The sequence below is a fragment of the Bidens hawaiensis genome, unplaced genomic scaffold (assembly GCF_021521415.1).
Source record: "Bidens hawaiensis isolate Kalapana, Puna unplaced genomic scaffold, B.hawaiensis_p1.1 tig00057508_1, whole genome shotgun sequence".
NCBI classification, from domain to species: Eukaryota; Viridiplantae; Streptophyta; class Magnoliopsida; order Asterales; family Asteraceae; genus Bidens; species Bidens hawaiensis.
Genome location: NW_027500368.1, coordinates 16,633 through 88,721, shown reverse-complemented (window position 1 = coordinate 88,721; position 72,089 = coordinate 16,633). Strand labels below are relative to the sequence as shown.

The following is a 72,089-nucleotide window of genomic DNA, read 5'->3' as shown; positions in this document are numbered from 1 at the left end:
GACAAATCCGCCTTAGGTTGAGGTGTGACAGATTGGTATCAGAGACGAAGGCTATAAGATAGGTGGTTAGACGTAACGGCCTAGTAGCATGCTTAAGGTCCCTATACGTGTGCACCCTATTTGTTAAATTTTGTTGTACATAGGGCTTAATTTATTTAAATTGTTTATCATATATAATTGTACATGAAAGCACACACTTATTCCGAAGCTGTGCCTCAAAATCATTTTTTCAAAATTTTAGGACGATTTTTAATCGGGAAATTCCTTAGAATTCCCATATTTTACCTCCCTCTCCTTGAGGAATATTCATGTAACGGATACGTTAGTAACTGTAAGAGGACACACCTATACACTGATCCCTTGAGACCTAGGCTTGCGAGCCTAAGGAAGTGCAATGCGCATACATCTCAATCAGCCATGAGACCTGATTGTCTTCCTGGAGGGTGAAACTTGTTAGGCCAAAGCGTATCACACCAAACATTCACGAATCTACTACCTCATTGTATCAATCGTGGTCATGTGATGATCACATCCTGAATTTATAAATGAATTCACGGTGATACGTGGCTAAACTCGATTTTCCGTATTGTGTTTTAGTGAATAGTTTGGTGAAGTACGCAAATACGGGGTGGTTCCCGAAGTACTTAACCATATATCTCAACACCCTCAAAACTCAATTGTCATCGATTTTGTGAAGTTAATACATGAATATTTCAACAACATTTATTTGGTTTTCGATATTTTCATTTCGTTGGAAGGAAACCATAGTGATTCATGAAATCCTAACCAACAAATGAAACCCCATATTTCAATTTTAAGTTATGTTATGACTATTCATTTAATTATTTATGTATTTATTTTATTTATTATTCCTCATTACGTCAACACTTATAAAATCACATCTCATAATTACTTCATTCTCAACCTTAACCACAAACTCAACCTCAAATTGTTAAATAGAATTCACAAGTATCCATTTATACAAACTCATACATTTACAACATTTACCCAAGTCTCATAAATTTTACACATTTGATCCTTTGCAGTATGTCTTCCCGTCTCATCAACCGTACCCGCCACGCTAGCAACTCTGGCCGTCGCATGTCATCTCGCATTACGAAGGGAATCGTGGAAGCCCTCCCAATGGTCATCTCTCAACTCCAAGCCGTGAATGCCGCAACTATTCCCACGCAATGTTTTTCACAATCAAGCAATTCACCAACCTTAACCCGATCAATTACTTTGGGACTGAAGGTGCTACAACCCTTCTCCAATGGTTCGAGCACATGGAGAGCGTGTTCCTCCACTGTGCATGTCCGGATGACAAGAAGACCATGTATGTATCAAGTGTTTTCAAATCGAGTGCCCTTACTTGGTCGAATAGCAAGAAGAAAGACCTTGGGGGCTGAGGTTGCCATGGCATTGCCATAGGATGACCTCAAGAAGCTCATGTTAGACCAAGTCTGCCCGAAATGTGAACTCCGGAAGTTGGAAGAAGAATTCTAGAATTTGAAGCAAGAGGGAGGTGATAATACCTGATGTGGTCCAATTATATACAAATATTATATATATTCCCTATACTTTTAAGTACTTTTGAGCCAAGTTTTTATTGAATATTATTAATAGTTGGTTCGTATGTGAGTTTAATGGTTTCTAGAGACTATGAGCTAAAATAGAGCGTTTTACTAAACTTGAGACCAAACTAATGAATAAGTCGTGCATAAATTTTTGTATTTAGCTCTTTTAGTTTACTAGTAAGAAAGTGGGTACTTTAAGCATGCTTTTGAATTTCAGGTGACGGTGCATTAAAGATACATAATGGAAGCTTTATGTTGTAAAGCCCCACATTCTCGTAAACGTCGTTGTTCAGTGCGCGTATTAAAGTAGTCATACGAAACTATTAATAGAAATTACTTTGAGAATCAAATAAAAATGAAAGAAAATATGAGGGGACTATTATAAAAAGTAACATTAATTCACTTTCTGAAATATGAAAGAAAAATGTGTTTGTGGTCTTGAAAGTGACGTGAGTTCTCACGGCCCATTAGGGTAAATTGAAACAAGAGCCGTCGTTCATAATATATTATATTCGGGAGAGCAACTTGGCGGGGGTATTGGAAGTAAAAAGAACAGAGAGAAGACCTTGGGGCCGCCACCATTGAAGGTGTTTGTGAAGAATAAAAAGAATAAAAAGTGGGGGTCACGTGGGTTTGGATTGAAGGTGTTTGTGAAGTAGAAGTTAAAGAAGAAAAGCAGACACAACATATATTTTTGAAGCAGTTAGTAACAGCCAGCCGCAAGTCACAAAGCTTTCGGAGGTGTTTTGGGTTCACGTCTACTCAGTCAAACACGGTTGTCTTATTTTTACTTCTATTATTTTTATTAGGAATATTGGCCTCATATAATCCCAACTATGGCCCATTGGCAAATATAAGGACCAACTATCGAAATGGCAAAATATAATCCCAACTACGCATGTGGGTGGAAAATTAACGGAAACTTAACCGGCCCGTTAGTTTTTGTGGTGTGGCGGCTGAGTTGTCACGTAACTGGCTGACTGGGATGCTGACTGTATATTAATTAAAAAAAACATATAGATTAAATCAAAACCACCTGGTTCGTTCAATTACACCCTAAAACTCCAAATTGGGATCATTCAAGAACACTAGAAACACGAAATCCATGGAATTGAGCTCGTCTTCCACTTCGTCATCTCGCCGTAAGAAAAACCCTAAAAGGTTTATGGTTGATTTTGATGGGACGTGTATTGTAAACATGATTTGCTTTCGATTGTTAGAGTTGCTGGCATAAAAGTGTTCGCAATGGAGAAGAGTTCTATGGGTGCCCTTTATGGCCTGTAAGTACTCCCGTCCAATGTACAAATTATCAAATTCTGTTGGTCGATTACAATCTTTGTGTGTTTTTAGAATGAAGATTGCAAATTCTTCATGTGGAAACAAGAAATTGATGAGTTTTTTTAAGGAGCATGGCCAATGCATATGCAGAACCAGAGAAGAGCAAGAACTTGAAGATTTAAGGATAGAAAACTTGAAGTTGCAGAACATGCTTTTGCAAGAAGAAAACCAGAAACTAAAGGATTTGTGTTTGCTGAAAAAGAACAATTGGAAGCTTCAAATTGTGTTAGGTTTAATAGTTGTAATGATAGCAATATGTTGGATGTTTTAGGTTTGATAATCAGCTTCTTATTTTGACTTGGACACATCAGTTTGTTTATGTTGACTTGGCTGTTTGTAAGTTGAATGCAATGGTTTGATCTACTTGGACACATCATTTTGTTATTGAATTCAATGTGCAACCCGTATTAATATGACTGCAATGGTTTGCATTAAGTAATGTGCAATATCATCAATGTGCACTAATCTACACTAACTGTAATATGCACTAATAAGCTATACCAACCACAATATGCACTAACAATCTGCAATCTGCACTAATAACAATCTGCACTAATTGCAATCTGCACTAACAAAATAACCATACCTGCACTAACTAACAATCTGCACTAACAAAATAACCATACCCTTATTCCAGAAATAACCAAAATACCCTTGGTCAAAAACAAACCAAAAAGCAAACACTTGACCATTACATTCATCAAAAAATAACCATTTAGTCATACAAAATAACCACACATAAAGTCATACAAAATAACCATAGCATACATGTTACTAGTACCAGAACAGAATTACATTCATCTAAAATAGTAGAATACTTATCTTAAAAACACATTTCAACCAAATTCAACACTATTCAACTAGCTTCTTTGTCTCCCTTGCTCTTACTCCTTGTTGCAACAGAGGAATATGTTGGGTTGGCTTGGCTGAGTTGACTGTGTTGGTTGACTTGGTTGAGTTGACTGTCTTGGTTGACTGGCTTCGTTGACTTGACTTGGCCTTGGTGAATCTACCCTTTGGTAGTCTGTCCCATCCCCTTGGCCTTTTAGAACATGACAATTATAAATGAGAGAAACATACATGATTAAATAACAAACAAGACAATATTATTACATCAAAAATGAAACTTACCAGACACATGTTGACTTGACTGGGTTGAAACACCCTCAGTTGGGGTTGGGGTTGGGGTTGGTGTTGGTGTTGGTTTTGGTTTTGCTCTTGCCTTCCTCTTTTGTTTTTTCACATCTGTCACTTTTTTACCCTTATGTTTCTCCAGGCACTTCTTGATGTTGTGTGTTGTGGACTTGCAATAACTACATTTCATAAAAACTCCATGCTTTGTCAACCTTCCTTGCTTCTTTGGATCTTAATGTGGTCTCTCTTCCTGTTTTTCTTTGCTCTTCTAGGCATTTTCTTCACAGGAGGTGGGTCAAGAGGTAACTCCACATGTGGCCAGTACCTTTCAATTGGCAAAGGAGTAATACTGAATTCATAAGCCTTCAAGTATTGCTCCTTAAGATAACACTTATTAACAAAATCCTCTGCATTTGTTTTCAAGAACCCAACCAATGCACAAACATGCTTACATGGTACACCAGTTAAGTCCCACCTTCTGCAAGTGCATGACCTTTCACATATGTCCACTACAAAGTCTTCATCAAAATCACTTACTTGGAATACAACTGTTGATGAGGGGTGTACTTTACATTTATGGGCTCAAGTTTTCTCTTTATTAATCTTAGCTTGAATCCTAGGACAAACAACCACATTTTTTTGTAACATCTGTGTGTACCTTGTTGCTAGTCTGCTCATTACTTGCACCTTAATATCCTCTAACATATCAATGACATGTTTGAATCTAGCTGCAACTATGGTTCCATTGAAAGTTTCTGCCATGTTGTTTACTATCACATCACATTTGGTATCAGTTTCAAGAAAGCACCTTGAGAAGCATTTAGGGTTTTGTTTTGTTAATGCTTCCACTTCATCAGGTGATATATCATACATCTCCTTCATTGCAGCATTGTAATCAACTTCAGTTTAAGCCCTACATGCCCTCCAGTAAAGTTTGTTGTACTCTTCACCCTTGTAGTCTTTATGCCAGTTGGCAAAAATATGTCTTGCACAGTTTCTGTGTTCAGCATTCTTCCACACCACATGAACAGCATTAACAAGTCCCTATCACAACAGACCAAAATATTAGTATATGTATGTAAATGTGACAAATGATTAAGTCACAAATACCTTTTGTTTGTCTGAGATCAATGTCCAACCTTTCCCATCATTAGTCACATCTAAACACTTACTTAACTCAAGCATAAACCATTCCCAACTATCATTGTTTTCACCCTCAACCACTGCCCATGCTACAGGATACATTTGATTGTTTGGATCCCTACCAATAGCAACCAATAACATGCCACCTAGAAAGGTTTTAAGGAAGCAACCATCTAGGCACAAAATCTTCCTACAACCTGCTAGAAACCCCCTTTTCAAACCATCAAAACATACAAACAACCTGAAAACATACCAATTCTATGTTAAAGCTTCTATATATTAACTAAAACTATATAATCATTAAAAGTTAAGATGTACCTGAAAAAAGACTCTATTGGGGATGCTTCCAAATCTTCCCTATTGTATCCTGGTGGGGCAGTAACTAGTTCAAATGTTGATGTTGGGTTTGCCTTTCTTAATGCTGCTATATATGAACCAAGTTTGCTGTAATGATCCCTCATTGACCCATGCAACATTTTATAAGCACAACTCTTGGCATTATAAGCCATCCACTTGTTTATGATCACATGATACTTTTCTCTAACAGCATCTTGAATATCTTTGGCAGACCAATTTGGTTTTGCTTTAAACATTGGTAAAAAGTCAGTAGCAATGTATGAATTAGTCAATTGCCTATTCTTTTTCATGTTTCTTTGGCAACTGTGTTCATTTGTTACAGATTTAATCATGTAGCTTTTTTTTTCTAGTATCATATGAACAAAACAACTTGAATGAACACCCTTTTACACACTTAATACTTATTCTGCCACCTCTGTGCTTGTTACTAGAAGAAACAGACAGATTCCTACCATTTACCATGGCATACTTCTTCACAGCTGATCTAAAAGCCTCCCTACTTATAAACCTTATTCCAATAGACCAGTTAAAATTTGCCCAATCAGTTTGCTTACCTACAATTGAAACATTTTCTTTGTACTTGTTGCCTCTTATGTCATCATCTTCACTATTTCCAGGTGTGTGAACATCACCATCTGAATCTTTATAACTACTGTATGTGTCTAAGTGACTGGTCCCCACATGACTTAACAAGTTCAAATCATCTGCATCTTCACTTGTTTTGTTTTTCAACAAATCATCAAGAAGCTTCTTTTGTTTTTCAACAGCCCGTTCATTCACTTGTTTTCTTGCAACAAATGAGCTCCTAAACTCTTCATCCTCAGATCCCTCATCATCATCCAGATTGAAATTATAAGATTCATCCTCTGAATCATCATCAGATTCAACATCAGTAGACTCATCTAAACTACTATGAATTGGGGATGCAGGTTTATCAATTGGTGGTGAAGGTGGAGTTTGAACAATTGGTGGTGATGAAATGTTGACTACTGGTGGTGGAGGTGGAGTTTTGACTACTGGTGTTGAAATCTTAACTGGTGAAATTGGGAATACCTGCTTTCTTGCTGTATTCTTGGAATACCTACGAGGACTTAAGGTAGTTGATGGAGAAGTGGTTGCAATAACTGGGACTGGGTTAGCAAGAGCTTGAGGGTTAGTGGGCTGGGCTTCCATGTTAATGGTCTGGGTGGGTTGGGCTTCCATGTTAATGGGCTAGGTGGGCTGGGATTCCATGTTAATGGGCTGGGTGGGCTAGGATTCCATGTTAATGGGCTTGGCTTGAGGATTATTAGGCTCCGATGGCTTTGGTTTGGTTATCTTTTGGGTTTGAACATATATGATCAAACGTTCTGATGCACCTAACAAGGAAGCCATCTCATGCACTACACTATCACTATCCAACAATTTCACACGTCCATCACCGGGTATCATGGCATACAACCACAAATCTTCCTTCTTTTAATACGGACCATAATCCATTGCATAACCAAGTATCTCAAAAAAAGGATAGCTTATCAACATCTAACTCTAATGAAGTAGTTTTTACATTACCAACATACCTTAGCTTCGGAGGTTCGACCTCAAATTTCCCACCTGTCTTGAAGTCGATGATAATATTATCACCCATTGTCAGTGTTGCTAGGGTTTGGAGTGAAGCAGACGAAAATGAAGAAATTGGGGCTTGATTGAGGAGAGTGAAACGGCGATCAATCGATTAAGGAGAGAATTAGGGTGAGAGTGAATGGTGACTGATCAATTGATTAAGGAGTGACGAAATTATTAGGTTTTAGTATATTACGAATTCCATGTCATCATCCTCGTTAATTTAATCTATATGTTTTTTTTAACTAATATACCAGTCAGCCGGTTACGTGACAACTCAGCCACCACGTCACAAAAACTAACGGCCGGTTAAGTTTCCGTTAATTTTCCACCCACATGCGTAGTCGGGTTTATATTTGCCATTTCGATAGTTGGTCCTTATATTTGCCAATGGGCCATAGTTGGGATTATATGAGGCCAATATTCCTTTTTATTATGAACTTTGGTGTTGAACTTATTTATTTTAATGTTTTGAGCATGATTATTGGCTAGAACCTTATTAGTTGCCTAGGTTTCGAATGAATATTTGTTGAGTTTTGGATTGCTTGTCGGTTTTATTGGTTATTGGTGTTGGACTAATATTATTATAATAGACTTTTTGATGCTTTTAAGATGAATATGCATGCTTAATATTAATTTACTTTTATTCAATTGTTCCATATGTGTCTTTGTGAAAGTCTTTCATGTGTAGACGCATATTAGGTTACCTACTGTGTGTTCGTAACTAGTTTATGGTTTATAGTAAACATAATCCATAGGAACTATTGTTTGAGGGTTTAGAGATTTTAAGTGTTCTACCTATCTTGAGACTGAGAGGTAATAGATAGTTGGGGTTGTCTTATTCATTAGGCGGTTTGGGTATAGATTACACGAGAATGGATTTCCCCTTATTGTCTTTTGATTTTTGCTATCCTAAGTCTTTTTTAGCATCTTTAGGTTACTCCTTACGTCCCTTACACTCCCGGATGTATTGTGATTAGTGAGACTGAGAGGTGATCTAGTCATTAGAGTACTTTAATATTGTTGGAGAAACTGAGAGGTAACCCAACCAACCGGTTTGCATCATACTCCCTTTAGGTATTCCTTTTAGGTGACACCTAGAGAATGATCAGGGATCCACTAGGATGTCTAGGGCGTCGTATCTTTAGATCACGATTCCATCACAGTTCCCATAGCCGATAAGCATCCAAGATTCACAAATAGGATTTCAAGCCTAGGTAACGCCTTTCTCATTATTGTCTTCGTCTAAGACATAGAATTTTAAGTTTAATTTATTAGTTTAAATTAGTCTAAGTAATAACTAGTTTTATAATAAAATAAATAAAAATCCAAAAATAATCTTCTCTTAATTATTAATTTAATTAGCTTATAGAATCTAGTTTCATTAATTTAATTAGTGTCTCTAGGGTTCGATATTCCCGGACTTCCCATAGCTATTCTACACCCGATAGGTTCACTTGCCTGTTGCTAGTGGTTTGGTTTAGGGTATTCTAAGTTTTTATTACTCGTTGTGCTAGGCTGATTAATAGCATTATTTTTATATACCGCTTTTAGCGCATCGATACCGCTTACATCGATCGGTTCAACGAATTGAGCGTCCTCATCCCGCACATGGTTACTCCTTTGGAGCTTGCCATTAATAAGTACATCACGGGTTTGCCGATGCAAATCCAAGATTCCGTCCTTAGTGGTGACCCAAAAGAACTTCATGATGCCATCACCCTAGCCGGTACCCTCACTCGGGACCTTGACGCGGAAAAGTTCCAAGAAGCCCAATGATAAGCCCTCATCCGAGCCCGCTAAAGAGTCCAAGCCCGAATCCTCAAGGCCCGAATCCTCTAAACACAATCACAACCATAACTCATCTCATTACCACAATAACAAAAGAAAGCCCAATTCACAAAACTATGTCTTAGCCCAATCACAAGCCTAACAAACCCCTCCAACCAAGAAACCATACACCGTCCCTCACCCATATTGCAACAATTGCCAACGCCACCATCCGGCCCAATCCACTTGCCGAGTGTGTACCAATTGCCACCGATTCGGTCACCTCACCCAATATTGTCGAGAGCCTATGAAAACGCAACTCAACTCCCCTATTCCTCAATCCATCACTCAATCATTTCCCCAACCATATGCCCTACCTTATGCTCCATCTCTCCCAACTATACGAGCCTGCTATCATTGCGGTAGCCCAAACCATCTTCGCAACACATGTCCAAAACTCGTTTATCAAATTCAAACCTACCCAAGCCCAACCAATCAACTCCAAATATACCAAGCCCAACTAATGCAAGCCCAACCCATCCAAGCCATTCAACCTCAACCAAACCAAGCCGAGCAAACCCAAACGAATCAAGCCAACCATGATATGCAAGGACGTGCGTACTACACCAGCGCCAATGAATTGAAACTTAGGAATCATGGAACCACTTCACACTAGTCCTTATGCCCAAAGACCTACCTACCCCGATAAGACGAACGCTGCAAGAAACATTTTTTTTATTTATCATTTTCGCATTTATTACTTTCGTTTTTGTTCTTCTCTTTTGAATAATGTCTCATTGTACTCAAACTTTCAATATTATTAATGAATCCATGTTTACATTTAAAATATCCATCTTCACTTACCCTCCTCACAAAGCACGACACACGTTACTTATATTTATCTTTAGAATTGTTTGCTCATTATCAACTTAATATAACGGCCTATGATCGGTGACCTCAAACGTAATCGTTAGTGGAAACCGAGACCATGTACATGGCTATGTACCTGGTTATCTAATAGGAACCGTAATTTGGGCTGCCTATGACCGGTCGCTCTTGAACCGGGGCTGTGTACTTTGGTTAAGGCATAGCTATCTAATAGGAGCCCTATGCATGCATTTTATTTTATTGATTTTATATTCTCATTTACGATTTATCATTATCTCTATATGAGCGCCACAAACTTACCCCCTCCTCATAACAACTAAAACTTCCTCGGGAATCAAACAACTTTGCGTCATTATTTCTCTAATTTTGTTAATTCCTTATGGTTATTATATGTTTACACCATTTTTAGTCTCTCATGACCCCCAATGTTTCGTATATTCGACTTAACTATTGTGATGATTGTTTTCATTTACTATAAAAAGAGTTTTTATATTTGGTTTTTAATACCCGACAACTTGTTACGTCTTTCAAATGTTCTATCTCGATATACATTAACTATAAGAATTTTGATATTTAAGCTTGTTCAATCGTTTTTGTGTTGCACTAGTTATCTTGATATTTGACTTCAAGGGTTTTCTATATTTTTTAATGGTCGTTAAAGTTTGTTTCGCCTTTATTCTGAATCTTATTTTGATTTTAAAACAAAAAAGATTTTTCTTAAACGTGTATATATGAATTTTAACCCACCCAACGGAACGAACCATGCGGACCATGCAACGAAATAAGTAATTAAGAGTGCACGCATAATTACCAAAACCCTCGCATGGAAGTCATGGTGGGTACGTTGGTGTGCGAACAACTTAGAACCGAGGGACTATAGGGTAACGGTACAAATGATATATAATATGATAAGGTCATGGTGGATACGTCGCTGATCCTACATATAAGTGGACTTGTTATATTACACATTTGTAGCGTTTTCCGAGTCACTCGAACGTCTGTTTTGTTTCGTTTTATTAAGGAAATAATTTAGTGATTTGGGTTTATTCATATTTTTCTTTTTCTTGTATTCTAATTTCGGGACGAAGTTGTGAATACTGTAACATTCGTTAAATTTAGGATCATAAAAACCGACCCATTTTAAAAAATTTTCAGTCTATTGTTATTTTTTTATCAATCATTTATTTTACTTCACGACGCTCAAATTAGTTTCGGTTATATATTTATATATTATTCAACTATCATCTATATGCCAAAACAACCCCTAAACTAAACCTTTAACTATTTTTGCACCCAACTCTAAAGATCAGGGACTAGAGTGCAATTACTATTCAAAACCAACTTCCTTCTTCCCTAATTCCCTCCATCGGCCGACACCCCCCCCCCATTTCTTTAGCCGTAATTGTCGCATACAATCAATGTTTGATCTTTCCAAATCAATTACCAACCTCAAAACGTCCCCCATCGACGATTTAATTGAGGAATTGATATAATACTGACAGCTATTTCGTCCATAACAAGCCACGGCTGAATCGGACTCCAAAACACTATATATACTAAGCTATAATTCAATTAATTGTACACACACCATCACTGCAGCATCACGAACCAAAACCCTAACTCAATTACAGTTGACAAAGCCGTCTGGACCCGCTCCCAACTCCATCTCGGCCGTGATTTGTCATTGCTCGTTAACCCTCAATCCGCACCCATAAACGGTAATTGAAATGTGTGTTTAGTTTGTTTTTAATCCACTAACAATAACCCTAACCCAATTTGAATCGACAATTAACAATTAACACGAATTCAAGATCTAGGGTTTATAATTGATTTGGGGAAGAACATACTGTGTGTTTTTAAAGTGTTGGTTCCATGTTTTTAACAAACAATCAGCCTGGTCTGTTGGTCTACCTATGCGTGTTAAGGCTTGAACCGGCCTGGGACCCGGTTTCGATCCCTCCCAGGCCCGGTTTTGCTATTTTTTTTGTTTCATTTTTTTTAAAAACCTTTTATAATGATATATAATCCAATAAATCTTATTTTTTATTAAAACCAAACCCCAAACTATCATTTTTTTCGGACCTTTAAACTTTTTCGACAACAACATATACAAATGTGTGTATATATATATACATAGATATATTTATTTATATATATATGCATTGTTATATATTTATAAAATAGTTCCTTCTATTTTATGATGAACCGAACTATCTTAAAAGGTTCAAAATAATTTCCCTTTTAACTTTTTCTTCGTTATTATATATATACATAACTTATAATTAGTAAATATATATTAATAGATATTATATAATGTTTATAAAATATAATCAATATCTTTTTTATTTATTATAATGATTGTTTATTTACAAATACATAGATAGATTTTATACACAATGTTTCTTCATTAAAATATACCTATAGATACATATTATGTAATGTTTACTTATTCTATTTATCTAATAATAATAATGACAACAACAACGATGGTAATAATAATATTAAATAATAAATAACAAATATAACAATGAATTTAAACCCGAAATGACCACAACTTATTTAAACTGATTAATAACCTTAATTACGTTATAGTCTTGATAATATAGATTTATATTTAACTACTAGGAATCTTCGTCTACAAATCTCGAGGAGCTCGACCGTTTTCACTTTATGTATTTGTTGTTTCATCTTCACTAATCCACTTGTTAAAGGTAAGTAATTAACATCCCCTTTTTTACCGTTTTATATTTTGGGGGCGTTATGCGTTAATCATTTTTCTACTACAATTCCACTATGTAAGGCCCCGAGCCTGGGTACCCTACTTTAGAGTTGGATTTACTCATAAACTCAGTTTGTTACAGCGGAAGTCTATACAAATTGCAGCGGAAATTAAAACTTGTACATAACAACCTCTTCCTCTAACTAATCTTCAATATGGATAGCCTCGTATGCGCCTCGAGCTTGCCACGTCATCACAATGCCTGCATGCATATTAAAAGTCAGCTATACGATGAATGAGTTCTAACGTTTCTTTACTTTCACAACATACGATTTATAAGCAAATCACATCTTTCATACATTTATATATAGCATAACGTTTATAATTCTTTATATACTTTCTCTATGTCTGTCTATCAATCATTTCATAACTATATTCTTATACGCCTACTCGTAACTGAGCCTCCTACTCTCACTCATAACCGAGCCTCTTATCTTTGCTCATAACCGAGCCTTCCTTGCTCGTAACCGAGCCTCCTATCTTTTCTCATAACCGAGCCTCCTAACTTTGCTCATAACCGAGTCTTCCTTGCTCGTAACCGAGCCTCCAATCTTTACTCATAACCGAGCCTTATAAAGTTAGAGGGATTCGCCATCCTAACTTATTACGCATGCATGAGGCCTGAAGGCTCTACGCATAAACATATACACATTCTTCTATACATAGCATTCATACTCATTGATATTCATATAACATTCTACACAAGCATTAGTAGGATATATTCCTTAACTCTTTCTATTCTAACTATCATTCAGACATTCAAATATATATATATATATATATATATATATATATATATATATATATATATATATATATATATATGAACACGTTCTTACAAGATATATGTCATTTGCTAAAGTCACATATATCTGTTCTTTCACATAGGAGTATGCATACAGTCCCAAAAACGTTTAAAGGAAAAAGGGGGCTAGAACTCACCTGTAGACGATTCCTTTCCAAATTAATAGTAATTCCTTTCTTCGCTTGTGCCCGACTAGCTGTTAATAATACACATGTATTAATTTCTATATTTGCTTCTTTACTTACTTTATTAATTTAACGGGGTTAACTTTTAAGTTAACTAAACCGAACATATAGCCTCCTTAAATCGATCGTATTAGCTTAACATGCTTAACCTTATTTTATTAACGAACCGACTCCATTAGTTTGCATTCTTAAGGATCTTTATTATTATCGTATGTATATACACACACATCACACACACACACACACACATATATAGGGAGAGGATCCAGAGAAAACTCACCTTTAGAGAGAAAACTAAAAAACTCCTAAAAACTTCTAAAGAATTATTTTTAATTAAAAATAAAAAAATATTTTCAAATTTTTGTTTTAGCCGTTATTCTTATATTTTCTTATATTTCACTCGAAAAAAATAAAAAAAATAAAAAAAAACTGCTGTAATGCGCATACGTATTACTGTGAGATACCGTTGTATTACAGATGTGTATAACTATGTATTTTTGAGTTTAATAGTGTTTTATTGCATATATTCAATATTTGTGTATTGTATATGTGTAGTAGCGTTGTATTATATGGAAAAAAAATAATAAAATAAAAGTTGATGTGGTGCACATGTGCATTAATGTTGTATTACACATACGTACTAATGTGTATTCGATGTGTGTATTAGTATTATATTGCATATATACAATAGTGTGTATCAAATATGTGCAATAGTGTTGTATTCTATGCAATACAAATACATTTGCATATATGCAATGCACACTATTACACATGCGCACTATACCGACGAGGTTACCGACAAGTTTTTTTTCTTTGAACCAATAACAACATATAAGAATAATGGAAAAAAAAGAAACTTCAAAAAAAATTTTAAAAAAAGTTAAAAATAGTTTTTTAGAAGTTTTTAGGAGTTTTTAAGTTTTCTCTTTAAGAGAAGTTTTCACTAGAATCCACCTATATATATATATATATATATTATACTTATTTCATTATTATTAGCCACACCACAGCGCCACCACCTCTTCCCCCTCCGGTCTTCCTTTCTCCGGCCATCAAGGACGTGCCCTAAAATATAACGGTCACCCACCTCCGCACAATGTTTCGCATTCAATGGATTCCCACCAGGGGCTTCGCATCGCATCACTCTTCTTCGCACAAGATTCGTATGCCGTGCGAAGTATCGATTTCGCATAGGGTTTCGCATGACGTGCGATGTATTGATTTCGCATAGGGGTGATTCGCATGTCATGCGAAGTATCCATTTCGCATAGCTGGAATTTTTGCACAGGTGGGTTTCGCATCATGGGTTTCCGCATAGGAGTTCGCGCGACTGGGTTTACGGCTGCACCAGGTTCGGTGGGTTTGGGTCTAGTTCCTATGGTTCAGATCTGGGTCACAAAGGCTGCTCCTCCGGCTTCGTGTTTCGTCTGCTCGTCGGGGACTCGCCCACACCGGAACTCAGATCCAGGCTATAGCTTGGCCGTTTGTGACTGTCGTGAAGACAAAACACTTTGGATCCCGTGGTTCGAGTTTCAATGTTGCAAATCTGGCTCGGGTTCTAGCTTCGGCCAACTGTTGGGAATCCGGGTTTTACTAAACCCTTTTGAACCATATTATCATTATTTGCATCTTGACAAACCCATTATTGTTATTGTTTATTTATTGTTAGATTGATGGAACGTGTTTATCTTAGCTCGTTTATGTCGGTTTGACTCGGTTTAATCAGTATTAATATTATGACAAGGAAATGAAACAAAAACGACTATAAATTGCTTACTTTTTGGTGTGATTGAACTAGATCTAGGATACTTGAATGGATGAAATTGGATTTGGAAATGTTGATGTAGGTTTGTGTTGTGTATGGATGTGTGTGTACAATGATTGGAGAATGATAATGGAGTGATGAGGATAGGATAAAATTAGGGTTTTAGGGGTTTAATTAGGCAAAGCCCAAAGGCTTTTAGGCCCAAAATTATGTTTAGGTCCATAACCATAATAATATTATCCCTTCTCTTAAAATATTTAATTGATTTAATTCAACGTCACGCGACACGATAACTAAGTTAAACTCGAAATGCTTTATTTATTATCGAAACAAGGACGTTACACACTATTTGCGTTATATAATATTGCTCAATTAGTTATACGTGCAAATGTGATTATGTGCTTATTTTATGTTTTGGTGGTTAGTATCTCATCCTCATCCTCATCCTCATTAGTATGATCATACGCCGTCGGAGTAGCTCGTTGACGTGAGGTCGAAGGCTCACGCAAACTTAAACCAAAAACAACTAAATTAGATAGCAGTAAGTGGGTATCGAACACGAAGAGTTTGTGGAAAATGTGTTAACCAAGTAGCTTAACGATTAAACTAAGATTAATGTAAATGACACAAAGTAATTTCCAAGTTGGTTTTGATCTGATTTTTAATACTAAATTAAACTAAATTAAAGTTGTAAACGAATAATTAAATAAGTATTCCTCTCGGGGATCGGGTTATTATTCAACACTTTTGTTAACGCTCAATGGATAAACCGTAATATCTCGGTTTTGTGTGTATGCAATTGTTGTGATTAATCAAGCACTAAGTACTCGGATTTCTAGAATGCGAGGTTGCTACTTAATCAATCAATCAATACTATTCTCCCTGGTTCTTTCCACTCAATCTCGATTGCCAACGACACCAAGAACATATGGCTAAAAGCTAGATGGAAACAATATGGACAAGCTACAAATAATCACACAAGCACAAGATCATACTAACATAGCATTTAGATAATCAATCCAAGTTCAAAAACAAGAAACAAAAGTGTTTTGCAAATAACCTTACATCCCGAGAGAAATACCGAAGTAACTAGCCACTCATAGTTCGGGAGATCATCTTTGCATCAAGTAACTTGTTTCTCACAATCCAAGACATAAAACAAATCAATACAAGATCCAAAATAATGTTTTTGTTCTCCAAAATCGCCTCTAGGCCGGCCAAGGTGAAAAGGTAGTCCAAAAGACACTCTCAAACGGCCTATTAAAAGACATGCGACTTTGTCTCCGCCTAGGACCGTGGGACACGATGTAGACCGTGGGCCACGGTTGACCAAAAGTCAACAGGTCTACTAGCACGACCGTGGGACACGGTCGCCTCCACGGTTTCCTTCTTCTCCATGGTACGGTGGACTCTGGAGTTTTTGCACCAGGTGGACCGTGGCCCACGGTTCAGACCGTGGGCCACGGTGGAGCTCATTTCCGCGACTTGATTTCTTCGTATCTCTCGCATTCCAGCTCTGTTTCCTTCACCGTTTTCGCCCGTGTTCTCGTAGCACCGCTCTCTAGCTCCTTAAACCTGCAAACACACGAGCAACCGTAGTCAACTAATTCCATGGAATTAACTTAATCCCGTAAGCGTAATTATATCTTTTATAACACTTAGTTGCTTTCCTACGGGTCGCCCGTCACATTCCCACACTTACCCATTGCTTGTCCCCAAGTAACACTTTTTAAATCACAATTGCTTTCAAAACACACCACCAAACATACCACAAGACCGGCTCTGTTGAGGTCCCGAGTCATACCCTATTTCCACATAATTAAAAGTTGCACTAGCATACTTGACATTACACTTCAAAACAAAGGATTCTAGTCAACCTTAACATGCTCTCGGTCTTTACTCACACATAACACACCGTCACTATTAACTCATTAATCGGTGACCGCTCCGAATATCACAATAAAGCTCGATTCTCCTCGCATACGTTTGTACCACCATTAAATCTCCACCTATATATGCTTTAACACAAATGGAAATCAAGAGGTCTTAAAATGGGTTATAATGGGGCTAGGTGTAAAGGGATGGAATGGGAATATTGAAAGTGGCTCAGGCGATCCGATCCGGCTTGTTACATCAAAACTAAATAACCAATAAAATAAACGACTATATACACTACTAACTTGCATCACAAACTCGATACACACTACTTTGGACATGACTCTCAATTTTTTTTTCCTTTCTCTCTTTTTTCTTTTTTTTTCATTTTTATTTCGAGTAACCATAATACTTCATAATTCCTATTGATTAGAAATATAACAATTATAAATACAAAGAAATACCTACTAAGCCGGATCATCTCGTAAATTAACGTCAGGGTTAATCAAATAAAAAGAATAGGTCCAACAAAGTTTTCTAAAGGAACCAACCCCCCGCCCCTCTCATTACCCATGCTCATATGTGTAATGCATGAGGCCCAACCCCCAAAACCCGTACTCAAAATCATCCAAGACGAGGCTTTAACCTAAGTGCCTCAATCACTTTTGCATTTATGCCAAGATAAGATCTCGAAGTGCATTGATGGCACAAGTTCTAACGGAGAATTACCAATTCGTCACTTCTCTTTGTTTTCCAAATACCCAAGTGACAATAGGGATGTTATGTGATTTGATAAACCGAAAGCATGCTAACCTTTTCTAGAATACTACTCAACCGCATTTTTAACATAGCTAAGCAAATTTGATTTGGGGGAATTATGACCATGAAAGGGGACCAAAACTTTGCCCCACCAATCTTACCACTTTTCCGGTGTTTTTTTCTTTCAATTGACATCTTTTTTTTTTTTTTCAAAAAAGATTCCCCATCCCCACACTTGAGATACATTGTTCCCAATGTACAGTTTTGAGAGAAGCATACACAAAAACCTGATCGCAAAAGATTCAATCCTCCTCCCTACCACCCAAAAACTAAACCGAAAACAAAATAAACAACTGTACACAATAAACAAAAACACATGCACCTGGTGTGACGAGGCCCGAAAATGGAGGTCATGAAGTCTGAAAATTCACCAAAGTTAAACACTCCACTTCCGCCGTTGCTGCCCTCTCCCGAAGATGGTGGTGGAGGTGCCATCGACTGCATCGGGTCCACCCATATGGAGTGGTGCAATGGAGGCTCGGGGTATCGCACGGAGCCGTCGTATGGAGGCAAAGATGTGTAATCCACACTTGGTAAATCTGGGACGACCTCCTCACCTGCATGCCATTGTTCATGCATTCTTCTGTTCCTGTCATCCATGTACCGCATATTTGTTTCGTGCTCGCGCGCATAGGCAAGAGCACGGTTCCACATCTCGTTGCGGTCGTGCCTCTCTTTCTCTGCCCGTTCATGATACGCCCCCATGAAAGTTTGGTGGTCGTAAATTGACTGAGTCTCCTCAGACCAAGTATCAAAAGTGGAGGGCCGATGCCTCTCCACCACCTCGTTTATTGAACCCATGTGGGCCCAATTGTTTCCATATGACGCGTAACCCAAAGAATAGTCCCAACCCCTTTGTTGGGACCCACTACCACCAACATTAGCCTCACCAACCATCTCCATTTCATCATCCTCACTTCCCTCTTCTATTATTTCCTCTTGTTCTTCATCCGCTTCCTTCTCAACATCCTCCCTTAACACTCGCCACTTCACACTACCGTTCTTCAATTGATGGAACCGTTCGTTTTTTGTATAAGTCCACCCCGGGCCCAACGAATCCAATTTGTGTTCCATAAACGTCTTTTTCAACCCAACCGCGCCTGTTGGAATGGCGCCATGCAACTTCAGTATTGTCGTGATCAATCGGCAATGCGGGATCAGCCTCCTCTTATTGCTCTCTCTACTCGTCCATATGTTCAACATGGCCAAGTAGCGAAAGGAAATCCGTGGTTGTCCATTCATCAATGCGGCCAACACCGGCATATCACTGTTTCTCACTACCGAAATGTCTCTCCGGCGGGGTATCACATTAGATAGACATATCGTCATCAACAATTGAGCTTGAATCCTCAACTCCCTCCTCTTAAAGTTCGACCCCGTACCTCTACCCCCCGCCAATACCGATGATAATATATTATACCATTGTGGGCTTCTGTCGGGATGGTCAGACAAATCTTTGACCGACGGGTATACATATGAATTGGCCGGCTTGCTGTCGAAGTGAGCAACTTGATTGAGTGTTTCAAAAGACATTTCCACGGACGTTCCACCCACAGTACCGATCAACTTCATCTCCGATCCCTTCCTGAACGGTGGGCACCTCAAGGTAGATACCCACTCCTCAATTTCCCTGTCATACAACACCGCGCTTTCTCCATCATAACACTGGAGAGCAGCTTCCCAACCTAAAGCTTCGAACTTGTCGAAAACGCCAAATGCCTCAAACCCCGAGTCGGTCACCTCCTTTTCACACATGAACCCTTCCAATCTTTCTTTTATACCGCTCATCTTTTCCTTGAATAACTCCGGTTGCCATTCTACAGCATAACTCGACAGCACCCCACCCCTCCAGTCGGGCCTTGGGACTTCTACTTGAACATGTTCTTGCTCCTCTCGCAACCGTTGTCTTTTGGATTGGGCTGCCCGACTACTCGAAGATGCTGCCTTTCCTTTCCCCTTGTCTGAATTCCTTCCCATCTATACACACAAATCACCAAAGACAACCAAGTTAATTCAATATGTCCATCCCCACACTTGTTTGCTACCATAGTTGTGGATAAACAACTTGTTATTATAATTAACCAATGTCACAATTTTTCAATAAACACTTAATTTTTCAACTTTGCCATGAAAAAATCACTAATTTCAAGCATTTATTTCTTATCCACAACTATAATTTGTAACCATTATCACTAACAAGCAAGTGGGTTTACACAAATTAACACTATCCTAACAATTTCTGCGATGTATTTAAAGAATTGACAAATACATACCTTGGTTGGTGTGTTAGAATGATACAAGTAATTCTTAACGAGCAAACAAGAAACCCCCAAAAATTTTGAACTTTTCAAGATTCAAATCCTCAAAAACGGGATAACACTTGAGAATGAGAAGGAAAGAGAGTTGTATTGTTAATCCTTTCACGAATTCACTTACAAAATGGTTAACAAGTTTAGGTTTTGGGGTTAATGAGAGAAAGAGATGGTGAAATTAGGGTTTGAAAGATAGAATATGAAGGTATAGAAAAGGGTTGGTAAAGTTTGTGGTTGAAAATGGTTGTAAAAAAATTTTAAAACCCGTTTAGCGCCCTTAACCCCGGTCAATCTGCAGCAGTTCTGCGCGCACCGTGGGACACGGTGTGAACCGTGGTCCACGGTTGACCAAAGTCAACGATCCAGCCAGGAGGGACCATGGGCCACGGTGCGAACCGGAAAGACAACTAAAGATTAATCGATACTTAGAATAAACGAAAACTAAAATTACCCTACCCCCCATGAAAAACCCGAGTTGTCCTCAACTCGGTAGAGAAAATCCTAAGGACTTCCTCACACTTGACTCAAACACACTCCCACGAGAGAGAGAGGTAACTTTGAAAAACAATGTTAACGCAAACTATTTACACCCTACAACGCACCTTGGCCTTTTTGCGGTGGAACCGTCTGGTGAGCTTAAGAGGAAACTCACCTTGTCATTGTTAAGCATGTTCACATCTTTCCCATCTAAGTATGGTTTGAGACGATGGCCATTCACAATTTGTTTAGCTTGAATTTGCATGTCTTCAATCTCCACATCGCCAAACTTTTCGACCCTAGTGATCACAAACGGGCCCATCCATTTGCTCTTGAGCTTTCCGGGAAACAATTTGAGTCTTGAATTATAAAGCCACACTTTTTGCCCAACCTCAAATGTTCGTTTCCTTATCTTGGCATCGTGCACTCTCTTCAATTTGTCTTTGTAATTCGAAGCACATTCATATGCCTCATCCCGGATTTCCTCCAACTCGTTCAATTTCAACTTTCTTAACTCACTGGCTCCCTTGTAATCCAAATTAACACTCTTAATTGCCCATAATGCCCGGTGAGCCAACTCCATTGGCAAATGACATCCATTTCCATACACCAACCGATACGGAGTAGTACCAATCGGCGTCTTGTAAGCCGTGTGATAGGCCCATAATGCATTATCTAACTTAGTCGACCAGTCTTTTCTATCAACTCGAAACGTCTTCATCAAAATTTCTTTAATTTATCGATTCGACACTTCAACTTGGCCACTTGTTTGAGGATGATAGGGTGTTGCAATTCGGTGATTCACACCATAACGCTTCAACAATTTGCCAAATGCAAAGATCTTGAAATGCGATCCACCATCACTTATGATAACTCGGGGAATCTCAAATCTTGAGAAAATGTTGGCTTGTACAAATTTGCACACCACGGAATGATCATTAGTTCTTGTTGCAACCGCTTCGACCCATTTTGACACATAGTCAACCGCAACAAGAATGTATAAGTACCAGCACGAATTTGGAAACGGGCCCATGAAGTCTATGCCCCACACATCGAAAATGTCTACAACCAAAATAGGTTGTAACGGCATTTCATTCCGTCTCGATATATCCCCCATTCGTTGGCAATCTAAACAATGCCGAGCGAATTCACTAGCATCCTTGAAAATCGTCGGCCAATAGAATCCACACATAAGTACTTTGTACCCCGTTTTAGAGCCACTAAAATGGCCCCCACATGCTGACGAATGAGCGTGTTTCAAGATCTCTTGTACTTCGTTCTCGGGTACACATCTTCTCACTACTTGATCTGCTCCAATCTTGAAGAGATCCGGTTCATCCCAAATGTATTGCTTAACTTGGGCTGCAAATTGTTGCCTTCTCTTCTTGGACCGATATTCCAGAATCGCACCCGTGGCCAAATAATTGACATAACGGGCATACTACGGTGCGGTCGAAACAACGAGCAACTGTTCATCCGGAAATCTCTCGTTTATCTCTTTCGGATCATCAACACCCTCAAGGGTAATTCTCGACAAGTGATCGGCCACGACATTTTCACATCCCTTCTTGTTGCGAATTTCAAGGTCAAACTCTTGCAACAATAACACCCATCGAATCAAACGCGGTTTTGCATCCTTCTTTTCCATCAAATAACGCACCACACTATGATCCGAGTATACCACAACTTTACTTCCCAAGATATACGAGCGAAACTTATCTAAGGCATACACCACAGATAGCAACTCCTTTTCGGTGGTGGTGTAGTTCAATTGTGCCTCGGATAAAGTATTGCTCGCATAATAGATCACCACCGGCTTTGTGTCCACACTTTGACCCAAAACCGCTCCCACCGTGTTGTCACTCGCATCGCACATAATTTCAAACGGTGTCGACTAATCCGGGGATTGCAAAATGGGTGCTTGCACTAACTTTTTCTTCAAACTATCAAACGCTTGCAAACACTCATTAGTAAACTCAAAAGGGACATCCTTCAACAAAAGATTACATAAGGGTTTTGAAATTACACTAAAACCCTTAATGAATCTTCTATAGAAGCCGACATGTCCCAAAAACGACCTCACCCCTTTAACATTTTTCGGGGGTGGTAAGGATGAAATTACTTTTATCTTTGCTTGATCGACTTCCATCCCCCTACTTGACACTACATGTCCCAACACAATACCTTCTTGCACCATAAAATGACTTTTCTCCCAACTTAAAATCAAGTTTGTCTCGACACATCGTTTTAAAACTTTTTCTAAATCATTGAGACAAGCCTCGAAAGTTGAACCAAAAATGGAAAAGTCATCCATGAAAACTTCAAGTGAATCCCCGACCATATCCGAAAATATGCTCATCATACATCTTTGAAAAGTGGTCGGGGCATTACACAACCCAAATGGCATCCGTCTGAAAGCAAAGGTGCCATATGGGCAAGTAAAAGTGGTCTTGTGTTGGTCATCGGGATGGATTGCAATTTGATTATAACCCGAATACCCATCCAAAAAACAATAATATTTTTGACCCGCAAGTTTTTCAATTATTTGGTCAATGAACGGTAACAGAAAATGATCTTTTGAGGTGGCGGTATTTAATTTCCTATAATCGAAGCACACTCGCCACCCGGTTACCAGTCGGGTGGCGATTTGCTCACCGTTATCATCTTTAAGTACCTGGATGCCGGCTTTCTTGGGTACTACCTGTGTCGGGCTCACCCACACACTGTCTGAAATGAGATAAATGATCCCCGCATCCAACCACTTGATTACCTCCTTCTTCACCACTTCCCGCAAGTTCGGGTTCAATCTCTTTTGAGTTTCTTGTGTTGGTTTAGCCTCCTCATCTGTAATTATTTTATGCATAACAATAGAAGGACTGATACCTTTCAAATCTGCAAGTGTCCACCCAATGGCCGCCTTGTGTGCTACCAACACCTTCATCAATGCCCGCTCTTGAACTTCCTCCAAATTAGAGGCAATGATAACCAGAAGAGTTTCATTCTCTCCTAAGAACACGTACTTCAAGTGACTTGGAAGCTCCTTCAACTCCACTTTTGGTGGACATTCCAAGGATAGTTTTGTGTCTGAGTTGATCTCCCTTGGCAAACTTTCCGTTTGATGTGTCCATGGTGGTCTCTTCTCTTGCAAAGCTAAAGCATCTTGTTTATGCTCCTCCAACCGCAAAGCACATACGTGTACCCGTTCAGAATCATCACAAATACAAGCTTCCATACAATCTTCATCATATTCATGAGGATTACAATGATCCACCACATCTGCCAAAAAACATTCTTCACCACTCAAAGAATTAGCAACGTTAGTAAAAACAGTTAAACGCATTTTTCGGTTGCCAAATGCCATGTCAACAGTACCAAACCTGTAATCAATGATGGCATGAGGCGTGTTCAAGAATGGACGACCCAAGATAACATTTTGTTGTTGACTTGAGTCACCCGATGAATAATCCAAGACCAAGAAATCCACGGGATAATAGAATTCCTCTACCTTCACAATCACATCCCGTACAATTCCCCGGGGGAGTTTATGAGACAAATCAGCCAATACAACAAACCCCCCGGAAGAATACTCACCCCGGCCCCAAGATCCAATAATGCCCTAGACATTTGAAAATCACCTACTTTAATGTTAATTAAGGGTTTCCCGGATCTTGAAGCTTAGGAGGGAGATCTCCTTTTAAGACCGCACTTACCCGCTCGATTAAATCCACCCGCTTAGGCACTTTTTGTTGCCTCTTTTAAGTGGATAATTCTTTCAAAAATTTTGCATAAGCGGGCACTTGTTTTATTGCTTCAAGTAAAGGTAAGTTTACTTTAACCTGCTTAAACACCTCCCACATTTCCTCCTTTTGAGGACCCCGTTTTGAAATCACATTTTTCTTGCCCGGGTCAAGTAAAGCCGAAGGAAATGGAATTACATTTGACTCCACTTCCTTATTTTTTTCAATTAAATTTTGGGCTTGACCCGAGGCTTAGGTTGGTTTCTAAAAAGTGACATGTTTAGTGGGTTTATTAATTTCAACTTCTTCATCATCACTTTCTTTACCCGTGATATCCTCAACTTCCCTATCAACCAAATTCGGCGACAAGTTTGCCTTATACTCTTTACCACTTCTCAACACACTAACATGATTAATAGGAACATTACGAGACGAGTTATGAGAAGGGTTTACCTTGGTGTCGCTTGGCAATTTACCTTTGTTTTTCTTCAATTCCGCCACCTCGGTTGCAAGTTGACCCATTTGTGTGGTCAATGATTGGATGGCCTTGTCTCGACTTTCGTCCTTTTGCATTCGGGCTTCATCAAGTTGATTCCTTTTCTGCATGTCTTGTTGCATTGACTTTAGCATATCCATTACCTCATTCCCACTTGATGCACCTTGGCCCGAAGACCCTATTTGACCTCCACCCGTTCCTTTAAAGTGATTTTGACTTCCTTGATTGTTCACACCTTGAGCATTCCCTTGATTGAAATATTGTTGATGAGGGACAAAATGGGTTTGAGAAGTTCCTTGGAAGTTAGGGTTGAGTTGAGTTGAGTCGATGGGTTTCCGTATCAAAAATTGGGATGATTCCTCAACCCGGGGTGGTAGGTGGTTGAATTCATGTTGTAGTTCCGACCACCCCCTTGACCTTGAATTGCATTTACCTCTTCAACTTGGCCTTCCACACCGGGACACAAATCACTTGCATGTCCCAACCCGTTACAGCTCGTGCATACATCATACACTTGATTAGAGACTTGAGGTTCTTAATTGTTAACTGCATGCACTTGTGGTCTCGCGGTAGTCGGTCTTGCTCTTCTTGCAGTTTGAGCTTTTCTCTTCGATGTAACTGACATTTGTTCCAAGAATACCCAAACATCTTGTTCATAATTTGTACCAAATGTACCATTTGTGATTGACATTAAGTCTCGTTCGTCTTCCGTACTCAATCCCTCATGAAACGCGTTCAACAATTCCCAAAGAGCAATACCATGGTGAGGGCAATTCTTGATCATCATGTTGAATCACTCAAAGGCTTCATGAAACATCTCACCCGATTGTTGTTGGAAGCTTCTCAAACTTCGTCTTGCATCATTTGTCTTTTGGGCTGTGTAAAACTCTTCCAAGAACCTTTGTTGCATCTCGGACAAGTATAGATTGATGCGGAAGGCAAGGTGTAAAACCATCTTTTTGCCTTATCTTCTAACGAAAATTGGAATAAAACCAACTTGACCTCATCCGGTGAAAAACCTTGACCCCCGATCGTGTTGCAAATTGAGTCATTCGCCTCCAAATGGAAATAACGTTCTTCTGTTGCTAAACCCTTGTACTTTGGTAACCTTTAGAGTGTGTTGGTTCTAACCTCAAATGTTCTTCCATTTTGATGTTGAGGAATGACTACCGAAGATGGGTTGTTTGTAATGATTGGTCGAAAGTGAGCTTCGATTCCCCTAGCCATCTCTCTCAGATGCCTTCTCGGTACCCCCATTGGTACTGTCGGTTGGCCTATTTGCCTTTACACGGGCCTCAGCGGTGGGTATTGTTGGAATTGAGGTTGAGGTATTGGTTGTTGATGTTGTTGAAAATGAGGTTGTGGAGGAATTTGTTGCAATGGTTGTGGTTGTTGCAATGGTGCTTGATTTACATGTGGTACACCCCATTGTTGCACTTGTTGTTGCGCAACATACCCAAATTGACCTTGAACCCTTATTTGATTTCCATCGCCCCCACTTGAATACCCCTCTTCATACTCTTCGTACCCTTTGCTATTATCACCAAAACGTGGCCCGCCAAATGAATGCGGGCCCGACCTAAGACCCGGTGAAGTATGAATGATGGGTGGGTCTTGTGGCAATGTGTATGGTTGATTATAAGACGGGTTTTGTTGAGATTGGAAAGGTGATTGTTGTTGTGAGTTCGATGATTGTCCTTGAGTGGGCATGAAATTAGTCAATGGTGGAAGGTTAGATGGTGGTTGAAAGCTAAACACGGTCGAAGTGGGCTCACTAGTAGGATTTGGAGTGGTAACGGTTTCATTGGAAGGAAGATTTTCTGGGTTGATGGGTGGTGGTATAGGTGGTACGGATTGACCTGAAGCCATGTTTGTGGTGTCAGTTGTTTGACTGTGCATGCTTGGTGTCTTGGTAATCTTATTCTCCCTTTGAAGAATCCGATTCTGACGAGCAGATCTTTCAATTTCCAGATCAAAAACTAACGGTGATGAAGACCGAGAGTTTCGCGTATGCATATACCTGTAGATACCTGCACACTAGCACAACCCGCGTAAAACTGACAATAACAATTAAATAAAAACTACAAAAGTAACACACGTTGCGCACTACTCCCCGGCAACGACGCCAAAATTTAACGTGAGGTCGAAGGCTCACGCAAACTTAAACCAAATACAACTAAATTAGATAGCAGTAAGTGGGTATCGAACACGAAGAGTTTGTGGAAAATGTGTTAACCAAGTAGCTTAACGATTAAACTAAGATAAATGTAAATGACACAAAGTAATTTCCAAGTTGGTTTTGATCTGATTTTTAATACTAAATTAAACTAAATGAAAGTTGTAAACGAATAATTAAACAAGTATTCCTCTCGGGGTTCGGGTTATTATTCAACACTTTTGTTAACGCTCAATGGATAAACCGTAATATCTCGGTTTTGTGTGTATGCAATTGTTATGATTAATCAAGCACTAAGTACTCGGATTTCTAAATGCGAGGTTGCTACTTAATCAATCAATCAATACTATTCTCCTTGGTTCTTTCCACTCAATCTAGATTGCCAACGACACCAAGAACATATGGCTAAAAGCTAGATGGAAACAATATGGACAAGCTACAAACAATCACACAAGCACAAGATCATGCTAACATAGCATTTAGATAATCAATCCAAGTTCAAGAACAAGAAACAAAAGTGTTTTGCAAATAACCTTACATCCCGAGAGAAATACCGAAGTAACTAGCCACTCATGGTTCGGGAGATCATCTTTGCATCAAGTAACTTGTTTCTCACAATCCAAGACATAAAACAAATCAATACAAGATCCAAAATAATGTTTTTGTTCTCCAAAATCGCCTCTAGGCCGGCCAAGGTGAAAAGGTAGTCCAAAAGACACTCTCAAACGGCCTATTAAAAGACATGCAACTTTGTCTCCGCCCAGGACCGTGGGACACGGTGTAGACCGTGGGCCACGGTCGCCTCCACGGTTTCTTTCTTCTCCACGGTACGGTGAACAGAGTTTTTGCACCAGGTGGACCGTGGCCCACGGTTCAGACCGTGGGCCACGGTGGAGCTCATTTCCGCGACTTGATTTCTTCGTATCTCTCGCATTCCAGCTCTGTTTCCTTCACCGTTTTCGCCCGTGTTCTCGTAGCACAGCTCTCTAGCTCCTTATACCTGCAAACACACGAGCAACCGCAGTCAACTAATTCCATGGAATTAACTTAATCCCGTATGCGTAGTTATATCTTTTATAACACTTAGTTGCTTTCCTACGGGTCGCCCGTCACTCGTTATCTATGTGATTCGAGTGAAAAGATAATTTTTATATTTATTGTTATGCTAGTTGTTGTAATTCATTTTTATCACAAGGAATTGTCATTTTAATATTATATATATTCAAAAACCGTGATTACTTGCTCAACTTTATGTTGACAAACTATGTATTTTCACGCATGGCGCAAGTAGCTATATTGGATGAAGAAAACGAGTTAAAGAATAGTTGGACTTTAGGTTGCATGATGGATAAAGACATTTAGATGAAATTAATTATTTTTCAATTGTAATTTTTATTTCTTTTGAGACAATGTTGTGTTTTGCGTACTTGATATATGAAATGAATAATTTAGATATTGACACGTGTATTATACTTTAGTGTCTTTTGAGTTATGATACAATTATGTCGCGCCCCGACATATTCCGCCTTAGGTTGGGGTGTGACACAATGGAGATGACAGGCGCTGCCGGAGATGAAGGTTGCCGGAGGAGGAACGGCCGGAGATGACAGGCGTTGCCGAACGTGGAGGTCGCCGGAGGTGAGCGGCTGCAGAAGGTGGAGATGGAGGGGCAGGAGATAGGATGGATGAAAGGGGGCTAGGGTTTTGAGAGAGTTTTTTTAGACATGATGTAAAATAGACCTGATAGAAAATAATAAAATGAGAAGATGTTAGAAGACTTGAGAAGTGGGTGGTCCATGTCTTCTAGGATAAGATGGTGCGCAGACAATGTTTTACTGAAATATCTTTTAAAAAACAAACAGTCTGCAAACCTAAACGTCTGCGCGTGGTCTGCGCGGCGCAGACAAAAGAGATCAGGAAGATCTTTTGTGAAAAAACAAACAGCCCCTAAATGTAAAAGAAATATTATAACCCCGGTTGTAAAGTTCTCATTCTACCCCACTATTAACAGGACGTCAGTCATGTCGTGTTGATAGATTGTGTCTTGGAACCCGAGCATTACTCATATATTAATATGTGTCAAAGATATTAATTTTAACCTAACACACTTAAAACGAGTCAACCGGATACAACTCTTTTAACTCATTTCCAAGGTCGGCCTCAAACAAGGGTGAGCTAGACTACCTGATAGCAATATCACCGGTAACGGGTAGGAATTTGCTTCGAATATAAAATGGATAGATCAACGGCTCATTTCGGATACAGATACACCACCGAACCAAACTAAAGGGCGTCTAACATGCGTTTAGGATACAGAAATAACCACCTAAACTTGTAATTAGATACCAAAGGTCACCATTCAAGTTTCCACACTTGAACTAGCATTGGTGAATTAATTTCAACTCAAAAATCCATTGGTGAATTAATTTCAACTCAAAAATCCATTGAGAGAAAATCAACACAACTATTTTATCAAACCTCAAAAAAACTGTGATGTCCTACTGATAAGTGGAATACATATAGGAATAAGAAAACAAAAACACTAACGCACGTTCTAACTGAAGGAAATAAAACTAACTTGGTACTATCCTAATTGCTAGTTGTATACTGAAACTAGACACATGTGAAAACAAAAAAAACTGCATAATAAACCATGTTGTCCAACGTGGGGATTACTCTTGCATGCTATCTTCACGTGATGTTACATGGATCCGCCCGGGTCAAATGGACCCAAATGTTTCCCGTTGCACCGACCCATTTCCGGTCCAACTTATCCGGTTGGTCATCCGATATACAACACTACCGGTCTGGACACTTTTTTCTGGGGACTCTAAGGATCATGAGAAAACTATTCGTTAAAAATAAAACTTGAAAACTAATAAAGAACTCGTGAAAACTCATCCCAAACATGATTTTTTTTTTAAATTCTCATTTCTTTTATTAAAGGTTACGTTTCTTTAAAAAAAAGTCGATCACGATATATGACATATTATATGTAATATTATAGTATTAGTGTATTACATACATGAAATAAAACTATTATATACATATAATACAATAATATTACATATATATATATATAACACAACGATATTACATATATATGTAAGATCATGATCGACATTTTTTTTATATTTTTTTAAATTTTGATAAAGAATAATAATATATAAGAATGATGATAACTATATGTTTAATTTAAGTTTTCGCAAGTTTTTTATTAGCTCTCGAGTATTCTCTTGAACCTTCCTCTATACATATATTAAAAAAAGTAAAACCGAAAAACTTATTAAGCCCTCTATATATAACATTAAAACCTCAAAACTTATATTATGATTTTGCTATGTTTATTGCTATAACACTAATCGTCGTTTAAAGAAACTAGTTTATATAATTCGTTTTTTTTTTCAGGCTCATATAGGGCACTTGAATCCTCAGCCTCAACTCTACACATTTCCATAAACGATTCAAACAGCTGACAAATTGTAAACAGTTATAACCAAGTCATAAGCATGTTCGTTTTAGTTGATTGTAATTAATGGGTTGGCGGGGCATGTTTAATCAATCAAGATAAACAGGTCAATTTGAGCATAGCCAATACTATTTATGCAGGTTAAACCGTACAAAACACACGATTACCAACATATTTGACATGACAAACCAAAGTCTAATTATATGTATGGTGTGTTGATGTCATAAAAAATTACGATTAAAAAAGGTGTATTGGTTTTTAATAATCTCAATTATCATCTTTTGGTTGTTGCCGGTCTCAACTAATGAATTGGTGGATAACGATCCCACATTTTATCATATTTGTTCCTAACGGTCAGCGACTAACAGAATGCTGACGTCGTTAGTTGCAGGTCGCCGGAAAAACATTTTTGGCCGGAAAACTCATATTTTTTCAGAAAACTCAACTTTTCGCCTCAAAAATCTTTGTAGCATTAGATCAGACCTTTAGGAATCTTTTTTCTAGTAAAATCTCCAATTATTGAGGTCGTTAGAACCCTAGAAACATTGTCGAAATCGGTTGGTGGTGCTTGGTTGGTGGTGAGTCAGTTGGTGGTGGTGGTGTTCATGTTAGGTTTCCTGGCAAAACTCGTGACTTTTCTGGTCAAAAGCATTGTTCCGGCGACCTGCAACTAACACTGTTAGCATCTGCTAGTCGCTAATCGTTGTGAACAAATATGATAAAAAGTGAGATCATTATCAGCCAATTTATTAGTTGAAACCATCAATGACAAAAAAATGATAATTTAGATTAATAAAAATCAATACTAACCCAAAATTAGATAGAATGAAAACAACTTGCACACTCAAAAGACAAACCTACCATGGATTACATAAAAGCTAATCTTACTAAAAGAACAATCAAAACAAAGACACTAAACCATAACCCCCTAAACCTTAAAACGTCTCTCACTAAATTGAAACATACCATATAAACCATAAATGGTTCTAAACAACATAATCATAAAACTCAATATCCGATGTATGATCCATAGTTTGACTAGGAATCTTGTCATGTTTAACCGGATTAACTTTCCCACCAAGCAATCTAGCCGGGTTCCCAACCGCGGTAGTTCTTGCTGGCACATCCTTCACGACCGACCCCGCCCCAATCTTCGCCCCTTCACCAATCCTAACATTCCCCAAAACACAAGTCCCCGCGCCTATCAAAACCCCATCACCCACCTTCGGGTGGCGGTCCCCACCACTCTTTCCCGTGCCACCCAATGTCACATTATGCAAAATAGACACATTGTCCCCAATAACCGCGGTCTCTCCAATCACAACTCCTGTTGCATGATCAAGCAACAACCCGCTTCCGATTTTCGCTGCTGGATGAATATCCAGAGCGAAAACCTCGGAAACGCGGTTTTGGATCAAAACGGCCAAGATTCTTCGGTCTTGTCGCCATAGTTTGTGGGCCACCCTATAAGCCTGACAAGCTAGAAACCCCTTGAAGTGTAGGAAACAGTGAACATAACTAATACAAGCTGGGTTTCTTTCTTTAACAGCTTTTAGATCTTCTTTAACAGCTTTAATGATTTCTTGATCGCCTGTGAGCAAGCCCATGAAAAGGTCATGTAGGGTGGCACTTGGGAGGCTTGAATTGCATAGCTTTGTGGACAGAATATGAGAGAGAGCACTCTCAATGGTGTTATGAGATAATATTGAGGTGAAATAGTAGTTTGATAATATGGGTTCTTGATCAAGATTAGATCTTTGAAGAAACACCAGGTGACCTCGGCAGATTACGGATAATCTTAGGGTTAAGTAGATGTTTCCCACGAGGGTTAGGTCCGGCAAAGATGGTTATTCTTCCGATGACCTGCAAAACAGACACCGTGAGCTCGTCACTGAGAAGGGGGGGTTCCTCCTTGTGACCACCCTCCGGCGTGAGAATCAGACTAGATTGCTCTGAATATAAGTGTATATTAAGAGAAATAGCTAGATAAGATAATATCAGATGATATAAGATCATATAAGATAATCTGAGATGATGATACCGTTCCAAGGTGTTGGAGTATTTATAGCCGAAGGTAGGTTTCCAAGCAGGTACGGCCAGCTGTATAATATTCCTTTTCCACCAACTACAGGCTACGCACATGCCACGATGGGAGTTGGTGGGTAGGCAGCGGCTGATAGTGACATTTTGTACTAGAGCGTGCTCCTCCTCGTACTGTTGTCGGTGAGCTGTCACCCTGTGATTGGTTCATGGGCTGCTTTGGTCAGATCTTGTCTATTTTGTCCATACCTTGGCAGGTATGGTACAAAAAATCTTCCAGAAGCATACGGACTGGCTCTTTTGGGCGGGAATATTCCCGCCTTGCTCATTCCTTCTTCAGGTGACATTGCTGAAGTATTAAGAGTTAGTGCCTTGTGCGTGTAGCCTTACTATTAGTGCGGGTAGCCTTCCCTAATGGCTTGTATCCGCAGCTGCGGGAACAGGCGGGGTACTTTACCATTGGGAGGCTTTTCCTGCGGGAACAGCTAGCGTACTATGTGTTGGTGCATGATGTCAGTAGTTCAGTGTCGAGTGTCTGTAATCGTGTTAGTTAGATTTGAGTTTTGTATGTAAGCGAAGTTGCTAACAAGTTCGCTGATATGGGCGAACTTGTTAGACAAGCGAAGTTAGGGACAACTTCGCCTGAACATGCCAGGCGAAGTTGTCGTGTCTATATAAGCTATTTTGTATACGGCTTATTCAATCATAAGAAAGAGTTTAGTTCATTCGTGTATTCGAGTCAGAGAGTTTTGTATTCAGTGATCATCGCATCACGTGTTTACGGTTGGAATACAACGTGTGTTTGATTATCGTATCGTGTGTTAGCTCGTATTGTTTTCTATTCTCGTAACGTCTTACGTAGGGATTCCGCACCTACGTAGAACGCGATATCTCGTGTAGATCCGGCTGGGAACCTACACTATGCGTAAGGTCTTCATCTCTCTGAGCATGGTGGGTCCTGCGGATCCAGTTGGTCTTTGCGCAGACGTCCCTCTTCAAGGTGAGTCTTGCGGGTCCAACTGGGCTCTGCTGGGACCTACCTCTTCAAGTCCCCCCAGTCCATTGTTCTTCTCATGAATTGTTAATAAGTGAGGTGAACTTTTGGACCTAAGCAAGGGGTTTTGAAAAGGGTTTTTAGTTTTAAGGTTTTCCGTGGGGATTCTTCCCGCGGTTTTCCTAATGTCACTCGCAGAAATTCCCGACTTTTCTGCCTGATCTTTGGTTATGATGCGGGTAGGTGTTTAACCCCTTCGCACGTCGGGAGCTTTGAGTTTCACTTGCATAGATTCTTCACGAGGTTTTGGTAGTTTTGGACATAGTGATCAGTTATGTTAAACCACCAATTCCGCCTTGAAGTTTCAAACAAGCTAGTTCTCAACGTTCCCGCTATGCGGAGGTGTTATTTCCCTTTCCGCAAGCACGGTCCATAAGATCCTTCTTGGCTTCAATTCCCTGCAAGTGCTAAGTATGTGAAGGGTTTCGCCTTGACACTGTACCCGCACTTGTCTTACGGTTTCTTGTTTCCCAAGGTATCTTGTTAGCTTTGATTCCCTGCAAGTGCTAAGTATGTGAAGGGTTTCGCCTTGACACTGTACCCGCACTCGTCTTATGGTTTCTCGCTTTCCAAGGTAAGGGGGTATATTCCCTCTTATTTTTGAATCTTTGAATCTTTTTGAATCTAAAGATGTGTTGCTTGCCAACCTTACTAAAAACGAAGCCGAACGCGCCCGTGATGAAGCTCAAGCTGCCCTCCAGGAGGCTCTGGTCAATCGGGAGTGGCTTATACGAGAAGCGTTGTCGCAGGTATGCGTGGCTTAATTATATCTTTACGCTTTTCTTTATACTTAGAAAAGTTTTTGATACATTTTTTTTTGTAGGTTGTGCATCGGATCTTCACGAACACATCATATGACGATGCTATGAGCGCAGCCCTCAACGCTTCTCATGAGGATGGAGAAAAGGCTGGTTTCCTGCTTGGTCTGGGGTTTGTTGAGCAAGGCATCCCGCCTTCCAACTTCCCTCTTTATGACGTGGACACTGAAGCTGCTTACGACCAGGCAGTGAACTAGTATGCTGCCTTCCCGCATCCGGTGGTGGAGAAGGTGAACGAGATTGCTGCTGCTGATGATGGGCTAACTATTCTCAAGGCTTTCCTTGAACCGCCACAGCCAACTGATGGTGCGGGTTCAAGTGGGTTTGGGGGGAGTGGTCTTGAAGTTTGAACCTTGAGATCCCTTCCCACTATTAGGATAGATTTATATTTCTGTAGGCGGGTAGGTACCTGGCCATTCTTGTAATGTTTGAATTTTTTATGAAATATAAATGTTTGTGCGGGTAGGACCATCACTTTAACTTAATGACTTGCTTTATAAACGTTATATGACTTGCTCATGCATATTATAGTTTAATTTGGCACTTGTTTTGCCTCATAAACAATATATGATTCGCTCATGCATACTTTAGTTTAACTTAGCAATTTTCCAAGTGTTTTGAATAAGTTAACCTTTCGACGCGTGGTTGTCAGTAGGTTAATGTTCAGTTTCCTCTATCATGATTGTGCGGGTAGGACCGTAAGCGAAGATCTTGTTAGCGCCGCTTTCATCCAGGGCGCCGAATACCCAGAGCTTATCCGCACTTTGACGGGTAAAGACGGCATGCCATCCAGATGGGATGCCATCATGACGGCGGCCAAGCGCTTTGCCGAAACGGAGAAGCAACTGGGTAGAGATCTTCCCCAGAGCACAAACCTCTACACTCAGAAAACAAGAGAAAACAACGTCCTTACCGCCCGACAAAACAAAAAAAGAAAGCTTGGTATTTGGCAGTCAATGGTAAACTTTGACACCTCATCCGGCTCGCACCCTCGGTTAGGCGGAAGGGATAACATGCAGTCGTCGAACCGGAACTCCAGATGGACGCCACTCACCAAAAGCGTCACCGAGATATTTGCCACCGAAAGGCTCCCATGGCCAGAGGCTCCAATAATCCGACAGCGTCTAAACGCTGATCAAAGCAAATCCTGTGACTTCCACAGGACAAAAGGCCACACCACGGAGGAATGCGTATCCTTGAAGGACGTCGTCGAAGCATTTGTCAGAGATGGGAAACTAACTCACCTCGTGGCGTAATGGATGCTAAGCAGGCTAATGCGTGTAGAACCCCAGTTGGGGAAAACACGGATGAAATTGCAGCTTCAATGTTGGAGACTACATACTGCGTAAACAACGAGATTCCGAACCAGGCGCATACCGGCTCGAAAGGCTCGATGACACCCCCATCCCAAGAACTTGGAAGGGAGCTCAATTACACAGGTTACATGTAGATCAATTCCAAACTTATAAAGAAAAGGCCTAGAGCCACTTCTAATGGAAATGATTCTCCTTATCACATTGACGCTGATGGTCTTACATTTCTACTTATGATCTGACCACACTGACAGGCCGGTATTCACCGCATAAATAAGTGGGGAAGTAAGTCGTTGTGTGTGGAAGGCGGCAAACCCCGCATAAACACAAAAAACGGTAAAAATTTCTAAGGAAAAGGTGAGGAAAACCTTCACGCAGGTCAGTTATAGGTGAAGTTTGGTCATCCCACTAAATGAAAGTGACGGTCCTACCCGCACAATCATGATAGAGGAAACTGAACATTAACCTGTTGACAACCACGCGTCGAAAGGTTAACTTATTCAAAACACTTGGAAAATTGCTAAGTTAAACTAAAGTATGCATGAGCGAATCATATATTGTTTATGAGGCAAAACAAGTGCCAAATTAAACTATAATATGCATGAGCAAGTCATATAACGTTTATAAAGCAAGTCATTAAGTTAAAGTGACGGTCCTACCCGCACAAACATTTATATTTCATAAAAAATTCAAACATTACAAGAATGGCCAGGTACCTACCCGCCTACAGAAATATAAATCTATCCTAATGGTGGGAAGGGATCTCAAGGTTCAAACTTCAAGACCACTCCCCCCAAACCCACTTGAACCCGCACCATCAGTTGGCTGTGGCGGTTCAAGGAAAGCCTTGAGAATAGTTAGCCCATCATCAGCAGCAGCAATCTCGTTCACCTTCTCCACCACCGGATGCGGGAAGGCAGCATACTGGTTCACTGCCTGGTCGTAAGCAGCTTCAGTGTCCACGTCATAAAGAGGGAAGTTGGAAGGCGGGATGCCTTGCTCAACAAACCCCAGACCAAGCAGGAAACCAGCCTTTTCTCCATCCTCATGAGAAGCGTTGAGGGCTGCGCTCATAGCATCGTCATATGATGTGTTCGTGAAGATCCGATGCACAACCTACAAAAAAAAATGTATCAAAAACTTTTCTAAGTATAAAGAAAAGCGTAAAGATATTATGAAGCTACGCATACCTGCGACAACGCTTCTCGTATAAGCCACTCCCGATTGACCAGAGCCTCCTGGAGGGCAGCTTGAGCTTCATCACGGGCGCGTTCGGCTTCGTTTTTAGTAAGGTTGGCAAGCCACACATCTTTAGATTCAAAAAGATTCAAAGATTCAAAAATAAGAGGGAATATACCCCCTTACCTTGGAAAGCGAGAAACCATAAGACGAGTGCGGGTACAGTGTCAAGGCGAAACCCTTCACATACTTAGCACTTGCAGGGAATCAAAGCTAACAAGATACCTTGGGAAACAAGAAACCGTAAGACAAGTGCGGGTACAGTGTCAAGGCGAAACCCTTCACATACTTAGCACTTGCAGGGAATTGAAGCCAAGAAGGATCTTATGGACCGTGCTTGCGGAAAGGGAAATAACACCTCCGCATAGCGGGAACGTTGAGAACTAGCTTGTTTGAAACTTCAAGGCGGAATTGGTGGTTTAACATAACTGATCACTATGTCCAAAACTACCAAAACCTCGTGAAGAATCTATGCAAGTGAAACTCAACGCTCCCGACGTACGAAGGGGTTAAACACCTACCCGCATCATAACCAAAGATCAGGCAGAAAAGTCGGGAATTTCTGCGAGTGACATTAGGAAAACCGCGGGAAGAATCCCCACGGAAAACCTTAAAACTAAAAACCCTTTTCAAAACCCCTTGCTTAGGTCCAAAAGTTCACCTCACTTATTAACAATTCATGAGAAGAACAATGGACTGGGGGGACTTGAAGAGGTAGGTCCCAGCAGAGCCCAGTTGGACCCGCAAGACTCACCTTGAAGAGGGACGTCTGCGCAAAGACCAACTGGATCCGCAGGACCCACCATGCTCAGAGAGATGAAGACCTTACGCATAGTACGCTAGCTGTTCCCGCAGGAAAAGCCTCCCAATGGTAAAGTATCCAGCCTGTTCCCGCAGCTGCGGATACAAGCCATCAGGGAAGGCTACCCGCACTAATAGTAAGGCTACACGCACAAGGCACTAACTCTTAATACTTCAGCAATGTCACCTGAAGAAGGAATGAGCAAGGCGGGAATATTCCCGCCCAAAAGAGCCAGTCCGTATGCTTCTGGAAGATCTTTTGTACCATACCTGCCAAGGTATGGACAAAATAGACAAGATCTGACCAAAGCAGCCCATGAACCAATCACAGGGTGACAGCTCACCGACAACAGTACAAAGAGGAGCACGCTCTAGTACAAAATGTCACTATCAGCCGCTGCCTACCCACCAACTCCCATCGTGGCATGTGCGTAGCCTGTAGTTGGTGGAAAAGGAATATTATACAGCTGGCCGTACCTGCTTGGAAACCTACCTTCGGCTATAAATACTCCAACACCTTGGAACGGTATCATCATCTCAGATTATCTTATATGATCTTATATCATCTGATATTATCTTATCTAGCTATTTCTCTTAATATACACTTATATTCAGAGCAATCTAGTCTGATTCTCACGCCGGAGGGTGGTCACAAGGAGGAACCCCCCCTTCTCAGTGACGAGCTCACGGTGTCTGTTTTGCAGGTCATCGGAAGAATAACCATCTTTGCCGGACCTAACCCTCGTGGGAAACATCTACTTAACCCTAAGATTATCAGTAATCTGCCGGGGTCACCTGGTGTTTCTTCATTGGCGCCATCCGTGCATAAAAGCTAGAACTAATTTTCTCAGTTTTTTCAAAACCTCTGGAAAGATGGTTAAGGTTACTCCGATGCCAAGGCCAACGAGTGACCAAGAAACTCCGGTAACCACAACCCCAGCTACTGGGGGGAACACCGGCGAGTACACAATTTTTACGAACACTACCCCGGTTACCCAAGCCGGGGCAAGTGCAGTAAACAATCCTTCACTGGGATTCACCGATACCCAGTTGGAGAGACAACAGACGAGGCTCCCTAGCCAAACACTTGACCAAGTTAAAGCGTGGGCGGAAGCACGTCAGAAGGAATTCCAAGCTGAGTTGGATGAACGCTTACGTTCACTCCAACAGGCTGATGAATTCGGAAGCACTCGACAACAGCTCAACATGAGCAATGAGTGCGAGTACTTGGACGATGATTGGGAGGAGTCCGACAGTGACGCAAACCCTCGTCATAGGGCGAAAGGGAAGCGCAAGGAAACGGACTTCCAACCGAGAATGAATTTTGGAGAAACCTTCAAACCAAGGAACGCGGGGGGAAACCCACGTGACTTCTCCAAAACCTTTAGACCAACTGTTGCAAATGCGGGAATGTCCAAGTTTGCAAGGGACATTGCGGAAGCAATCGCCCCGAAGAGTGCCAAACAGATGTCTAACATCGGCACTTATGATGGTATATCCGACCCAGACGATCACTTGAACAGATTCATAGCGGGGGCAACCGTCAGCAACTGGACGGAACCCACGTGGTGTTATATGTTCCAGATGACACTAGTTGGAGCGGCCAGGGCGTGGTTTGATCGTTTACCGGTCCACCACATCTATGATTGGGCGGACTTCCAACACAAGTTCAGCCAGCACTTCAGTCAACAGACGAAATATACTGAAGAGCAGTGGACGATCCTCAACTGCGTTAGAGAGGAGGATGAATCATTACTAGACTTCATCACTCGCTTCAACTCGAAAAAGCTGAGTCTGGGCACCATAAGCGAAGATCTTGTTCGCGCCGCTTTCATCCAGGGCGCCGAATACCCAGAGCTTATCCGCACGTTGACGGGTAAAGACGGCATGCCATCCACATGGGATGCCATCATGACGGCGGCCAAGCGCTTTGCCGAAACGGAGAAGCAACTGGGTAGAGATCTTCCCCAGAGCACAAACCTCTACACTCAGAAAACAAGAGAAAACAACGTCCTTACCGCCCGACAAAACAAAAAGAGAAAGCTTGGTATTTGGCAGTCAAGGGTAAACTTTGACACCTCATCCGGCTCGCACCCTCGGTTAGGCGGAAGGGATAACATGCAGTCGTCGAACCGGAACTCCAGATGGACGCCACTCACCAAAAGCGTCACCGAGATATTTGCCACCGAAAGGCTCCCATGGCCAGAGGCTCCAATAATCCGACAGCGTCTAAACGCTGATCAAAGCAAATCCTGTGACTTCCACAGGACAAAAGGCTACACCACGGAGGAATGCGTATCCTTGAAGGACGTCGTCGAAGCATTTATCAGAGATGGGAAACTCACTCACCTCGTGGCGTAATGGACGCTAAGCAGGCTAATGCGTGTAGAACCCCAGTTGGGGAAAACACGGATGAAATTGCAGCTTCAATGTTGGAGACTACATACTGCGTAAACAACGAGATTCCGAACCAGGCGCATACCGGCTCGAAAGGCTCGATGACACCCCCATCCCAAGAACTTGGAAGGGAGCTCAATTACACAGGTTACATGTAGATCAATTCCAAACTTATAAAGAAAAGGCCTAGAGCCACTTCTAATGGAAATGATTCTCCTTATCACATTGACGCTGATGGTCTTACATTTCTACTTATGATCTGACCACACTGACATGCCGGTATTCACCGCATAAATAAGTGGGGAAGTAAGTCGTTGCGTGTGGAAGGCTGCAAAACCCGCATAAACACAAAAAACGGTAAAAATTTCTAAGGAGAAGGTGAGGAAAACCTTCACGCAGGTCAGTTATAGGTGAAGTTTGGTCATCCCACTAAATGAAAGTGACGGTCCTACCCGCACAATCATGATAGAGGAAACTGAACATTAACCTGTTGACAACCACGCGTCGAAAGGTTAACTTATTCAAAACACTTGGAAAATTGCTAAGTTAAACTAATGTATGCATGAGCGAATCATATATTGTTTATGAGGCAAAACAAGTGCCAAATTAAACTATAATATGCATGAGCAAGTCATATAACGTTTATAAAGCAAGTCATTAAGTTAAAGTGACGGTCCTACCCGCACAAACATTTATATTTCATAAAAAATTCAAACATTACAAGAATGGCCAGGTACCTACCCGCCTACAGAAATATAAATCTATCCTAATGGTGGGAAGGGATCTCAAGGTTCAAACTTCAAGACCACTCCCCCCAAACCCACTTGAACCCGCACCATCAGTTGGCTGTGGCGGTTCATGGAAAGCCTTGAGAATAGTTAGCCCATCATCAGCAGCAGCAATCTCGTTCACCTTCTCCACCACCGGATGCGGGAAGGCAGCATACTGGTTCACTGCCTGGTCGTAAGCAGCTTCAGTGTCCACGTCATAAAGAGGGAAGTTGGAAGGCGGGATGCCTTGCTCAACAAACCCCAGACCAAGCAGGAAACCAGCCTTTTCCCCATCCTCATGAGAAGCGTTGAGGGCTGCGCTCATAGCATCGTCATATGATGTGTTCGTGAAGATCCGATGCACAACCTACAAAAAAAAAATGTATCAAAAACTTTTCTAAGTATAAAGAAAAGCGTAAAGATATTATGAAGCTACGCATACCTGCGACAACGCTTCTCGTAGAAGCCACTCCCGATTGACCAGAGCCTCCTGGAGGGCAGCTTGAGCTTTATCACGGGCGCGTTCGGCTTCGTTTTTAGTAAGGTTGGCAAGCAACACATCTTTAGATTCAAAAAGATTCAAAGATTCAAAAATAAGAGGGAATATACCCCCTTACCTTGGAAAGCGAGAAACCATAAGACGAGTGCGGGTACAGTGTCAAGGCGAAACCCTTCACATACTTAGCACTTGCAGGGAATCAAAGCTAACAAGATACCTTGGGAAACAAGAAACCGTAAGACAAGTGCGGGTACAGTGTCAAGGCGAAACCCTTCACATACTTAGCACTTGCAGGGAATTGAAGCCAAGAAGGATCTTATGGACCGTGCTTGCGGAAAGGGAAATAACACCTCCGCATAGCGGGAACGTTGAGAACTAGCTTGTTTGAAACTTCAATGCGGAATTGGTGGTTTAACATAACTGATCACTATGTCCAAAACTACCAAAACCTCGTGAAGAATCTATGCAAGTGAAACTCAACGCTCCCGACGTGCGAAGGGGTTAAACACCTACCCGCATCATAACCAAAGATCAGGCCGAAAAGTCGGGAATTTCTGCGAGTGACATTAGGAAAACCGCGGGAAGAATCCCCACGGAAAACCTTAAAACTAAAAACCCTTTTCAAAACCCCTTGCTTAGGTCTAAAAGTTCACCTCACTTATTAACAATTCATGAGAAGAACAATGGACTGGGGGGACTTGAAGAGGTAGGTCCCAGCAGAGCCCAGTTGGACCCGCAAGACTCACCTTGAAGAGGGACGTCTGCGCAAAGACCAACTGGATCCGCAGGACCCACCATGCTCAGAGAGATGAAGACCTTACGCATAGTGTAGGTTCCCAGCCGGATCTACACGAGATATCGCGTTCTACGTAGGTGCGGAATCCCTACGTAAGACGTTACGAGTATAGAAAACAATACGAGCTAACACACGATACGATAATCAAACACACGTTGTATTCCAACCGTAAACACGTGATGCGATGATCACTGAATACAAAACTCTCTGACTCGAATACACGAATGAACTAAACTCTTTCTTATGATTGAATAAGCCGTATACAAAATAGCTTATATAGACACGACAACTTCGCCTGGCATGTTCAGGCGAAGTTGTCCCTAACTTCGCTTGTCTAACAAGTTCGCCCATATCAGCGAACTTGTTAGCAACTTCGCTTACATACAAAACTCAAATCTAACTAACATGATTACAGACACTCGACACTGAACTACTGACATCATGCACCAACAGACTCCCCCTTGGCAGTAGCTTCATCCCGTTAGCTTCAAACACGTGTCTAGTAATCTTCAATCTTCTATCTTCAAGCATGCACTCCTTCTCGAACACAAACCGAGACAACTCTTTGATATTTCCTCGCTTCGTCTTTCCAAGCAGGAATATAAAATATCTTCTTATCATTCAACACCTGCAAATCAGCTTGCGATAAGTTTACCAAGTGCATCGGATCGTACACTCTAAGCAGCTCTTGTTCATCTTCGTCTTCCATCACTGCCTCAGCTGTTTCACAATCAACGAACCACCACTTTAGATCTTTGAGCACATCCTTGGCCATCTGTTTCATCGGTACTTCTTTCAAACACCGGATCGGTTTATACTTCATAATCATCCAAGGTTTTCCGTCTGCTCTCAAACCTCTATCCTTGTCTTCAACAAGTTTTCCCTTTTGTGGTTTCAACAGCTCAAATTTCTTCTCTTTTATACTCTCTTTCCACACAATCTTCCCAATGACTCTAGCCATATTATCGTCACTTCTGTTTATCAATCCCAATCTGGCTAAGTCTTTCACTTCACATTCTGGCAGTGTATTCAACGATCTCAACATCCTTCTAAAGTACTGAACACCGTCATACCTTTTAATCACGAAGAGCCTCAACTGCTCATCATATATCCAGCAAATAATTCCTTTCTTCGCTTCAGCATAGCCTTTAATGTTGTAACTCTTCTTAAACATTTTAGGAACCGCTGGTTTCTTCGTTTTGACGAACCACTGAGCATAGCCTTCCTTCCATCTAGGCTGCTCTTCCCATTCAGATTCATCACTTGTCATCTCTTTACTCATATCTGCTTTCTCAACATCTGGAATGTCATGCTCAATATTTTCCTCAACTATCTCTCCCTCTTCAATCTCATTATCAATCACAATCTCTTCTCCAATCTTCTCTATCACATCACTCGGTAGTACATCATCATCACCAACCAAACCATCATCCATCTCCTCTACGTCCACTACCACCACATCATCACCACCAGCTGCAGTTGTCGACTCCCCCTGAGTTGTGGAAGTTTCAAGAGCTTGATCAGTTCTTGGCAACTCACCACCTGCATCTTTCGATGCATTGGGATCATCGTCTCTATCATTTCGTCTCTTGGTCCTCAACTCATCGCCTTTACAGCTCGTCTCCCCCTGAGATGCCAAGAACTCCTTGAAAGCATCTATGATTTTTTCATGTGCTACCAGCAGGGACGACTGCATCTGATTCTCTGCAACTAGGCGCTGAATAGGCTGGGTCTGGATAAGATTAATCCTTGACTGCTCTGCCACGACCCGTTCAAGTGCTGCTATTCGTTCAGAGTCTGATAGGGTTGCATCGAAATCGAACCTCATATATGATATATCTTAAGTGTACTGAGGAGGGATTTCCGATGTCCCCGGGACCTCAGAAGTAGAAATAGACGTAACCGCAGGTGGTATCGTCACCGATAACCCTGCAGTGGCCACAACAGTCGACTCGATAAATTGTGCCACGACCTCCGATGGAGTAACAGTCGGAGGCGGCAACGAAACGATCTCAGGAGCCGAAAGTTGGAAAGTAGTGGGTGGGAGGCCAAATGTAGATGAGGTAGCCACCACGGGAACAACCGTAGCGCTTGTCCTTGTAACCTGTAGTGATGAGGGAACCATTGTCATACCGGATAGTGCTGGTGGAGTGAAACGTACCACCCTAGAGCTCTCACCGGCTCCCGATCCTGCACCTATCCGTTCCCTTCTTGACCTCCGGATCAACTGTTGTACCTCTTCTTCATAATCTGACTCGCTGTCATCATCTGTTCTCTTTCTTTTCCCATGTAGTCTTTCTCGAGTTACCATAATCCTTCTTGCCTCTGCCACTTCATCATCAGAATCAGAACCAGCCACCGTAGCAGCTGTCCTAGTAACATTCACACCCGAAGCACGTTCTACCGGGACCTGTACGTTCTCCTCTGGATCCACCCGATCCATATCAAAGAAGCCTTGACCACCAAATTCTGCGTCAAGGTCAACGGTCTCCTCCGGTGACACAACAGGAGCAGCAGGTATAGCTTGAGGTGCTCCTGCCTGTTGTGGTGCCGGGTCCCTAAACTCGTCCCCACGAGCAGGCACATACCCCGGGTTGATCAAGTACCCAAAGAGTGGAGTATGCCGAGGACGGAGCTCAGGTTTGCTCCTCGCACTGGAGGATCTACATTGGGCGAAGATCCGTTTATTCACACTCTCAACGTATTGGATCGGACGGCGCTGAGGAAGCGTTGGAGCAACATGATTCAAGATCATTTGAAGAAATCTTGGATACATGATAAATCGCTCACGCGCCATCGCTCTTCTTTGACGATCAATCTCATAAAAGACCATCTGACTAAAGCTGTATCGTTTGTTGTAAGTCAGAGCAGTCATCGCTGACTGCATGGTCACGCCCATGCCATCAGTGCCCGCCTTTCTCCCTGACATGCATACTATCATAACATGCATGAGAAAGCGCCACTGGTCAAGTAAAAATCCTTTCCCTGCATGGACTACCATGTTTTATAAAAGATCCGAACAGGAATCATACTTATTACGTGACTGTCACACAGATCCGTGTTTAGCTGTATTATGACATAAAGAAACATGTTGTAAGCAGGTAATATACTTAAAATGGTTTTCATCGTTTCTGTGATACGAGTTAGGTTCAATTAAGCTCAAAACTTTAGTGGGCAACAACTCAGAGATTATGATGCCTCCTATCTATTCTCAAAGCGTATTTGGCTTTCGCCGAGTCACCCCGAATTGACCTTGACCCGTAGTGTCTGATTAAGTAGTAATTCGATCTTAGACTCTGCTTCCCGTTCACCTTCTTGCGTCTTGATTGAGAATCATTAACATTATGAACTCTAGAATACATTTTTTTTAATCAAATATATACACAACTTCAAGTAGAAAACAACTGCAAGTCCCGAATCTGGATCACTGCAGTGTCTTGACACGCTTTCTTCACGGGAATCAGAACACTCACGGGCTCGTGTATGACTGGGTAGTCGCTTTTCTGCCTATCATTCGGAAAGATATATATGAAGACATGCACAACTCTTACGGAGTTTCCACGTAAAATCGAGTAGATTTAGTTAGTATCACTTCTACTTTTACGCACCATAAAAAGCTACCATGACATACAATGACTGTTCTAAAGTCTTTTAGGCCTTATAACTTCACTAGTTAAGCACACAAAATCAGTATATCTATCACTTTCCAAGGTTGGATCAATTTTCTGTTAAACATAGTAAAGATACTTCTTACGAAGTAGTAGACTTGAAAAATAATTTCATCTCCCGTAAAGAAAAAATTTAACTTCAATCGCCCCGACCAAATCAAAGTCTTCAGGGAAACGGCTATTCCGAAGATCCAATGGATCAGCTGGACCGACCACATACAAGTATGTGTCCTTCTAACTAAGTATGATCGACTAATTTTCAGCGAAAGAATGAAAACACATCATAAACCGCCCCGGTCACTTTCAGTCATCTGGTTAATGGCTATCCTCATATTCTACAAGTAGAAATGTGGACCAAACATATCCGAAGACATGTCCTTCAAACTGAGGCAACCGACATAATTCTAAGCGATAGTGACGTTTTTTTTTTTTTTTTTAATTCAAACACAAACATATGACATGGTTACTCGGGATTGATCATCCCATTCAGCTCAACAAGGTTTTGAAATCTAGTTTTGTCAAACGCTTTCGTGAACAAGTCAGCGAAATTATCTAACGTGTCAACCTTTTCGAGCTCAATCAGTTTCTTCTCATCACAATCCCGTATAAAATGATGACGTATGTCAATATGTTTAGTTTTACTGTGCTTCACGGGATTGTTAGTTACTGAGATAGCGGCAGTGTTATCAATGCAAATAGGAGTAAGTGAGAAATTCATAACATAATCGCGCAACTGTTGTTGAATCCAAAGAACCTGGGAGCAGCAGTTGGATGCTGCCATGTATTCTGCTTCACAGGTTGAAATTGCGACTGAGGTCTGCTTCTTGCATTGCCACGACACTAGTCTGCCACCAAGAAACTGACATCCACCAGTTGTAGACTTCCGACTCTGATTGCACCCTCCATAATCAGAATCTGTGTAAGCGACTAGCTCCAAGTCTCCTCCTCTCGAGTACCACAACCCCAGCTTCAGCTTGCCTTTGAGATACCGCAGTATCCTCTTCACACCCTTCAAATGAGATTCTTTTGGGTTTGCCTGAAAGCGTGCACAAAGACAAACAGCAAACATTATATCAGGCCTAGAAGCAGTTAAGTACATTAAAGAACCTATAATAGCCCGATATTGGGTTGGGTCCACGTCTGCATCGTTGTCTGAATCAGCACCCAATTTGTGATTGACGCAGACTGGAGTATCATATGGAGTGCTGTCCTCCATCTTGAAGCGTTTGAGAACATCATGGACATACTTCGTCTGATGAATGAACATCCCGTCTTTCTTCTGATCAACCTGCAATCCTAAAAAGAAAGTTAGTTCACCCATAGCACTCATTTCAAATCTCTTCTTCATGACGGCCTCAAACTCCTGACACATGGAGACTTTTGATGCAGCAAAGATAATGTCGTCCACGTAGACTTGCACCAGCAGAAAGTCGCTACCCTTTCTATTGAAGAATAATGTGCTATCAATCTTACCTCTTTCAAACTCATTCTCAAGCAAGTAATCTGATAAGGTTGAATACCAGGCACGAGGTGCCTGATGTAGTCCATACAGCGCTTTACTTAGCTTGTACATGTAATCGGGAAAGTCAGGGTCAGGAAAACCCGGAGGTTGCTCAACATACACAACCTCGTCGACTTTACCGTTTAGGAACGCACTCTTCACATCCAACTGAAAAACCTTCACATCCTTATGAGCAGCAAATGCCAAAAACAGCCGAATGGCTTCCAATCTTGCCACAGGAGCAAACACTTCATTGTAATCAATCCCCTCTTGCTGATTAAAGCCTTTAACAACCAGCCTTGCCTTGTTCCTGATAACAATCCCTTTCTCATCTCTCTTGCATTTGAAGACCCATTTTGTGCCAATCGCATGCACATTCCTTGGTTTTGCAACCAAGTTCCATACTTCCATTTTCTTAAACTGAGCTAACTCTTCTTGCATGGCTTCGACCCACGAGCTGTCCTTAAGAGCCATTTGATAGTTCTTTGGTTCAATCTGGCTGATAAAGCAGGTGTACAAGCACTCGTTGATTATGCCTGATTCTTTAATGCTTGTGTCAACACAGGTGTGCTCACTCAAGCTTTTTCTTGTTTGTACACCATCGGACAGATCACCTATCACATTCTCCAAAGGATGATCTTTGTGAATTCTCGTAGTCGGAACCGAACTGACATTCAGATTATCTTCCAAGTTCGAAGATAGCTCATCAATGGGTGATTGATGTTGAGAGTGAAACGGATTGATGAATTCCTCTTCAGTAGAGGCAGCATGGGTATTGACAGCATTTGACGAGGAAGGCTGACATTCATCATACTGTGGTCGTTGCACCAAAGTGTCTTCCTCATCGCATATCATCTTCGTAGCAATTCTTTCCTCAACTTCTGCAAAATCCAAATAAGGCATGTTAAAAGATTTAAAAAGTCTATCATAGTCGAAAACCCCAGCGGGTCCCGTGCTTGGTTTTGGTGATTTGTAACTTGTGATATCAGTGTTACACACCACCTCAACCTTGCTGTTCGATGTATTAAAGACCCATCTGTTGGGAGTCCCAACAACGTATCCGACTAAGATTCCTTCGTCGGCTACTTCACCAAATTTAGAATTGGTCTTTAATATCGAACATGGGGACCCGAATGGTTCAAGACCACTCAAGTTGGGCTTTCTCCCATGCATAAGTTCATAACAGGTTTTATTTAATCTTTTAACAGTTAACAATCTATTAAGGATATAACAGGCTGTTGCAACAGCTTCAGCCCAGAACACCACGGGAAGTTTCGAATAAGCCAGCATGGTTCTGGCTCCTTCAATTAAGGTTCTGTTCTTCCTCTCAGCCACTCCATCTTGTTGCGGTGTATACGGTGCGGTGTATTGGTGTTCAATCCCCTTCTGTAAGCAGAAGATCTTCATCTCATAGTTCTTGAACTCAGTTCCATTGTCACTCCTGATGAATTTAACCCGTTTTCCCATGATATTCTCAACCTTGGTAATCAAATTCTTTACCATCTGCACTATTTCATCCTTTGACTTCAGGAAATATACCCAGGAATATCGAGAGAAATCATCAGTGATCACCAAGCAATACGATGTTCCCCCTAGACTTCTTACATTCACGGGACCGAAGAGATCCATGTGAAGTAATTCTAGGGTACTGACAATTGAATTGACCTTCTTGGTGTGATGGGATTTCTTGTGTTGCTTTCCCTTTTTGCATGATAAGCATTTGTCTTCAAAGTTGAAATTCTTCAAGGGAACACCCAGCACAAGCCCATTTTTGACAAGGTAGTTCATTTTCCGAAGATGAATGTGCCCCATTCTCCTATGCCACAACTCGGACTCCGATTCAGTTGCTTTTGACAGAAGACACGATTCTTCTGTGGCAATCTCAGTCAACCTCATATCCATGATATACGTATTCTTCACTCTTGGAGCCTTCATAACAATCCAATCCTCTGGTATCTTAAAACCAGGATACAACACAATCGCTTCACTCTTTGTAAAATGTACGGTGTAGTCTTTGTCACAAATCTACGAAACACTCAGCAGATTGTGCTTCAGTTCTTCCACAAAATTTACTTTCTCCAAAGTCATCTTTCCATTCGACACCGTCCCTATTCCTGTAATCCTTCCACCGCTCTCTCCTGCGAAACTCACTCTTCCTCCTTGAACAGGTTTCAAGTCGTGTAACAATTTCTTGTTACCCGTCATGTGCCGGGAACAGCCGCTATCCACAACCCATTGATTGTTGGCAGCCCTGTTCAACTGTTCCTGCACGATTAAAGCAGATGATTAAAATCTGGGGACCCAAGACCGATTGGTCTTGGGTCGATACATTCCGTACCTTGGCTGTCCAAAGTTAGTATCATAATAATTTCTGTGAGTCCTGACAAGATACCTTCTTGTGGATTGACTATGAGGCCATCCAAACCTTCGTGAATTAAAAGAATTATTACTTAAGGTTTGGTTGTTTGCAGTGAAAAACTGAGATCTATTTCTTTGAAAACCTGGATTAGTCCATTTTCTGAAATTTGATGGGTTTTTCATTTTTACCATTATATTGATTACCGTTAGTTCTTTTTTCAGATTTTGAAGTCCTCACACCTCTGAATTTCTGCTTCAGAGGGCAGTCAGCAACAAGGTGTCCTAATTGATTACATCTAAAACAACTCCTGTGTTCAACTTTCTTATCAAAAGTTGTCTTAGATGTTGAGGCTGTATTACTGCCCGTTTGTCTCACATAAGGTGGGACATACGGGTTTAGTGGAGACTTCTTTTCAGGTGTTTTCTTTTTCTCTCCACTTTTTGGTAACACTTCCTCTGTTTTGTCTCACTCGACTCAGAAGACTTGTCTGAGTTAGATGAGACAGAACTCGGAGCAGAAATCTTAACACTAGTAACAAGCTTACTTGTTTCGCCTTTACTAACTTCTGGTTCTTTAATCGTTACTTTAACCGGAACTGTCTGACCATAGTCAACATCGACAGATTTCTGATTACTAGGGTCATAAGTGTAATTATGATTGAATGGTGGTGGAACTTCATGATAACCAATTCCTCCCCTTTTTGGGGAACCTTGATCACTAACGAGGTGATCAAGTATAGCAGAGGAATTTCTGAACTGCTCAAGTTTCCTGTTAAGTTCCACCACTTTTACCTGGTGATCAGCTATCTGTTTTTCCCTTTCAGCTATTAGTTTGGTTTTCTCTTCTATAACTTCATAGCTAAGATCAATCACTTGAATTTTTCAGCAAGCTTTGCTTTAAGACTTTTAATATCCTTCTCACTAGCTTTAATTTTTACTTTGTAACTATTTTCTCTAGCTTTAGTGAAATGATGATCTTCTTTTAAAGTTTTAAATTGCGCATCCAAACTAACAAACTGATCAGTTATAGTTGTCAGTTGTTCAGACAGATGTTCACACTTAGTACAAGGGAGTTCGGTACTTACCTCGGAGAGCTGGTCTGCCACATCTGCCATGTAAGCTTCATTTTTGCCAGTTCCCTTCTCACTATCTGCAGTTTCGATGTTTGCCAAATTGTCCTGTTCAAATACTTCTTCAACATGCAGATTCCAGTTGTACTCCTCGTTCTGTCTGGAAATCATGGCTCTATAGTCATTACCACTCCCACTCTGCTGTGTAGATCTGTTTTGACTGCGTTCTACACGTTCATTTTTGCATTCTTTTGCAAAGTGGCCATTCTGCTGACAGTTGTAACAGCGTACCTTCGACTTATCAAACCCTGGCCTCTCTCCGACAAACTTCCTGCCAGTCTTCTTCATGAACCTCTTAACCCTTCTCACAATCATAGCCATCTGCCACTGCAGATCCATCTCCTCCAGATCATCAGCATCGATCTGATCATAATCTTCATCCAAAATTGCAGGATCAACAATCTTACCCTGAATGTAATTCTCATACGAAGCAATAAAAGATGCATAGAGAGCAAACTGCTGCTCAGCAGATTTAACACTCATGGGCATCTTCGAGTAGTTGTTGTTTGAAACAGTTGGGGAAAAACTACTCTTGGTCGCTTGTGGTTGAGAAGCATTTGATCCTCCAGCTACAAAGCACACATCACCGTTCATGTTGAGAGATACATGTCCTTCGTGTGTTGAGTTAGCGCCTGACTCTCCCTTAGAGTAATAAGCAGATGATTCAGTTTTCGAACTTGATCCTGAGTTAACCTTTGCACCATACATACCCGGATCTTGCACCACCATCAGGTTCAAGATCCGGGTATGTATGGTGCAAAGGTTAACTCAGGATCAAGTTCGAAAACTGAATCATCTACTTATTACTCTAAGGGAGAGTCAGGCGCTAACTCAACACACGAAGGACATGTATCTCTCAACATGAACGGTGATGTATGCTTTGTAGCTGGAGGATCAAATGCTTCTCAACCACAAGCGACCAAGAGTAGTTTTTCCCCAACTGTTTCAAACAACAACTACTCGAAGATGCCCATGAGTGTTAAATCTGCTGAGCAGCAGTTTGCTCTCTATGCATCTTTTATTGCTTCGTATGAGAATTACATTCAGGGTAAGATTGTTGATCCTGCAATTTTGGATGAAGATTATGATCAGATCGATGCTGATGATCTGGAGGAGATGGATCTGCAGTGGCAGATGGCTATGATTGTGAGAAGGGTTAAGAGGTTCATGAAGAAGACTGGCAGGAAGTTTGTCGGAGAGAGGCCAGGGTTTGATAAGTCGAAGGTACGCTGTTACAACTGTCAGCAGAATGGCCACTTTGCAAAAGAATGCAAAAATGAACGTGTAGAACGCAGTCAAAACAGATCTACACAGCAGAGTGGGAGTGTAATGACTATTGAGCCATGATTTCCAGACATAACGAGGAGTACAACTGGAATCTGCATGTTGAAGAAGTATTTGAACAGGCCAATTTGGCAAACATCGAAACTGCAGATAGTGAGAAAGGAACTGGCAAAAATGAAGCTTACATGGCAGATGTGGCAGACCAGCTCTCCGAGGTAAGTACCGAACTCCCTTGTACTAAGTGTGAACATCTGTCTGAACAACTGACAACTATAACTGATCAGTTTGTTAGTTTGGATGCGCAATTTAAAACTTTAAAAGAAGATCATCATTTCACTAAGCTAGAGAAAATAGTTACAAAGTAAAAATTAAAGCTAGTGAGAAGGATATTAAAAGTCTTAAAGCAAAGCTTGCTGAAAAAATTCAAGTGATTGATCTTAGCTATGAAGTTCTAGAAGAGAAAACCAAACTAATAGCTGAAAGGGAAAAACAGATAGCTGATCACCAGGTAAAAGTGGTGGAACTTAACAGGAAACTTGAGCAGTTCAGAAATTCCTCTGCTATACTTGATCACCTCGTTAGTGATCAAGGTTCCCCAAAAAGGGGAGGAATTGGTTATCATGAAGTTCCACCACCATTCAATCATAATTACACTTATGACCCTAGTAATCAGAAATCTGTCGATGTTGACTATGGTCAGACAGTTCCGGTTAAAGTAACGATTAAAGAACCAGAAGTTAGTAAAGGCGAAACAAGTAAGCTTGTTACTAGTGTTAAGATTTCTGCTCCGAGTTCTGTCTCATCTAACTCAGACAAGTCTTCTGAGTCGAGTGAGACAAAACAAGAGGAAGTGTTACCAAAAAGTGGAGAGAAAAAGAAAACACCTGAAAAGAAGTCTCCACTAAACCCGTATGTCCCACCTTATGTGAGACAAACGGGCAGTAATACAGCCTCAACATCTAAGACAACTTTTGATAAGAAAGTTGAACACAGGAGTTGTTTTAGATGTAATCAATTAGGACACCTTGTTGCTGACTGCCCTCTGAAGCAGAAATTCAGAGGTGTGAGGACTTCAAAATCTGAGAAAAGAACTAACGGTAATCAATATAATGGTAAAAATGAAAACCCATCAAATTTCAGAAAATGGACTAATCCAGGTTTTCAAAGAAATAGATCTCAGTTTTTCACTGCAAACAACCAAACCTTAAGTAATAATTCTTTTAATTCACGAAGGTTTGGATGGCCTCATAGTCAATCCACAAGAAGGTATCTTGTCAGGACTCACAGAAATTATTATGATACTAACTTTGGACAGCCAAGGTACGGAATGTATCGACCCAAGACCAATCGGTCTTGGGTCCCCAGATTTTAATCATCTGCTTTAATCGTGCAGGAACAGTTGAACAGGGGCTGCCAACAATCAATGGGTTGTGGATAGCGGCTGTTCCCGGCACATGACGGGTAACAAGAAATTGTTACACGACTTGAAACCTGTTCAAGGAGTAAGAGTGAGTTTCGCAGGAGAGAGCGGTGGAAGGATTACAGGAATAGGGACGGTGTCGAATGGAAAGATGACTTTGGAGAAAGTAAATTTTGTGGAAGAACTGAAGCACAATCTGCTGAGTGTTTCGCAGATTTGTGACAAAGACTACACCGTACATTTTACAAAGAATGAAGCGATTGTGTTGTATCCTGGTTTTAAGATACCAGAGGATTGGATTGTTATGAAGGCTCCAAGAGTGAAGAATACGTATATCATGGATATGAGGTCGACTGAGATGGCCACAGAAGAATCGTGTCTTCTGTCAAAAGCAACTAATCGGAGTCCGAGTTGTGGCATAGGAGAATGGGGCACATTCATCTTCGGAAAATGAACTACCTTGTCAAAAATGGGCTTGTGCTGGGTGTTCCCTTGAAGAATTTCAACTTTGAAGACAAATGTTTATCATGCAAAAAGGGGAAAGCAACACAAGAAATCCCATCACACCAAGAAGGTCAATTCAATTGTCAGTACCCTAGAATTACTTCACATGGATCTCTTCGGTCCCGTGAATGTAAGAAGTCTAGGGGGAACATCGTATTGCTTGGTGATCACTGATGATTTCTCTCGATATTCCTGGGTATATTTCCTGAAGTCAAAGGATGAAACAGTGCAGATGGTAAAGAATTTGATTACCAAGGTTGAGAATATCATGGGGAAACGGGTTAAATTCATCAGGAGTAACAATGGAACTGAGTTCAAGAACTATTAGATGGAGATCTTCTGCTTACAAAAGGGGATAGAACACCAATACAGCGCACCGTATACACCGCAACAAGATGGAGTGGCTGAGAGGAAGAACAGAACCTTAATTGAAGGAGCCAGAACCATGCTGGCTGATTCGAAACTTCCCGTGGTGTTCTGGGCTGAAGCTGTTGCAACAGCCTGTTATATCCTTAATAGAGTGTTAACTGTTAAAAGATTAAATAAAACCTGTTATGAACTTATGCATGGGAGAAAGCCCAACTTGAGTGGTCTTGAACCATTCGGGTCCCCGTGTTCGATATTAAAGACCAATTCTAAATTTGGTGAAGTAGCCGACGAAGGAATCTTAGTCGGATACGTTGTTGGGACTCCCAACAGGCGGGTCTTTAATACATCGACCAGCAAGGTTGAGGTGGTGTGTAACACTGATATCACAAGTTACAAATCACCAAAACCAAGCACGGGACCCGCTGGGGTTTTCGACTATGATAGACTTTTTAAATCTTTTAACATGCCTTATTTGGATTTTGCAGAAGTTGAGGAAAGAATTGCTACGAAGATGATATGCGATGAGGAAGACACTTTGGTGTAACGACCACAGTATGATGAAGTCAGCCTTCCTCGTCAAATGCTGTCAATACCCCTGCTGCCTCTACTGAAGAGGAATTCATCAATCTGTTTCACTCTCAACATCAATCACCCATTGATGAGCTATCTTCAAACTTGGAAGATAATCTGAATGTCAGTTCGGTTCCGACTACGAGAATTCACAAAGATCATCCTTTGGAGAACGTGATAGGTGATCTGTCCGCCGGTGTACAAACAAGAAAAAGCTTGAATGAGTACACCTGTGTTTACACAAGCATTAAAGAATCAGGCATAATCAACGAATGCTTGTACACCTGCTTCATAAGCCAGATTGAACCAAAGAACTATCAAATGGCTCTTAAGGACAGCTCGTGGGTCGAAGCCATGCAAGAAGAGTTAGCTCAGTTTAAGAAAATGGAAGTATGGAACTTGGTTGCAAAACCAAGGAATGTGCATGCGATTGGCACAAAATGGGTCTTCAAATGTAAGAGATATGAGAAAGGGATTGTTATCAGGAATAAGGTGAGGCTGGTTGTTAAAGGCTTTAATCAACAAGAGTGGATTGATTACAATGAGGTATTTGCTCCTGTGGCAAGATTGGAAGCCATTCGGCTGTTTTTGGCATTTGCTGCTCATAAGGAGATGAAGGTTTTTCAGTTGGATGTGAAGAGTGCGTTCCTAAATGGTAAAGTCGATGAGGTTGTATACGTTGAGCAACCTCCGGGTTTTCCTGACCCTGACTTTCCCGATCACGTGTACAAGCTAAGTAAAGCATTGTATGGACTACATCAGGCACCTCGTGCCTGGTACTCAACGTTATCCGATTACTTGCTTGAGAATGAGTTTGAGAGAGGTAAGATTGACAGCACATTGTTCTTCAAGAGAAAAGGAAGCGACTTTCTACTGGTGCAAGTCTACGTGGACGACATTATCTTTGCTGCATCAAAGGTCGCCATGTGTCAGGAGTTTGAGGCCGTCATGAAGAAGAGATTTGAAATGAGTGCTATGGATGAACTAACTTTCTTTTTAGGATTGCAGGTTGATCAGAAGAAAGACGGGATGTTCATTCATCAGAAGAAGTATGTCCATGATGTTCTCAAACGCTTCAAGATGGAGGACAGCACTCCATATGATACTCCAGTTTGCGTCAATCACAAATTGGGTGCTGATTCAGACAACGATGCAGACGTGGACCCAACCCAATATCGGGCAATTATAGGTTCTTTAATGTACTTAACTGCTTCTAGGCCTGATATAATGTTTGCTGTTTGTCTTTGTGCACGCTTTCAGCAAACCCAAAAGAATCTCATTTGAAGGGTGCGAAGAGGATACTGCGGTATCTCAAAGGCAAGCCGAAGCTGGGGTTGTGGTACTCGAGAGGAGGAGACTTGGAGCTAGTCGCTTACACAGATTCTTATTATGGAGGGTGCAATCAGAGTCGGAAGTCTACAACTGGTGGATGTCAGTTTCTTGGTGGCAGACTAGTGTCGTGGCAATGCAAGAAGCAGACCTCAGTCGCAATTTCAACCTGTGAAGCAGAATACATGGCAGCATCCAACTGCTGCTCCCAGGTTCTTTGGATTCAACAACAGTTGCGCGATTATGATCTAAATTTCTCACTTACTCCTATTTGCATTGATAACACTGCTGCTATCTCAGTAACTAACAATCCCGTGAAGCACAGTAAAACTAAACATATTGACATACATCATCATTTTATACGGGATTGTGCTGAGAAGAAACTGATTGAGCTCGAAAAGGTTGACACGTTAGATAATTTCGCTGACTTGTTCACGAAAGCGTTTGACAAAACTAGATTTCAAAACCTTGTTGAGCTGAATGGGATGATCAATCCCGAGTAACCATGTCGTGTGTTTGTGTTTGAATTATAAAATTAAAAAAAAAAAAAAAAAAAAAAAAACGTCTCTATCGCTTAGAATTATGTCGGTTGCCTCAGTTTGAAGGACATGTCTTCGGATATGTTTGGTCCTCATTTCTACTTGTAGAATATGAGGATAGCCATTAATCAGATGACTGAAAGTGACCGGGGCGGTTTATGATGTGTTTTCATTCTTTCGCTGAAAATTAGTCGTTCATACTTAGTTAGAAGGACACATACTAGTATGTGGTCGGTCCAGCTGATCCATTGGATCTTCGGGATAGCCGTTTCCCTGAAGACTTTGATTTGGTCGGGGCGATTGAAGTTAAATTTTTTTCTTTTCGGGAGATGAAATTATTTTTCAAGTCTACTACTTCGTAAGAAGTTACTTTACTATGTTTAACAGAAAATTGATCCAACATTGGAAAGTGATAGATATACTGATTCTGTGTGCTTAACTAGTAAAGTTATTAGGCTTAAAAGACTTTAGAACAGTCATTGTATGTCATGGTAGCTTTTTATGGTGCGTAAAAGTAGAAGTGATACTAACTAAATCTACTCGATTTTATGTGGAAACTCCTTAAGAGTTGTGCATGTCTTCATACATATCTTTCCGAATGATAGGCAGAAAAGCGATTACCCAGTCATACACGAGCCCGTGAGTGTTCTGATTCCCGTGAAGATAGCGTGTCAAGACGCTGCAGTGATCCAGATTCGGGACTTGCAGTTATGTTCTACTTGAAGTTGTGTATATACATGTTAAAAAAAAAAAAAAAAATTTAGAGTTCATAATGTTAATGATTATCAATCAAGACGCAAGAAGGTGAACGGGAAACAGAGTCTAAGATCGAAGAGTAATTACTACTTAATCAGACACTACGGGTCGAGGTCAATTCGGGGTGACTTGGGGAAAGTCAAATACGCTTTGAGAATAGATAGGAGGCATCATAATCTCTGAGTTGTTGCCCACTTAAGGTTTGAGCTTAATTGAACCTAACTCGTATCACAGAAACGATGAAAACCATTTTAAGTATATTACCTGCTTACAACCTGTTTCATTATGTCATAATACAGCTAAACACGGATCTGTGTGACAGTCACGTAATAAGTATGATTCCTGTTCGGATCTTTTCTAAAACATGGTAGTCCCTGTCGAGACTGAAATTTGATCCCGTGTACTTTAATTTTTCAAATTTTCGTTACTTATGTAGTTGTTTGATTTTATACCTGGTTACTTGGTCTTGATCGTATCATTTAACGCTTTAAAGGATGTTTTTAAAACTTTATTGAAAATTGTTCAAAGTATAGGGGTTTGTTTTGTAAATACCGGCGAACTTGTTCATAACTTCGCCTGGAATAGGCGAAGTTATCGAAAACTTCGCCTGTACTAACTTTGACCCTATATAAAGAAGTTTTAAGGTCAAACGATTTATTATTTTCCAAAAACCAGCGAACTTACTGTCAACCTTAGCGAACTTATCGATCTAAAGCGTCTGTGTTCTTATTTCGATTCCAATCCTTGATTCAAGGTGTGTAGGGTTCGATTATCATATTATCATTGTCTATTGAGGTTAATCATCGGTCGTTTCGACTCGATAAACGACCTCGTTCTTTCGAACCTTAAACACCCGATTTCAAACTTGTTATTACGTGATAGTAAACTACTTGAACGTCTAAAACTTCATAAAATCATGTGTTACGGAGTCCTCGATCTCCAAAATCATCATCTACACGTCGTTCCATTAACCTATCTGTTGCCGATTCGAATTCGGCGAAGTTACAGTTTAGGCGAAGTTATCCGTAACTTCGCCTGATTATTAATTTTTAAAACAGTTTATGAGGCGATGTTGTGGTTAGGCGAAGTTATCATTAATTTCGCCTGGACCTTTGTACTTAACAGTTATCAGATGAAGTTCAAGTTGAAGCGAAGTTGTTTCCCAACTTCGCCCCACCTTTAACTTCGCCTATACAGAATTGATCACAACTTCGCTCATGGTAACAGGCGAACTTGTGACTTGCCTTGACGTTTATCTAACTTAACCTGTTTGTTGCAGATATGGCTGCTGTTGCTGGAGCAGGTGGTGCAGGCGGTGATGACGGAGGTGATAACCAGAGGCAGTTCTTCTCGGGTCATAACATGTACATAACATTAGACCCGGAGGCGAGCGGAGTTGATGATTTCCGCGAAATCATCACGTTTCTGTTATGCTCGCGGATATTCCACGCGATTACAACAACTCTGCCGATATCCTTGCCCAACATTGAGGATTTTTGGCAGACCGTGGAATACGATTGTAGGGTCGAGCCCCCGGTGATGCGAGCAACAGTCAACAATCACATTGTTCATTTCTCATCTGAACAGATCCGGGCGGCTTTACGTTTTGGAAATGAGACGAGGGATGACCCGACAGAGTTTGTAGCTCATTTCGGTGATGGAGCGTTTTTGAGGATGGGATACTCTGGTCCCTTGTGGGATACGCAGAGGAGGAAAGGATTTTTACTTGACCAGTGGCGCTTTCTCATGCATGTTATGATAGTATGCAAGTCAGGGAGAAAGGCGAGCACTGATGGCATGGGCACGACCATGCAGTCAGCGATGACTGCTCTGACTTACAACAAGCGATACAGCTTTAGTCAGATGGTCTTTTATGAGATTGATCGTCAAAGAAGAGCGATGGCGCGTGAGCGATTTATCATGTATCCAAGATTTCTTCAAATGATCTTAAATCATGTTGCTCCAACGCTTCCTCAGCGCCGTCCGATCCGATACGTTGAGAGTGTGAATAAACGGATCTTCGCCCAATGTAGATCCTCCAGTGCGAGGAGCAAACCTGAGCTCCGTCCTCGGCATACTCCACTCTTTGGGTACTTGATCAACCCGGGGTATGTGCCTGCTCGTGGGGACGAGTTTAGGGACCCGGCACCACAACAGGCACGAGCACCTCAAGCTATACCTGCTGCTCCTGTTGTGTCACCGGAGGAGACCGTTGACCTTGACGCAGAATTTGGTGGTCAAGGCTTCTTTGATATGGATCGGGTGGATCCAGAGGAGAACGTACAGGTCCCGGTAGAACGTGCTTCGGGTGTGAATGTTACTAGGACAGCTGCTACGGTGGCTGGTTCTGATTCTGATGATGAAGTGGCAGAGGCAAGAAGGATTATGGTAACTCGAGAAAGACTACATGGGAAAAGAAAGAGAACAGATGATGACAGCGAGTCAGATTATGAAGAAGAGGTACAACAGTTGATCCGGAGGTCAAGAAGGGAACGGATAGGTGCAGGATCGGGAGCCGGTGAGAGCTCTAGGGTGGTACGTTTCACTCCACCAGCACTATCCGGTATGACAATGGTTCCCTCATCACTACAGGTTACAAGGACAAGCGCTACGGTTGTTCCCGTGGTGGCTACCTCATCTACATTTGGCCTCCCACCCACTACTTTCCAACTTTCGGCTCCTGAGATCGTTTCGTTGCCGCCTCCGACTGTTACTCCATCGGAGGTCGTGGCACAATTTATCGAGTCGACTGTTGTGGCCACTGCAGGGTTATCGGTGACGATACCACCTGCGGCTACGTCTATTTCTACTTCTGAGGTCCCGATGACATCGGAAATCCCTCCTCAGTACACTCAAGATATATCACATATGAGGTTCGATTTCGATGCAACCCTATCAGACTCTGAACGAATAGCAGCACTTGAACGGGTCGTGGCAGAGCAGTCAAGGATTAATCTTATCCAGACCCAGGCTATTCAGCGCCTAGTTGCAGAGAATCAGATGCAGTCGTCCCTGCTGGTAGCACATGGAAAAATCATAGATGCTTTCAAGGAGTTCTTGGCATCTCAGGGGGAGACGAGCTGTAAAGGCGATGAGTTGAGGACCAAGAGACGAAATGATAGAGACGATGATCCCAATGCATCGAAAGATGCAGGTGGTGAGTTGCCAAGAACTGATCAAGCTCTTGGAACTTCCACAACTCAGGGGGAGTCGACAACTGCAGCTGGTGGTGATGATGTGGTGGTAGTGGACGTAGAGGAGATGGATGATGGTTTGGTTGGTGATGATGATGTACTACCGAGTGATGTGATAGAGAAGATTGGAGAAGAGATTGTGATTGATAATGAGATTGAAGAGGGAGAGATAGTTGAGGAAAATATTGAGCATGACATTCCAGATGTTGAGAAAGTAGATATGAGTAAAGAGATGACAAGTGATGAATCTGAATGGGAAGAGCAGCCTAGATGGAAGGAAGGCTATGCTTAGTGGTTCGTCAAAACGAAGAAACCAGCGGTTCCTAAAATGTTTAAGAAGAGTTACAACATTAAAGGCTATGCTGAAGCGAAGAAAGGAATTATTTGCTGGATATATGATGAGCAGTTGAGGCTCTTCGTGATTAAAAGGTATGACGGTGTTCAGTACTTTAGAAGGATGTTGAGATCGTTGAATACACTGCCAGAATGTGAAGTGAAAGACTTAGCCAGATTGGGATTGATAAACAGAAGTGACGATAATATGGCTAGAGTCATTGGGAAGATTGTGTGGAAAGAGAGTATAAAAGAGAAGAAATTTGAGCTGTTGAAACCACAAAAGGGAAAACTTGTTGAAGACAAGGATAGAGGTTTGAGAGCAGACGGAAAACCTTGGATGATTATGAAGTATAAACCGATCCGGTGTTTGAAAGAAGTACCGATGAAACAGATGGCCAAGGATGTGCTCAAAGATCTAAAGTGGTGGTTCGTTGATTGTGAAACAGCTGAGGCAGTGATGGAAGACGAAGATGAACAAGAGCTGCTTAGAGTGTACGATCCGATGCACTTGGTAAACTTATCGCAAGCTGATTTGCAGGTGTTGAATGATAAGAAGATATTTTATATTCCTGCTTGGAAAGACGAAGCGAGGAAATATCAAAGAGTTGTCTCGGTTTGTGTTCGAGAAGGAGTGCATGCTTGAAGATAGAAGATTGAAGGTTACTAGACACGTATTTGAAGCTAAAGGGATGAAGCTACTGCCAAGGGGGAGTCTGTTGGTGCATGATGTCAGTAGTTCAGTGTCGAGTGTCTGTAATCGTGTTAGTTAGATTTGAGTTTTGTATGTAAGCGAAGTTGCTAACAAGTTCGCTGATATGGGCGAACTTGTTAGACAAGCGAAGTTAGGGACAACTTCGCCTGAACATGCCAGGCGAAGTTGTCGTGTCTATATAAGCTATTTTGTATACGGCTTATTCAATCATAAGAAAGAGTTTAGTTCATTCGTGTATTCGAGTCAGAGAGTTTTGTATTCAGTGATCATCGCATCACGTGTTTACGGTTGGAATACAACGTGTGTTTGATTATCGTATCGTGTGTTAGCTCGTGTTGTTTTCTATACTCGTAACGTCTTACGTAGGGATTCCGCACCTACGTAGAACGCGATATCTCGTGTAGATCCGGCTGGGAACCTACACTATGCGTAAGGTCTTCATCTCTCTGAGCATGGTGGGTCCTGCGGATCCAGTTGGTCTTTGCGCAGACGTCCCTCTTCAAGGTGAGTCTTGCGGGTCCAACTGGGCTCTGCTGGGACCTACCTCTTCAAGTCCCCCCAGTCCATTGTTCTTCTCATGAATTGTTAATAAGTGAGGTGAACTTTTAGACCTAAGCAAGGGGTTTTGAAAAGGGTTTTTAGTTTTAAGGTTTTCCGTGGGGATTCTTCCCGCGGTTTTCCTAATGTCACTCGCAGAAATTCCCGACTTTTCGGCCTGATCTTTGGTTATGATGCGGGTAGGTGTTTAACCCCTTCGCACGTCGGGAGCGTTGAGTTTCACTTGCATAGATTCTTCACGAGGTTTTGGTAGTTTTGGACATAGTGATCAGTTATGTTAAACCACCAATTCCGCATTGAAGTTTCAAACAAGCTAGTTCTCAACGTTCCCGCTATGCGGAGGTGTTATTTCCCTTTCCGCAAGCACGGTCCATAAGATCCTTCTTGGCTTCAATTCCCTGCAAGTGCTAAGTATGTGAAGGGTTTCGCCTTGACACTGTACCCGCACTTGTCTTACGGTTTCTTGTTTCCCAAGGTATCTTGTTAGCTTTGATTCCCTGCAAGTGCTAAGTATGTGAAGGGTTTCGCCTTGACACTGTACCCGCACTCGTCTTATGGTTTCTCGCTTTCCAAGGTAAGGGGGTATATTCCCTCTTATTTTTGAATCTTTGAATCTTTTTGAATCTAAAGATGTGTTGCTTGCCAACCTTACTAAAAACGAAGCCGAACGCGCCCGTGATAAAGCTCAAGCTGCCCTCCAGGAGGCTCTGGTCAATCGGGAGTGGCTTCTACGAGAAGCGTTGTCGCAGGTATGCGTAGCTTCATAATATCTTTACGCTTTTCTTTATACTTAGAAAAGTTTTTGATACATTTTTTTTTTGTAGGTTGTGCATCGGATCTTCACGAACACATCATATGACGATGCTATGAGCGCAGCCCTCAACGCTTCTCATGAGGATGGGGAAAAGGCTGGTTTCCTGCTTGGTCTGGGGTTTGTTGAGCAAGGCATCCCGCCTTCCAACTTCCCTCTTTATGACGTGGACACTGAAGCTGCTTACGACCAGGCAGTGAACCAGTATGCTGCCTTCCCGCATCCGGTGGTGGAGAAGGTGAACGAGATTGCTGCTGCTGATGATGGGCTAACTATTCTCAAGGCTTTCCATGAACCGCCACAGCCAACTGATGGTGCGGGTTCAAGTGGGTTTGGGGGGAGTGGTCTTGAAGTTTGAACCTTGAGATCCCTTCCCACCATTAGGATAGATTTATATTTCTGTAGGCGGGTAGGTACCTGGCCATTCTTGTAATGTTTGAATTTTTTATGAAATATAAATGTTTGTGCGGGTAGGACCGTCACTTTAACTTAATGACTTGCTTTATAAACGTTATATGACTTGCTCATGCATATTATAGTTTAATTTGGCACTTGTTTTGCCTCATAAACAATATATGATTCGCTCATGCATACATTAGTTTAACTTAGCAATTTTCCAAGTGTTTTGAATAAGTTAACCTTTCGACGCGTGGTTGTCAACAGGTTAATGTTCAGTTTCCTCTATCATGATTGTGCGGGTAGGACCGTCACTTTCATTTAGTGGGATGACCAAACTTCACCTATAACTGACCTGCGTGAAGGTTTTCCTCACCTTCTCCTTAGAAATTTTTACCGTTTTTTGTGTTTATGCGGGTTTTGCAGCCTTCCACACGCAACGACTTACTTCCCCACTTATTTATGCGGTGAATACCGGCATGTCAGTGTGGTCAGATCATAAGTAGAAATGTAAGACCATCAGCGTCAATGTGATAAGGAGAATCATTTCCATTAGAAGTGGCTCTAGGCCTTTTCTTTATAAGTTTGGAATTGATCTACATGTAACCTGTGTAATTGAGCTCCCTTCCAAGTTCTTGGGATGGGGGTGTCATCGAGCCTTTCGAGCCGGTATGCGCCTGGTTCGGAATCTCGTTGTTTACGCAGTATGTAGTCTCCAACATTGAAGCTGCAATTTCATCCGTGTTTTCCCCAACTGGGGTTCTACACGCATTAGCCTGCTTAGCGTCCATTACGCCACGAGGTGAGTGAGTTTCCCATCTCTGATAAATGCTTCGACGACGTCCTTCAAGGATACGCATTCCTCCGTGGTGTAGCCTTTTGTCCTGTGGAAGTCACAGGATTTGCTTTGATCAGCGTTTAGACGCTGTCGGATTATTGGAGCCTCTGGCCATGGGAGCCTTTCGGTGGCAAATATCTCGGTGACGCTTTTGGTGAGTGGCGTCCATCTGGAGTTCCGGTTCGACGACTGCATGTTATCCCTTCCGCCTAACCGAGGGTGCGAGCCGGATGAGGTGTCAAAGTTTACCCTTGACTGCCAAATACCAAGCTTTCTCTTTTTGTTTTGTCGGGCGGTAAGGACGTTGTTTTCTCTTGTTTTCTGAGTGTAGAGGTTTGTGCTCTGGGGAAGATCTCTACCCAGTTGCTTCTCCGTTTCGGCAAAGCGCTTGGCCGCCGTCATGATGGCATCCCATGTGGATGGCATGCCGTCTTTACCCGTCAACGTGCGGATAAGCTCTGGGTATTCGGCGCCCTGGATGAAAGCGGCGCGAACAAGATCTTCGCTTATGGTGCCCAGACTCAGCTTTTTCGAGTTGAAGCGAGTGATGAAGTCTAGTAATGATTCATCCTCCTCTCTAACGCAGTTGAGGATCGTCCACTGCTCTTCAGTATATTTCGTCTGTTGACTGAAGTGCTGGCTGAACTTGTGTTGGAAGTCCGCCCAATCATAGATGTGGTGGACCGGTAAACGATCAAACCACGCCCTGGCCGCTCCAACTAGTGTCATCTGGAACATATAACACCACGTGGGTTCCGTCCAGTTGCTGACGGTTGCCCCCGCTATGAATCTGTTCAAGTGATCGTCTGGGTCGGATATACCATCATAAGTGCCGATGTTAGACATCTGTTTGGCACTCTTCGGGGCGATTGCTTCCGCAATGTCCCTTGCAAACTTGGACATTCCCGCATTTGCAACAGTTGGTCTAAAGGTTTTGGAGAAGTCACGTGGGTTTCCCCCCGCGTTCCTTGGTTTGAAGGTTTCTCCAAAATTCATTCTCGGTTGGAAGTCCGTTTCCTTGCGCTTCCCTTTCGCCCTATGACGAGGGTTTGCGTCACTGTCGGACTCCTCCCAATCATCGTCCAAGTACTCGCACTCATTGCTCATGTTGAGCTGTTGTCGAGTGCTTCCGAATTCATCAGCCTGTTGGAGTGAACGTAAGCGTTCATCCAACTCAGCTTGGAATTCCTTCTGACGTGCTTCCGCCCACGCTTTAACTTGGTCAAGTGTTTGGCTAGGGAGCCTCGTCTGTTGTCTCTCCAACTGGGTATCGGTGAATCCCAGTGAAGGATTGTTTACTGCACTTGCCCCGGCTTGGGTAACCGGGGTAGTGTTCGTAAAAATTGTGTACTCGCCGGTGTTCCCCCCAGTAGCTGGGGTTGTGGTTACCGGAGTTTCTTGGTCACTCGTTGGCCTTGGCATCGGAGTAACCTTAACCATCTTTCCAGAGGTTTTGAAAAAACTGAGAAAATTAGTTCTAGCTTTTATGCACGGATGGCGCCAATGAAGAAACACCAGGTGACCCCGGCAGATTACTGATAATCTTAGGGTTAAGTAGATGTTTCCCACGAGGGTTAGGTCCGGCAAAGATGGTTATTCTTCCGATGACCTGCAAAACAGACACCGTGAGCTCGTCACTGAGAAGGGGGGGTTCCTCCTTGTGACCACCCTCCGGCGTGAGAATCAGACTAGATTGCTCTGAATATAAGTGTATATTAAGAGAAATAGCTAGATAAGATAATATCAGATGATATAAGATCATATAAGATAATCTGAGATGATGATACCGTTCCAAGGTGTTGGAGTATTTATAGCCGAAGGTAGGTTTCCAAGCAGGTACGGCCAGCTGTATAATATTCCTTTTCCACCAACTACAGGCTACGCACATGCCACGATGGGAGTTGGTGGGTAGGCAGCGGCTGATAGTGACATTTTGTACTAGAGCGTGCTCCTCTTTGTACTGTTGTCGGTGAGCTGTCACCCTGTGATTGGTTCATGGGCTGCTTTGGTCAGATCTTGTCTATTTTGTCCATACCTTGGCAGGTATGGTACAAAAGATCTTCCAGAAGCATACGGACTGGCTCTTTTGGGCGGGAATATTCCCGCCTTGCTCATTCCTTCTTCAGGTGACATTGCTGAAGTATTAAGAGTTAGTGCCTTGTGCGTGTAGCCTTACTATTAGTGCGGGTAGCCTTCCCTGATGGCTTGTATCCGCAGCTGCGGGAACAGGCTGGATACTTTACCATTGGGAGGCTTTTCCTGCGGGAACAGCTAGCGTACTATGCGTAAGGTCTTCATCTCTCTGAGCATGGTGGGTCCTGCGGATCCAGTTGGTCTTTGCGCAGACGTCCCTCTTCAAGGTGATTCTTGCGGGTCCAACTGGGCTCTGCTGGGACCTACCTCTTCAATCTTGCTTCATCTTTCATGGTCAACCACACATCATCATCAAGATCAAGATCATTAAAAGATTCATGTTTAGGGGTTGATTCTGTGTGAATCTTGGAGATGGTGTAAGAATTTTGATAAAGATTGTTGGATTTGATAGTTTGGATGGATTCAAGAACTTGTGGTCTTGCTGATTCATTGTGTTGTTTGGGTGAGTGAATCAGAAGCGTATGTAGGTTTGATGAACCAAGAATTTTGTGTGATTGAGAATGGAGATGATGATTGAAGACACAAGTCAAAATTGATACCTTTTTAGTCTTCATGGAGGAAGGATTAGAATAAAGTATTATGAAATTTAACAAATAAAAGAGTTTTGAAGATGCTTATTTGTACCCACTTGTAGTTTGTAGTGTGGTGATATATAAGTGGTGGCGGCTTGGGGGGTGAGGGTTGTTGGAATGTGAAGATAGTGTTTTATAGCTAAATGGTAGTAGAAGACGTTTTGTAGCGTATTAAAATTAGTATGGTTGATTGACATTTTTACTCAGAGTCTTAGGTCATTTTAAAAGTTGCTTCAAATGATATTAAAAAATTGAAAAATGTGTCATATGAATAATTAATAATGGGTGGTTAAAAGATAATATTCCTAACCTGTTCCCTATAAATACGTGAGAGAGATTTGCAAATTATATGATATGGTTATGAGTTGTTCTGAGTAAATGATAGAGAATATGTTATATGGAAAAGTTATTTGGGGTTTCATTAAACAGTAGAGAGAAAATATAGTTATTTTTAGTGTAATTATATATATATGTGGATATTTGATAGGGAATGGACCGAGAACGCTCTAGCATGTTGAAAAATATATGATAGCATTAATTTTTATAATTAATATGGTAGCATTAATTAATATTGTATCATTAATGCTAGAATCAATGTTAGAATAGTAGGAAAATAAAGTTATACTAAATAAAAAATATAGTGATTTTTAATGTAATTATATATATATATATATACACATATTAGGATAGAGCCCGTGTGATACACGAATGGTTTAATAGTAAAATAAAAAAGTTAAATTTAATAATATAAATATTAACAGATCTTATGAATTCATAAGATATAAATAATTTTCTAAAATATATAGATTAGTAAGAATAATTTGTATTTGTATTTTAAAAGTAATAAAAGAAAAGGCTGTGAATCTATACCAATTAAGAAAAAGAAAACATTAACATCAACTTATCCTAGTTGAGTTGGTAAGTCATAAACATTTTAAAAGTAAGGTAGTGAGTTTAATTTCAATCAACATATTTTTTATTTTATCATTCATGAAAGAAAAATTATAAAAATAATAACTTGTATACTTAGAGCCTATATAGAGGGTTTAATTGCTTTAATAGTATAGTTAGATTAGATATTATAGGGAACAGACGGGAAACGCTCCAACATGTTGAAAAATATATGATAGCATTAATTTTTATAATTAATATGGTAGCATTATTAATTAAAATAGTGTACCATTAATGCTGGAATTAATGGCAGAACAGTAGGAAAGTAAAGTTATATCAAATGCATTCTAGATTTTTAGGCCGGTGATGCATAAATGAATAGTAATGTTTTATTTAAAAGCAAATGACTAGACTAGTCTTAAAGCATTCTCGGTCTATTCTTCATCTCTATCTTTAAAATTACATTAAAAATCACTATATTTTCTTTCTCATTTTAATTAAATATACCTTTATCATTACTTTTTTTTTTCATTCATTCACAACCACTTTAAAAAATATTAAAAATTTTAGAGTGTGAACAATGTTTCTCTAAATTTAACCATGAACAGTAAATTTTCTCTATCCTATACTCACAACCACTTACAAACATACTCTAAAAATAGAGAATACACCCACATAAATTTGAAGAACCCATTAAAAATGCTCTTAGGTTCATTCTTGTAAATATGTTAACCTTTTCTTGAATAACAGGATGTGATGTCTCAGCCCATTCGAAAAGGAAATCCACAACTGATAAAACCTTCTGGCTTAACCTAGAGATGGCCAAAAAAACCGGTTGGGGAACCGGTTTAAACCGGAAACCGGTTTTTACGAAAACCGGTTTTTTAAAAACCGGTTTACAAACCGCCGGTTCGTCTTTCGGTTACAAGTTCTAGATCCAAAACCGGTTAACGAACCGGTTAATGGAAAAACCGGTTTTTTTTTAAAACCGGTTATTATGAAAAAAACCGGTTATTAACCGGTTATTTAAAAAAAAAAAACCGGTTAACCGGTTATTAACCGGTTCTAACCGGTTTCTAAACCGGTCCTAACCGGTTAGACCGGTCCGAGTTTTGCACCAAAAAAACCGGTTAATAAACCGGTCCGGTTATTTAAAAACCGGTTTTTTTCCAGGCCAAGAAAAACCGGTCCGGTTATTAACCGAACCGGTTTTTTTAAAAAAACCGATTTGTGCACCTCTAGCTTAACCTGACCCGACTAGCTGACTGGTCTTTTTGATTAAGTCAGGTCTGATAAGTCAAAATCAGTATGAATAATTAATATATCATATCAGAAAGACTCATTAGAGTATTGAGACCAGTGTTTTAATACCGGTTCGTACCATCCGGTTGAACCGGTTATACGGACTCATACCGGGTTTCGAATAAGTAGCCGGTATTTAGAGCGTGGTATTTTTAGGCGGTTTACTAGAGCATCAAACCGTCGGTTTTTTTTTAAATACCGGTTTAAACCGGCATACTGGTTTTAAGCCCAATAGATTTTTGATATTCTTTTTGCGGCTCAAATTTTTTGAAAATGACTTTTAACCTAATGGATAAAAACTAAAATGAGTAAGCCGGTAAATGATGTCATAAACCTATTTCACACCTTTAATTATAAAAAAAATTTGTTTGAAAATGAAGTACTTTTATATTATTTTTTATTAGGAATTAGCTTTTGGACTATTTTTATTATTGAGTCATGTAATTTTAGGCTAATTTGTTGAGTTGAAAGTTGTGTTTATATGAAGTTATAGGGTAAATCATTTAAACCGGTTAAACCTTTTGGTATAATCTGGTTTACCGGTTCATCGGGTTGTACCATTTTTTAACTTAATCCGATATGAGTAAAATTTTTAAAACAGTGATTGAAACAGTTATAAATTTTAAGACAAAAAAGAGAAAATATGTCACGAATCATTGATGATGGGTGGTTAAAAGTTAACATGTTGAAAAATATATGAGATGGAATAGCTTTCATTAATATGGTAGCATTAAGCCATTAAAAATATCATATCATTAACCCGGGTGGAACAAACTATTCGCGCAGAGACTTAAACTCGTGATTTCTATAAGAAAAATAATGGTGCTAATGCTGGATCAATTGGCCTTTGGTAAATGAACAGCGAATTCAAGTGTGGCCACGATTTTATGTTTGGGTTATTTTTATCAGTGGGTTATTCAGCTTGGTTTATTTGGATTCAAGATTTTTTCGGTTGAAACTGAAAAACGAAAACCATACTTAATTTAGGTAGTTCAAAACTGAACCCAGTGAATTCAAATAACCTCTTTTATTTTTGTATCTTTTTTCAATCTTTATTTAGGGTTGACAGGAAATATTAGTTTTTTGGGACCTCAATGAGACAAATTTGTGTTTGTGCGCGGTATGGACTATGGAGTGCCATCTTTGATGTGAGGGGCATGTTTTATGTGTTGTGAAGAGTCTAATATTTGTGTTTTTTTTATTGATTGCGTTAGGCTAAGTAAAGCATGCTAATTTTGGAACTGAAATGGGCTAAATAAAAGCTTAAATAACACTTATTTGATAATATTTTATTTGGGTTATTGAGTTACTTGGGTCATTAGAGCGTTCCCAAACCATTCCCTAAAATTATGTGAGGATGGTTTGTAAATTATAGGGTGGGGTTGTGAGTGTAAATTATAGGGTGGGGAGAGAAAAGGTAGTGATTTTTTGTAAATTTGAGGAAAATGTAGTGATTTTTTTGTAAATTATATGATGGAGAGAAAAAACTGTAATAAAAAAGGTATAAAAAATATTATTTAATTGAACATGAGAGAGAAATGTAGTGTTTTTTAGTGTAATTATATGATACATATGGATATAGGGATAGGGAACGGGATAAGAATGCTCTTAGATATGAATTGAATTCATAACTGTGAAATCAGAACCAGAATTACTTTTGTTTCAAATTAAAATCGAATTTGTAATTTGGTTTCGTTTAATCAGTTTCGGTTTGATTCGTTTGTTTAGTTTAATTGGTTTCAAACCCAATACTAAACACTAGGTATAAAATTTGCTTGCATGTCACATTAATAACAATATGTGTAACTTTTGTATGCTTATGGTAGCTCTTGACTTTAAATTGATTATGAATTAAGCACTCTCGTAATATGATTTTACTCTATAAAAATATCTATGTGTAGAGAGCCGTTCAATTCAGAACCAAGAGTATGATGAGAATTGCAAGAATACTACAATACACTTGTATCTTTTTACTTAAAATGTGATACATAAGGTTGCTGTCTAACCATTTACTCCACTATTTCGTTATATGCACCACCTAAAAGTGTTTTATGCATTTCTAGCAGTTTTTAATACGAAGTTGGTTCCAAGGTTTAGTGTAACATTAAACTATGTGTTGAAATAGGTTGAGCAGACATTTGTTTTACTCTTTTTTTAAATAAATAAATATAGTAATTATCGTAAAGTTTTAATAATAAGTTAATGATAACGGCAATTATATATGTGGAGCCATGAGTGATTGTTTGAATGATGGTCATTTCGCTTTGTCGTGTACTGTATAATCAATTGATCATATCCAATAATGCAACTTAATCTCCATAGATATTTCACGCAATGTTCTATGACGGACTCAAGATTTTTTTATTTTTTCTTTTTATTAGAAGTGATTGGGGCTTAACATTAATTTTAAGAAGGATGATAGGAATTTTTACATACGCATAACACTAGAAAAGTTTTTTTTAAGGT

General features: G+C 40.7%; 1 pseudogene; it reads right to left on the bottom strand.

The window, feature by feature from the left end:
- Positions 1–31,682: 31,682 nt before the first annotated feature.
- Positions 31,683–70,184, bottom strand: LOC143601898 (serine acetyltransferase 1, chloroplastic pseudogene; annotated as a pseudogene).
- Positions 70,185–72,089: the final 1,905 nt, after the last annotated feature.